General features: G+C 46.5%; 7 protein-coding genes across 8 annotated transcripts; 4 read left to right on the forward strand and 3 right to left on the reverse strand.

The window, feature by feature from the left end:
* The first annotated feature begins 10888 nt into the window (after positions 1-10888).
* Positions 10889-15529, forward strand: LOC100193671 (uncharacterized). Of its 2 annotated transcripts, NM_001358857.1 has the most exons (8): positions 11430-12444; positions 12514-12918; positions 13532-13622; positions 13789-13946; positions 14027-14078; positions 14210-14292; positions 14428-14521; positions 14684-15476. In NM_001358857.1, the coding sequence occupies exons 1-8, from the start codon at positions 11605-11607 to the stop codon at positions 15217-15219; spliced, it is 2259 nt and encodes a 752-aa protein (NP_001345786.1). In that variant the 5' UTR covers positions 11430-11604; the 3' UTR covers positions 15220-15476. The 2 variants fall into 2 exon arrangements, with proteins under 2 accessions (XP_035818796.1, NP_001345786.1); XM_035962903.1 differs by having other exon boundaries at positions 10889-12918; positions 14684-15529.
* A 204-nt stretch (positions 15530-15733) lies between these two features.
* On the reverse strand, positions 15734-16831 carry LOC100272945 (Dof zinc finger protein DOF1.6). Its single transcript, NM_001147397.1, has 2 exons — positions 16613-16831; positions 15734-16489 (listed from the first exon to the last, which is right to left on the reverse strand). Exons 1-2 carry the CDS (start codon positions 16730-16732, stop codon positions 15974-15976), a joined length of 636 nt encoding a protein of 211 aa, NP_001140869.1. The 5' UTR covers positions 16733-16831; the 3' UTR covers positions 15734-15973.
* A 4363-nt stretch (positions 16832-21194) lies between these two features.
* LOC100283695 (uncharacterized) lies at positions 21195-24398 on the forward strand. The gene is made up of 9 exons (NM_001367170.1): positions 21195-21418; positions 21551-21621; positions 22006-22070; positions 22150-22194; positions 22276-22356; positions 22861-22928; positions 23172-23220; positions 23575-23735; positions 24093-24398. Exons 1-9 carry the CDS (start codon positions 21231-21233, stop codon positions 24154-24156), a joined length of 792 nt encoding a protein of 263 aa, NP_001354099.1. The 5' UTR covers positions 21195-21230; the 3' UTR covers positions 24157-24398.
* A 2083-nt stretch (positions 24399-26481) lies between these two features.
* On the forward strand, positions 26482-30203 carry LOC100216721 (Clathrin light chain 2). Its single transcript, NM_001143126.1, has 3 exons — positions 26482-26840; positions 29199-29352; positions 29452-30203. Exons 1-3 carry the CDS (start codon positions 26509-26511, stop codon positions 29881-29883), a joined length of 918 nt encoding a protein of 305 aa, NP_001136598.1. The 5' UTR covers positions 26482-26508; the 3' UTR covers positions 29884-30203.
* Positions 30204-31089: 886 nt separating this feature from the next.
* On the reverse strand, positions 31090-32265 carry LOC100281995 (uncharacterized). The gene has a single exon (NM_001154910.2). It carries the CDS (start codon positions 32175-32177, stop codon positions 31380-31382), a length of 798 nt encoding a protein of 265 aa, NP_001148382.2. The 5' UTR covers positions 32178-32265; the 3' UTR covers positions 31090-31379.
* A 5085-nt stretch (positions 32266-37350) lies between these two features.
* On the forward strand, positions 37351-39234 carry LOC103642202 (uncharacterized). Its single transcript, NM_001346664.1, has 5 exons — positions 37351-37688; positions 38015-38165; positions 38276-38342; positions 38427-38664; positions 38766-39234. Exons 1-5 carry the CDS (start codon positions 37609-37611, stop codon positions 38974-38976), a joined length of 747 nt encoding a protein of 248 aa, NP_001333593.1. The 5' UTR covers positions 37351-37608; the 3' UTR covers positions 38977-39234.
* A 786-nt stretch (positions 39235-40020) lies between these two features.
* Positions 40021-43104, reverse strand: LOC100278862 (uncharacterized). Its single transcript, NM_001152001.1, is given in 6 exon segments — positions 40021-40338; positions 40428-40622; positions 41017-41121; positions 41221-41301; positions 41713-41812; positions 42779-43104. Coding segments are annotated over 6 exon segments (654 nt in total). The 5' UTR covers positions 42940-43104; the 3' UTR covers positions 40021-40326.
* Between the last annotated feature and the right edge of the window lie 26976 nt (positions 43105-70080).

Here is a 70080-nt window from a genome sequence, read left to right on the forward strand (position 1 = left end):
GGTGCTTGATGCCAAAGGGGGAGAAAATAAAGGCCAAAGCGATAAATGGATCAGCTACCACTTGAGAGATTTTGAAAACAGTAGAATAGAGCTTTTGGTTTGTCAAACAATAGAATAGAGCTTTTGGTTTGTCAAAACTCTTTTGTTGTCTTTGTCAAAACTCTTTTGTTGTCTCTCTTGTCAAAAGTTGGCTTTTTGTGGGGAGAAGTGTTGATTATGGGAAATAGGGGGAGTTTTTGAAATCCTTGATCAATCTCTTTTGGAATGACTCTCTTTATGCTTCAACATGTGTGGTTGACTTAGAGATAGAGATTTGAGTTTGATTTGCAAAAACAAACCAAGTGGTGGCAAAGGATGATCCATATATGCCAAAATTGAATCAAAATAAATTTGAGTTTTATTTGAAGTGATATTGCACTTGTTCTAGTTGTTTTATGTTGTGTTGGCATAAATCACCAAAAAGGGGGAGATTGAAAGGGAAATGTGCCCTTGGGCCATTTCTAAGTATTTCGGTGATTGAGTGCCAACACAAGTACTTAAATGTGAATTCATGCTTATGAATGGACAAAGTGCAAAACAAGAGCAAAGGTATGTTTCTAAGCCTTAGTACATTGGTTTTGTGTACTAATATACTTGTCTAAGTGTTAGAAACAGAAAGAAGAAAACAGAAGAGTTGGCTGTGTACAGCCAAAAGGCTGTTTCGGTCTGGGGCACCGGACTGTCCGGTGGTGCACCGGACAGTGTCCGGTGCGCCAGGCTGCCTCGAGCGAAGTGGCCGCTCTCGGGAATTCACCGACGACGTACAGCTATAATTCACCGGACTGTCCGGTGTGCAACGGACTGTCCGGTGAGCCAACGGTCGGCCGGGCCAACGGTCGGCCGCGCGATCTGCGCGGGACACGTGGCCAAGCCAACGACTAGAAGGGGGCACCGGAATGTCCGGTGTGCACCGGACATGTCCGGTGCGCCAACGGCTCCAAGTCTGCCAACGGTCGGCTTCGCTATTTAAGGAAGGGAATCGGGCACCGGACAGTGTCCGGTGTGCACCGGACTGTCCGGTGCGCCACTCGACAGAAGGCAAGAATTGCCTTCCCAGATTGCTCTCAACGGCTCCTAGCTGCCTTGGGGCTATAAAAAGGGACCCCTAGGCGCATGGAGGAGAACACCAAGCAACCTTAGAGCATTCTTGATCATCCACACTCAGTCTTTGCGCATTCGTTTGTCATTCTCAGTGATTTGAGCTCCGTTCTAGTGAGAACTTTGAGATAGTCTCTTGAGCTCGATTCTTGGCCGTGTGTGTGCGCATTTTGCTGTGGATTTGTGTGTTGCTTCCCTCCCTTACTCCGTACTTCTTTGTGAAATTCAATTGTAAGGGCGAGAGACTCCAAGCTGTGGAGATTCCTCGCAAACGGGAAAAGATCAAAGTAAAGAAGAACACCGTGGTATTCAAGTTGATCATTGGATCACTTGAGAGGAGTTGAGTGCAACTCTCGTCCGTTGGGACGCCACAACGTGGAGTAGGCAAGTTTTGTACTTGGCCGAACCACGGGATAAACACCGTGCCATCTCTGTGTTTGATTTCTTGTGGTTATTGTGTTTGGACTCATCTCTAGACACTTGGCAACTATTGTGCTAACACTTAACAAGTTTTTGTGGCTATAAGATTAAGTTTCACAGGATCACCTATTCACCCCCCTCTAGGTGCTCTCAGCAGGGCGCGGGCGCGGGGCAGGGGGGCGGCCGAGCTGGGGCGCGCAGGGGGCGGCCGGGCTGGGCGGCCGAACCGGCGGGGGGGGGGGGGCGAGCTGGGCGGGCGGGCGGCCGAACCGGCCAGGGGGCGGGGCAGGGCGCGCAGGGGCGGCGGCGGCCGAGCCGGCCAAGGGCGGCCGAGCTGGGCAGCGGGCGCGCAGGGGCGGCGGCGGCCGAGCTGGGCAGCGGTTGGGCCGGGGAGGGGGAGGGAGGAGAGGAGGGGGAGAGGGAAGGGAGGAGAGGGGGAGGGGGACCTCACCGGGGACGGGGACGGGCGGCCGAACGGCGGGGCGGCCGAGCTGCAGGGGCGGCCGAGCTGCAGGGGGCGGCAGCTAGGGCAGGGGGGCGGCGGCTGGGGTGGGGAAGAGAGAGAATGAGAGGGAGGGAGAGGGGTTTTGGGAAAAATAAAGGGAGGGGGGCGGCATGGGCCAACTGGGCCCAAAGGGGCGCGCGGGGGGCGGCTGGGCCGGCCAGGGCGCGGCCCACGGCGCGGGGGAGAGAAAAGGAAGAGGGAGAGAAAGAAAAAAAGAAAAAGAAAAAAAGAAAAGGTTTTTCTTCTTTTCGAAATCCGATCTTCTTAGATGAATGCACTTACATTCCTAAGCAATCAAAGAATGCAAAGTTCGGCATGGTGCATCAAACAACATAAGGTAATTTAGGGTTTTTTCTTTACACGGGAATCCCAAGCCGAACCCGCTAAAACTTTGGAAAAGGTCAAAGTTTAGCGAGGGAACGAGAAAAGAAAAGAGTAACGCCCGAATTTGGTGAGAGAAAAAAAGAAAAAAAATCTACCCCCAAATTCAGGGCGTTACAATGGCACAGGATCAAATGTCACATCTTTACTATATAACAGGAGTTCTATACAAAATAAATAATTACTTTATAAGGAGACGACGGTCCAGCAACCCAAAGTTGACTGGGAGACGACGGCCTAGACCTCTCACGAACACATCGCAGCATCCTCCATGCGCCTCAACCTGTGGTACCTGTTCTTGACCTGTGGGGGGGGTGTGAGACAGCAAGAGTGAGCTCACATACGTTCATCGCTCAACAAGTTGTGGGGAATAATGTGCATGAACTCGCCAAAGGTGGGAGCTCACGTGAAGTGTAAGGCTTACCAAAGGAGATGGTTAGAGCTGAGCATTGCTTTTAAAGTTGGTCAAAATTTTATTAGCAGTTACTAAGTATAAGTAAATACCAACCCAGTTAAGTAGTAGAACAAAAGTAACAACAAAATCACCTGCGATGCAATGCATATGGCAAATTGAATTTAGTTCCATAAATTAATCATGTGAGGGTAGGAGGTGAACATCTTCTTTTCCCCTGTCATATGGTTCGTGCATCCGCTGTCGATAATCCAGCTTGAACCCCCGGATGCATAAACCTGCAAGACAAATTTAGGCTTGGGTCTTAGGTACCCAACTCTTGTTGGGTCCTACAAGGTTAGTCAAAATTGTCTTAGGGACCCAAATGCAAGTTTTATCATCCTTGCATTTTGCCCCTAATTTCCTAGCAACTATCTTCCTATCCTTTCTACAAATAGCAAAGGAAGCATTTAAAGCATGGTAAATTGTAGAGGGTCCATTCATAACTTTCCTAGGAACATGAACAATATTCTTTCTAGGCACATGATGAATATTTTTCCTAGGCATATCCCTACCATGCATATAGGAAGAACTGGGAGCAAACATAGCATAAGAATCATAGGCATGTGAATAAAAAGCATTACAACTCCTATGAGACTGTCTTCTATCATTGTACATAAAAGCATGGTTCTTCTTAGTACTACTTGCCATAGGGGCCTTCCCTTTCTCCTTGGCGGAGATGGGAGCCTTATGGCTTGTTAAGTTCTTGGCTTCCCTCTTGAAGCCAAGCCCATCCTTAATTGAGGGGTGTCTACCAATCGTGTAGGCATCCCTAGCAAACTTTAGTTTATCAAAATCACTTTTGCTAGCCTTAAGTTGGGCATTAAGACTAGCCATTTCATCATTTAACTTTGCAATACAAGCTATGTGTTCACTACAAGCATCAATATCAAAATCTTTACATCTATTGCAAATAACAACATTTTCTACACAAGTTGTTGATTTACTAGCTATTTCTAACTTAGCATTCAAATCATCATTAATGCTTCTTAAGCTAGAAATCGTCTCATGGCAGGAAGATAATTCACAAGAAAGCATTTCATTTCTCTTAACTTCTAATGCATGAGATTTTTGTGCTTCTACAAATTTGTCATGTTCTTCATATAACAAGTCCTCTTGTTTTTCTAAAAGCCTATTCTTATCATTCAAGGCATCAATCAATTCATTAATTTTATCTACCTTGGTTCTATCTAGGCCCTTAAATAAACATGAATAGTCTATTTCATCCTCATCACTAGATTCGTCCTCACTTGAAGAAGCATAAGTAGAGTTTCGAGCACATACCTTCTTCTCCCTTGCCATAAGGCATGTGTGACGCTCGTTGGGGAAGAGGGATGACTTGTTGAAGGCGGTGGCGGCGAGTCCTTCATTGTCGGAGTCGGACGAGGAGCAATCCGAATCCCACTCCTTGCCAAGATGTGCCTCGCCCTTTGCTTTCTTATAGTTCTTCTTCTTCTCCCTCTTGTTCCCTTGATCCTGATCACTATCATTGTCGGGACAGTTAGCAATAAAATGACCAAGCTTACCACATTTGAAGCATGAGCGCTTCCCCTTTGTCTTGGTCTTGCTTGGCTGCCCCTTGCGACCTTTTAGCGCCGTCTTGAATCTTTTGATGATGAGGGCCATCTCTTCATCATTAAGTCCGGCCGCCTCAATTTGTGCCACCTTGCTAGGTAGTGCCTCCTTGCTTCTAGTCGCCTTGAGAGCAAGAGGTTGAGGCTCATTGATTGGACCATTCAGAGCGTCATCCACGTACCTTGCCTCCTTGATCATCATTCGCCCGCTTACAAATTTTCCAAGGACTTCTTCGGGCGACATTTTGGTGTACCTGGGATTCTCACGAATATTATTCACCAAATGAGGATCAAGAACGGTAAAGGACCTTAGCATCAGTCGGACGACATCGTGGTCCGTCCATCGCGTGCTTCCGTAGCTCCTTATTTTGTTGATAAGGGTCTTGAGCCGGTTGTATGTTTGGGTTGGCTCCTCGCCCCTTATCATCGCGAATCGTCCAAGCTCTCCCTCCACCAACTCCATCTTGGTGAGCAAGGTGACATCGTTCCCCTCATGAGAAATCTTGAGGGTGTCCCAGATCTGCTTGGCGTTATCCAAGCCGCTCACTTTGTGGTATTCTGTCACACCCAGGTTTCGGGGCACAAAGACCCGGGCGCGAACATAATCACCAGGTGTGCTGGGACCAAGTCTCACACATATGATGAATCATGGCACAGGATCGAATGTCACATCTTTACTATATAACAGGAGTTCTATACAAAATAAATAATTACTTTATAAGGAGACGACGGTCCAGCAACCCAAAGTTGACTGGGAGACGACGGTCTAGACCTCTCACGAACACATCGCAGTATCCTCCATGCGCCTCAACCTGTGGTACCTGTTCTTGACCTGTGGGGGGGTGTGAGACAGCAAGAGTGAGCTCACATACGTTCATCGCTCAACAAGTTGTGGGGAATAATGTGCATGAACTCGCCAAAGGTGGGAGCTCACGTGAAGTGTAAGGCTTACCAAAGGAGATGGTTAGAGCTGAGCATTGCTTTTAAAGTTGGTCAAAATTTTATTAGCAGTTACTAAGTATAAGTAAATACCAACCCAGTTAAGTAGTAGAACAAAAGTAACAACAAAATCACCTGCGATGCAATGCATATGGCAAATTGAATTTAGTTCCATAAATTAATCATGTGAGGGTCCGAGCTGCTCATGACCGTGAGCACGGCTAGTATACCAGTTTTACACTCTGCAGAGGTTGCGCATCTTTACCCACAAGTCATGTTACTCATCTGCCAAGGGATCGCGACTTCCCATACACCTCTATCGAGGAGGCGAGGCAGGGTAACACTACGAGGCCTTTACAAAGTTCCACTAGCTTCAGAAAACCCGCTACAGTTTATAGGAAGCTCCAATGCAGGAATCCCTTGCAGGACCGCCATCGCAGCAAAATCCTCCCGAGGGCCTCCCTACACTGACCACTCCCCTACTGCCCTTGCCCCTTTCAGGTAAGATAGTCTTCCACTAGCTTTCCTAATTAATCGGCCAAGGGCGTCCCATTAAACCCTTGTGGTAGCACTGTTTTCCCGGGTGGTCGCTCCATGTTCCAATTAACATAATGATCTTATCATGAACAGTAATAATAAACATATAATAAAAGTGTGATCATGAATAGTGTATCTCCATACCCAAAACCACATAAAGCACTAGCAAGCACTACCCAAAAAGTTCAGTGGTAAACAAGGTATAAAGATAGACAAACTAGGGTAACCTATTGGGTCCCATCAAAATTAACCTATGCAGATCATTATGATTAATTAGAACATGAGTGGGTAAAAAGAAGTGACCAAGGGCACAACTTGCCTGGGACTTGAGATTCCAGGTACCAACTTGCTCTTCAGCTGACTCGTGACCTCACGCTAGTCGTAGTAATACAAACAAACAATGTATAGGCAAAATTAACATCACACCAAACATAAGAATAAATTGCGTAATAATAATCTACGAGTCGCTATGAGATCGTGGGAACAAGAACCACTAAATTCGAAGTTACGGTTAAGAAGTTATGGTTTTCCCGAAGATCCACGCCATTTAAGCACTTAAAACTAGACCTTATGTTGATTTAATAGATCATGTGAGAAAATAACCTAAATAAATAATTAATTCAACTTTAAGTTAAATCATAATATAATTAGGGATCATATTTTAGCCAAACTATAATTATAAACATATTAACTTTGATTCAGAGAGGTTAATCTACTAAACGTAGGTTAAATGAATATCTAACTATAAAAGTATGAGATATGGTATGATTAATGTTTTTAGTATGTAGCGAATATTTTTATGAAGCTAACGCAACTAGAACGGAGTAAAACGGATTTAAAACGAGTAAGTTATGCCATAAACAAGTTTCTAGGTTTCCTAATTATTTATTTTGACTTAGTAAAGGTTTCCCGGGATATATTTAAAAAGTCCAGGTACTCTATTGTAAGTTTTGCCTACTAGCGAGGACGGCGGGTTCTATTTTGTAAAAGCACGAGGACTTTTTAGTAAAGTTTACCTCGGTGAAGGGGGGGTACGGGTTAACTAGAGCCGCCAGATCGAAATCCTATGCACCAGATTAAATGAATCCTTTAAGCGAAGAGTTACGCAATCTTTGCCGTTGGATCTTCGACCAGGCGCCTGGATTTTAAGTCCTTAGGTCGATTATCACGCGCCGGATCCACATCAAACGACTGAGAAGAGTTCAGGCCAGACTAGAATCCGGGATCAAATCCCAGCCCCAGTGTACGGCGGACCCGCGGCACTCTAATCGCTCCGGCGAGCAATCTGTCGCACGGCGCCTTCACCCGAGCCCGAATTCAATACCCCCGCACGACCCTAGCTGGATGTAGCTCCCATTAGACACCTTCTCGGCCGCCGAGCGGGATAGAGTGCGAGTTGAGCGTGCGGCGGCGCAATAGGGTCTTCTCTATCCCTCTCTTTCTCTCTCCCATCTCTCATGGTGTCTGCCCCGGCAGAACATCATCCACCCGGCAACGCTAGTAGGCCAACGCCCAGCTTTGTTGTTCTCGTCTACTACCGCTGGCTCCCAGACTGCTGCCGACTTGTCACAACAGAGGCCCATGGCGCCCGACAGATCAAGAAGCGGTGAGATGAGTCAGGCTGATTTGTTACAGAGATCGCGGGGTGCTCGTCTGAGGCCGTTTGCGTACATGAGTCCATGCCAGAGTCAAACGCTAGAGATCGGATGTGCGAATGGGAGCTCGAAATTTGGAATCGAAATCTAGGCGGGTCAAAGATTTACCTCGGCTTCAAGAACCCATCGGTTCCGCCCGCAACGACCTTCATTCCTTCGCTCACGGTCGTCTGCTTTGTGCCCTCCTTCGTGGTTGGGTATGAACCGATGGAGGAAGAGGGAGGGGTGCACAGGAGGCTTATATGCTTCAAGGGGGAAAATCCAATCGTGCTTGTTGGGTCACGGCGAAGAAATCGGCCTGGGAATCGCGTTCGTTCAGGCCGGCGCGCACAAGATGGAGAGAGAGGCAGAGTCGGAGTCGGAGGTTTGTTATGGCTTGCCGTGGAGTGGAAACGAAACCTCCCCTCCCGGACGACGGGGATGCAAGATGGTGACTATCTCCAAAAAAATGTGGTCGAGTTTGTTGCGTCTGTTACGATAGCGACGGTGGCTATGGTTCCCAGCCAGCCGGAGAAAATCTCGGCAGGATTCAGTTTGATACGGCACGGAGGAAGGACAAGGCTGACCAGGGTGGCCCATGCGTCAGCGATTCTGAGAAGAACAGACCACACGGTGACTTGCATGCTGATGTCAATGATCGCGTCATGGTGATGTCATTGCGGCAAGAGGAATAAAAAATGAAGAAAAGGAAGTTGGACGTCACGTGGTTTCCGTGGGCTGGTTTGGGCTGAAAATTGAAGAAGTGGACCGGCAAGGAAGCGTTTCGGCCCAGTGATGTCAGTTTTTTTTACCTATTCTAAATTCTGAATTCAATTAAGATTCAAGTTTCGAATTAAATTTACATAGAGTTTAAACTTAAAATATATTTAAGTGTCAAACAAAAACTCCAATATGTTATACATGGTCTATTTTATTTTATATATCAAATATTTATTTAGTCTATGTTGCAAATACGAAATACCCACCCATCATTTACTTTAGGAAAAAGGTTGTTATGATTGTGTGATTTAATTAAAAGTTAATTCCACTGTGGCTATCTATTACATATTTTATTTGAGCAAGTTATGTGAAATCTCTATCAAGATATATTTTCACCTATTATTTTAAAGTGTTTTTTTACTTATATAATTTATGAGGAGAATAATCCTCTTTGAATAATTTAATAAAAACATGTAAATATTTATTTATTTATATGATTATTTTATCTGATACAAATTTTTGGGCTTTACATATTCATCCCTGCACAATGAAGCTAGAAGAACAATAGTAGCTTGTGCATTCTTATGAATTTGCTCATTAATGAACATGGGACTATCCGTACTATCAAAGTGCATTCCACTCTCTACAATCTCCCATATACTAGGATGGAGAGAGAACAAGTGACTACACATTTTGTGACTCCAAAATCCATAGTCCTCTCCATCAAAATGAGGAGGTTTACCAAGTGAAATAGATAATAAATGAGCATTTGTACTTTGAGGAATACGAGAGTAATCAAAAGAAAAGTTTGAATTGACCGGTTTCCTCCTCTCGTAGTCGTTGTGGTCGTCGTCCTTTTGGGAAGAAGTAGACTCATCGCTGTCGTCGTAGTAGACGATCTCCTTGATGCGCCTCGTCTTCTTCTTCTTCCCATCTTTCCGTCTATGGCCTGAGCCCGAGTCGGTAGGCTTGTCATCCTTCGGCTCGTTGACGAAAGATTCCTTCTCTTTATCGTTGATCACGATACCCTTCCCCTTAGGATCCATCTCTTCGGGCGGTTAGTCCCTTTGTGAAGAGAACGACTCCGATACCAATTGAGAGCACCTAGAGGGGGGGTGAATAGGTGATCCTGTAAAACTTAAAACTTAAGCCACAAAAACTTGGTTAAGTGTTATCACAATAATTGCCAAGTGGCTAGAGAGGAGTCTTAAACAAAACACAATAACCAACAAGAGATCAATCACAGAGATGGCACGGTGGTTATCCCGTGGTTCGGCCAAGACCAACGCTTGCCTACTCCACGTTGTGGCGTCCCAACGGACGAGGGTTGCAATCAACCCCTCTCAAGCGGTCCAAAGACCCACTTGAATACCACAGTGTTTTGCTTGCTTTTCTCAATCCCGTTTGCGAGGAATCTCCACAACTTGGAGCCTCTCGCCCTTACACTTGAAATTCACAAAGAAGCACAGAGTAAGGGAGGATTAGCAACGCACACAAGACACAAGAATCAGAGTATCAACACGCACACAAGTCACAACAAGAGCTCGCAACACAACTCAATGAGTTCACAACTCCACTAGAGCTCTATATGCTATCACAATGAAACGAATGCGCGGAATCGAGGTCTTGGTGCTTAGAAATGTTGTAGGAATGCTTGGTGTACTCCTCCATGCGCCTAGGGGTCCCTTTTATAGCCCCAAGGCAGCTAGGAGCCGTTGAGAGCATTCTAGGAAGGCTGATCTTGCCTTCTGTCGACTGGCGCACCGGACAGTCCGGTGCACACCGGACAGTGTCCGGTGCCCGATTTCTTTTCTTGTACGGCGAAGCCGACCGTTGGTAGCCAGAGAGCCGTTGGCGCACCGGACATGTCCGGTGCACACCGGACAGTCACCTATAAGATGCTCCGCAAACATAGTATTATGATACTCCGCAAGAGACATGCTCCGCAAGAGACATACACCGGACATACTATATGTGGTTTATGTTTATGTATTTACCAAGGGACATGCTCCGCAAGAGAAACTATAAGATGCTAAATACATAGTCAGCACACTCACCTATATAGTATGTTCAATCTCTCTCACACAAACATCTGCCTCGGTTAATGGCCCTGTTTGGCACAACTTATTTTCAGCTTCTTCACAAATTTAAGCAGAAGTTCTGCCAAACAGCTAGCTTCTGCAGCAGCTTATCAGTTCAGCTGCTTCTCAAAATACACTAAAAGCAGCCAACAAGCAGAAGCTGCTTTTCACCAGCTTATCAGATAAGCTGCTTTTTCAACAAGCAGCAGCTGCACCAAACAGGGCCAATGCCTAGCGTCTCCTTCGTCAGTCTCTACGACAGAACGTGCGGGAGGTATCCTAGATACATCAACAAAAAATGCAATTTTTTATGATAAGCTAGATTCCGATAAGCATTTTTATTGTGATTTTACTCGAGCCTTTTTGTTCACTGCAAATACTCACTTTTGAACGCATCTCCAGCCTCAAGAACGAGATGTAGTACAAGAATCAATAGAAGCCATCCTCCCTGATTTTGCCTGTGTATGTGTATCCTGCAGTTGATCTTAATATAGTTGGCTATTATAAACAAACAAACAAAATGTCTAACCAAAGTTTAGATCAGTTTGATTCTATCCCAAACCAAACCACTATAACCAAAAGTTCACATAGAATGGTGATATATGAGAATAGCATAGCACATGATCTTCTTGTGCAACACATTTTGCTTGCTGGTTGGCTGGTTCATATAAAACAGCCAGTTAGTGGGGCTTGTTGTACGAGAGACTCCTTGTACGAAAACCACTATTCCAGGGAGAGATATTTGTCTCGGGCCCCACCCGTCATCGTCGGTCCCATTAGATCCTCGGCCCCAGTAGATCAGCACCTGGTACGCTTCGACGTGCCGACTGCCGAGCAGCCCGTTCGCGACAGGCCAAATGGCGCCGTGCGTGCTCAGCACCCACCTCCATAGTTCCGTTCCACGTTCCACTCCCACTTCTACCTCGTCGCGGCTGGACCACCGTAGTCCGTCGGTGCTGGCTCGGCACCCTCCTTTCCCAGCTGGAGTCCGAACCGAAGGAGCAGAGTGACGACGCCCCGCCGCACGCATCGCAGTCGCAGCAGCAGTAACAAACAAGGCACAAGCCGAGCGGAAGCTGTAACAACGACACGAAACCAACAAACCTCGCGTATAAATCCGCTCGCCGTTTGGGCGCGCCCCACCGCTCTGGTCTGCTCGCCGCCGACAGACCACAGCCCCGGCCCGCGCGCGCCTTGGGTGGGTGCCGGTGCCGGAGCGACGGCAATGCCGGAGGCGGCGCGGGCGCGGGGCCTGCGGGAACCGGCGGGCGAGGGGGAGGCGGAGCAGGAGGACGAGTTCTACGAGTCGCTGGATCGGATCCTCTCCTCCTCCTGCTCCTCCGCCTCCGCCTCCGACGACGACGCCGACCACCGCCGCCGCCGCAGCAGGCGCCACCACCTCCTCCACCAGCACCAGCACCAGCACCAGCCGCTGTCCTCCGCGTACGACGTCTGGATCTCCGAGCCAACCTCCGTGGAGGAGCGCCGCCGCCTCCTGCTCCAGCGCCTGGGCCTCGCCTCCGACCCGCCGCCTCGCCGCTCGCCGTCGCCTCCCGCGTCTACCCCGGCGTCGCCACCGGCGCCCCCGGAGGAGCCCAGATCCGGCGCCGGGCTCGGGAGCCCCCCGCTGACGCGGAACCCCAGCTCCAGCGGCGGGGAGCAGCAATGCCGGATCCGGAACCTGGACGACGGCACGGAGTTCGAGGTCGGGGAGGTGCACGAGGAGGAGGTGGTGCGGGAGGTGGGCACCGGCCGCCACCTCACCTTCGAGGAGTTCGAGCTCTGCGTTGGCCGCTCCCCGATCGTGCACGAGCTCATGAAGCGGACCACCACCGCGGCGTCCGCGTCCGCCTCCAATCACGCCGCGCCCGCGGCCAGCAAGCCCCGGAGGAAGCCCGGGGGCGGGTGGCTGCGGGGCATCAGGCAGCTGGCGGGCACCGTCGCGTACGGGAGGCGCGGCGCCGACGATGGGGACAAGGAGAAGGAGAAGGAGAAGAAGGAGAGGGAGGCGCGGCGCCTCAGCTCTGCCACCGATGACAGCCTCGATGGCGCCGGCTCGCGCGATGTAAGGAGGGTCCAGGTGCGACAGTACGGGAAGGCGTGCAAGGAGCTCACCGGGCTGTTCATGACGCAGGAATTGGCTGCCCACTCGGGCTCCGTGTGGTGCATCAACTTCAGCCTGGATGGACGATACCTTGCCACTGCTGGAGAGGATCGTGTGATCCATGTTTGGGAGGTGTCTGAGGGAGACAGAAAGGGTGAGTTGCTCGGGGAAGGTTCGCTGGCAAAGGAGAATGGTGGTGGCTGCAGCCCGTTTCTCACGTTTCTTGGGAATGATTCACCGGAGATCGCTGCATTGTCATTCACCTGCGCTGACATGGATAAGAAGAGAAGGCTGAGGAAGCAGAGCAATCGGAAGTCTGTAGGGTCTGATCATCTGGTCGTTCCTGAGTGTGTGTTTGGTTTCAGAGACAAGCCAGTTTGCTCGCTTCTGGGGCATGCCGCTGATGTTCTTGATCTGTCATGGTCCAAATCTCAGGTGCGAATTTGTGATCTTCGTCTCCATGTTCAACTGCCCAAACACATTTTGGGATATTTTTGGTATTAATTCTGAAACATCTCATTGATTAATTGCACAGCTCAATGTTCTTCAGACAGAAAAGAAACGCTTGATTCTTGTTGTGATGATTTCTAGTATGTTTGCAAGGAATTCTGTCGTCAAAATGACTATAAACCAAATGAATGCACAATGTTGCAAACAAATCATTTTTGACATTTTGCCACATGGGAATTTGGGCATAAGCTTCAGCATGTAACACTAAACTGCATGTAACTAACAGGAGATCTTGCTACTGAGCACTACACAAAGTTCACAGTGAAGTTTCTTGCTGCTTCTAATTTGGTTTGCCCATTACTTATCTGTGCAAACATGACATTATTGTCTTATTGACATGTCTGTCTGATAAAGAAAAATACAAGATATTTATATTCATCACGATCCTTCTGCTGTTATAAGAAGGTTACTTCCCTGTTCTTCTAGGCCTGCTTTTTTTTGGCACTTTAGGTCATGTTAATGTTCGATCAGGAAACAGTTAGTACAAGTTATTGGCCACCACTGTCAGAAAACAGCTAATAATTTACACCTCCTGCAGTACCTGATCTCATCCTCCATGGACAAAACTGTTAAGCTCTGGGACATCACTACCAGTACCTGTTTAAAAACATTCTCACATACGGACTATGGTGAGTTTTGGCACATGATATCTCTCTAACTATCCATTAGTTGAGATATTCTCTCTTTTTTTCTCAAGAAGAAAGGTGCATTCCCTTTTTTTCTTTGGTACAAATTGTTTCAACTTTGGACCGTCATGAAAACTGGTTTTCTTCTTTGCAACCACAATTTTGGCAGTGACTTGCATCCAGTTCAATCCTGTGGATGACAACTTCTTCATTAGTGGATCACTGGATGAGAAAGTTCGGATTTGGAGTGTCCGTGACCGTAAGATTGAGGATTGGAATGATCTTCATGAGATGGTTACCGCTGCTTGTTATTCCCCTGATGGACAGGTTGAAGTAGTTCTTTTCTAGTGCATATTCCTTTTTACCATAAAAATCTGCTTTGATTTTAATCTCTATGGCTTTTGAAGGTTGCAATGGTGGGCTCTCACAAGGGATGCTGTCATATATTTGATACATCTGGTATGACAGCCTTGACCTCGTCCTCACACATACTCATGTGAAGTTGTGCAGTTATTCTCTTTTGATGTTGGCTAGAGAGCTCCAGTTCCTCATACGATGGACTGATATTCATATTCGTTTAATCATTGCAGAGAAGAAGCTTCTGTACAAAAGTCAGATAGATTTAAGAATTAGGAAAAAGAAATCTGGCCAGAAGAAGATAACTGGATTCCAGGTAATATAGCACAGAGCATCCACTTTCGGGCCAACTTCTTTTTTGTTAAGAAAGGCAGATCGCCTCCTGCAGCCTCCCGCCTCTGGTGTGATACTGTTATCTACCACTGAGTTATATATGTGTTCCTTGCAACAGTTTGCTCCTGGAAGCTCATCGGAAGTTCTGATTACTTCTGCAGATTCAAGAATACGTGTTGTTAACGGCGATGAATTTGTTCACAAGTTTAAAGGTAATGCCACGTTCTGCTGCCACGATAAATTTCAGATTAGTTACCTGTATTATTTTTGGCTAATATAAAGGACATCCACTTAACTTGTGGAGCCGTATGGGCTTGTGTGGTAGTTCTGGGCATTGAAGTTTACTTGGTGTTTGACTTTAATCCTTTCACCAGGGCTTCGGAACACGAGTAGCCAAATCTCAGCTTCTGTAGCTCCGAATGGGAAATACATCATCTGTGCCAGCGAGGATTCTCACGTCTATGTGTGGAGACATGACAACAGTTCCCACCCTAGTAGGAACAGGATCACAGTTGATGTAACCAACTCATATGAGCATTTCCACTGCCATGGCGTGACCGTGGCTGTCACATGGCCTGGTGCTGAAGCCCGGGGCTCGTTTGGATCTCGAAGCAGCAGGCACAGCGATTCAGATGGAGCAGTGAACTCTGGCCGAGACATCCCAGCTGAGAACAGCCAGCACAATTCTGACGCAGGCACCAGTAGACATCCAGGCGATAGAGCATCCACATCCTGGCCTGACGAAAAGTTACCGTCAGCCAAGAGCAGCCCTGGTCACTGCTCGTCCGATCTTTGCATTGGAGCTATGGATGTCCAGCGCCGGTCTGCGTGGGGGTTGGTGATTGTCACAGCTGGGCGGGGAGGCGAGATCAGGGTGTTCCAGAATTTTGGCTTCCCGGTTCAAGTGTAAAGCTAGCGTGAGTGAGATCATGCAGATAGGGTTTGTTTGGTTCTTTACTGTATATACCATCGGTAGATGTAGATTGCCGACAGTTTTACGAAAACTTCCCTGTGTTTCTCTGTCTCCTTGGGTGCTTCAAGATTGTACCCCCAGAACCACACTATCATATAGTTAGCAATATCACTTGTTGATACAATACACAGAGCTCTGTAACTGTATGCTTAGCACACATCAACTTAATTTGTTCTCATCATGTATTTTTCTACACACAGTGATGTACAAAATGAAAATATTTTTCAAATTCATGAATTTGCATTTTCCTGCCTGACACTTCATTCTTTCTGTACCTAGCTATAGAAAAAACTGATCATATCTTACGAGCTGATCTTTTTAATGTACTAGTTTGTTGCTGTTAGGGGTCTGTTTAGCAAGAAACCATTCTTCTGCGACCACGGTGTTTTGCTTGAACCAGCAGTAATGGTGTTTAGCAATTAGCATCTAGCGACTAGAGTATGCTAGGGCTAGACGCTTTGACACATACTTAATTTTATTGTCATGATAAATCACTGCACAGATCTTACATCCTGGCTCCAACTACAGATCAAGATTATTCACTGATCTAACAGTGAAGGCATAGGCGAATTTTGATCGAGCTGCTTAAATTTTCCTAGCTGGATAGGATAGGATAGGATGGCTCATCAAAACGGAACACACTGCTTGCTAGGATGGCTCATGAGGCCGCACTGCTAAAACCGGAGCCCCCTCAAGACGGCGACCGGCTGGCGCTCCCCGGTGGTGTCCAGCTGAGGTCGAGGCCGGCGATGTCGCCCCACGGCGCGAGCCCGTCGTAGAAGTCCGGGGCCACCGACCGCCACGAGGAGGAGAAGGCCGGCGGTGCAAGCACGACGGCGCCGAGGTCGAGCTGCGGGAAGAAGCTGCCGTCGCTGAGGAACGGGAAGACGGACGGGAGGTCGGACAGGCACGCGTCCGCGAGCGACGCAGGCACCGGCGGCGACGACGACGAGGTCTCGGCGGAGGAGACCCTGCGCCGCTTGCCGCCCCCACCGGCGCGGCGCGAGGCCCCGCCAACCGGGACGTCGCGCAGCGTGCCGCCGTGCGTCCAGTAGCGGCGGCACGCGCGGCAGAAGTGGCGCGGCTGCGCCGTGCTGTAGTTGTTGTAGTAGCAGAACTTGGTGTTGGTGGAGCGGCAGCGCGGGCACTCCAGCTGCTGCTGCTGGTGGTGGTCCTGGTCCTGGCCCTTGCGCCCAGCCTTGTCACCCTGCCATGCCAGCCCACAGCCGCAGACGCGTAGTATATACGTCAGTGATCGATCATCGCAGAACTGCCGTGCGTGCCGTCGTCGGTACGGTACGTACGTAGGATTGATCACGCTGCTACTGACCTGCTGCTGGTGGAGCGAGGAGGAGTCGAGGTCGAGGAGCGGGAGCTCAGCGTCGGAAGCGGCCGGACGCTTGGAACCGGCGACGGCGGTGACCGAGAGGATCGAAGCTGCAGGCGCCATCCCCCGGGCGAGCAGGACCTCGCATGCCGAGGAGCCGTCGTCGTTGGCGTCGGCTTAATAGACGCCCAGCGATTCGGCCGAGAGTTAGCTAGTGCTCACTGCTCAGTGCAATCAGCTGAGTGTCTAGCGCTGGCCCGGCCCTGTGGGCGCGCGCGTGGTCACCACCTCGCTCTCTGGGATATACGGAGGGCTGCTAGAGCTAGCCGCCTAGCCATCTCCAGCAGGCCGTATAAATTACAATATTTTACACGCAGAGTGAAATTTAAAAAACCGGGGGAATGGAATGGGATGGCACTATGCCAGTGGCAGCGGCGGTAGCGAGAGAGACGTTAGCCGTCACCGTCGAGTCCGACCTGGATCACAATCAGCTCGCGCGGCGTTGGTTGGCTGGTCTGGTCACTACTCACTGCCTCACTGGTGTGTCTCGAGCGGAGGGGTCGTTGGTTGCATTGCACACATGGGGACTGGAGTGGGGAGGGGAGGCCGCCGCCGGACCGGACAGGCGTCCACCGCATGCAGCAGAGATGCTCTTCTTCGGCGTACGTGAAGCTACCTCGCCACTTGACCGTGCGGCGTGCGTGCGTTCGAGTGGTATTGGCCTAGGGCCCGCCATGCATGGTCTACAGGAGCAGGAGTCTGGTAGTGCCACGAGCACGGGGAAGGGCAGGACGTCGGACCGGGTCGTCGTCGGCGTACACACGGGACGGGATGGACGGACGGAGAGCGGTTCTGCTTCTGCCTGCGTGACCGTGACCTGGGTTTGTTTGCCTATCGAGGAAACGGCCGTCTGCACGCGAGGGCAGGCGGCCTCTATCGCTTAGCCTAGCGGTGCGTGCGCCGAGGCGAGGCGTTTTGGCGCCTTGCGCCGCCATTGGCAGGCGGCCAGCTCGATGATTGATCGGGCAACGCAACGGGGAGTGAGGGCGGCAAGGGATCGAGGTCGACCATACCCGCGCGGCGGCGGCGGCGGCGGCGTGATGCGTGAATGCCCTCTCTGCCTATGGCGCCGGGCCGGACCGGAAGAGGTGGGCCCCGCGGCGCGTGGAATGAAGGAGAGGGTTGGCGGGAGAAAAGACGCGGCGGCGGGCCCTGGTCGGTGGCTGGCTGGGCCCCTCGAAAGCCTAGGCGAGGACGACGAGCGACACAGCGTTTCGTCCACTTGTGGGGGCCTCTGCCGCGTCGGCTCCAGAGAATCAACGTGGACTTTAGTCAAAATCGTTAAAAAATTTAACGCGAGAGAACCCATAATCGACTGAATCATTACGACATAATCGACCGAATCATTATGATAATAAGAAAACCATTATTTTATACAACTTAAATACTATGGATTACGTCAAACGCTCAGCTTTTTATTCTTCTATGAGAACCAATTTAGTTAAAACTGATCAAAATCAATATGAACACAATATCGACCGAATCGTTGTGCTAGTAGAAAACCATCACTTTATACATTCTAAACCTTATATACTATTTTATCTTTCTCTTCACGTAATTTCTACGATACTTAGATTTTCTCCACACCTAAATTTCTAAAGAAAGCTTTTTAGGAAAAACGCTAAAACAAACATATCAAATGTATAGGCTCACATGGGTCGACTTATTTAGCAGCGTGTCGCTGGAGGTGATGGCTCGACGACCTCATCGACAACGCCAAGGAGCTGATCAAGTTGGACGCACGCCGCCGCGACAAACCGTACCGTGGGCTCACTCGAGAGGATGTTGCTTAATACAAATGTTATACCTCCGAGGCTGTGACGATCTGCCAAAATATAGAGAAAATTTATTCAATACCATCAAAATTTATATCGATCTCTTCAATGCTATCTAAAATTATATGATTCCTTCAAAACCATTGGTTTATATTTTTTATCTCATTACCGTTACATCCCACAGTTAAGCGATGCATGTGCCCCATTTCACCGTTAAGATGGCATTGATCGCACTTGATAGTTTTAGCTTGATAATATTTTAGTTTTTTTTTTTAAAAAAATCGCCGCTACATCAACAGCTACTCTTGTCGAGGATAAAGAAGCTAGCAAATATATGTTACTATAGAAGTTTCTAAAATGTTCTTCCACTCTACTAGCATTATTAGAATCTTGGTGGCATGGGTGTTTGGTTCTCCTGACTAAAATTTAGTTTGTGTTACATCAAATATTTGAATATCAATGAGTACTTCTTCTGTTCTAAAATAATAATTGTTTTAGCTCTTAATTTTTATATTTATATCTAAATAAATAATGATAAATCTATACACAATATAAAACACATATATTAACTATTGTATGAATCCATTAATTTATAAAAATGGATTTTAATTTATGAAAGAGGGAGTATTAAATATATGCTTTCTTTTTGGGTTAGATGAGAAACAATCTGTCGTGCAATACAGCACAGATCCTATTATTACGAGTCATATAAGAAACAAATTGTGGTCACTCTATCGAATGTCAGTTGTTAATCTATAGCTAAGCGATACGGTAGCAACACGACTTGATATCCTGACTACTACTGTTTCATGATGGTAACATAGACGAACAAATCTAGGGTGATTTATGGAATAATATACTCCCTCCATTTCTTTTTATTAGTCGCTGGATAGTGCAATTTTGCACTATCCAGCGACTAATAAAAAGAAACGAAGGGAGTATTTATATATATGTGTCCGGATTTCGAGATGCTACCTAGCTATTAGAAGGATTGATTTGAGCAGGTAGGAGTACTTCTCTACCATTAGACAATGATAATGATTGGCTGAAAACGCTTTGGGGAATCTTAATTCTTTCACACGAGTTGCTGCTGAAATTGGCGTGCATATAGTTTAGCGCGGTGGGCCTTAATCGAGTGGAGACTTAACAGAAATTAAAAATAAGGGGTGCACATATCAGATTCAATTGATCTAGTACCAACTAGATCACATTAGCTCGTGCTAGCTCCAAAATACCATCTAAAATTACAAGGCCATCTTAACAGTGACACGTGAGCCCGTGCACCACTTAACGGTGGCATGTAATGGCAATGGCATTGAAAGGATAGAAAATATAAATTAATAGTCTTGAAGGGGACACATAAGTTTAGTTGTTATTGAAGGAATTGGTATAAATTTTGATGACGTTGAGGGGATTTTCTACAAGATAAATTATAGTCCCACTAATGACCACCCACCCTCCAATATTGGAACAACTAGAATAGTGGATAAGGGTACCCTCGATTAAGTGTGTTTGGTTGGACAGTTAATTAGAATAGAACGGTTCCATTCCGGATTTTAAGTTTGTAGCCGTTCTATTCTCCGTTTAGCAAGCAGAACAGAGTCACTTTATTTTTTGTTTGGTTAAAGAGTAGAATAGAACGAAGCCGCTCCGTTCTTTATTTGTTTGGATGAAGAGTCATATGAGTGTAGATGGGAGAAGAGAGAGGAGATCACTCGCGTCCGAGAGAGCGCTCGCATCCGACCATTTTAAAATGTGTTTGGTTGAGGAGTGGAAAGGAATGGAGCGACTCAATTCTCATTTTCTGGATGTTTGGTTTCTAACTATAGAAGAACGAAACAGTTCATAGGATCTACATATGAAAATTTACCATAAATAGTCGAAACGCTCCTGCTCCACCAAAACGATTGGATGCGAGCGCTCACGTTCAACTCATATGACTCTCCAACCAAACAAAGAATGGAGCGGCTCCACTCTATTATACTATTCAACCAAACAAAAAATAGAGCGGCTATGTTCTGCTTGCCAAACACATAATAGAACGGATCCTTTCCCAAAAACTGAAATAGAGCCGATCCATTCTAGTTGACTCTCAAACTAAACACACCATTAGTGGAGCGGGAGCACTCTAATTATTTATGGTAAATTTTTATATGAAGACTCTAGGAGCCGCTCCGTTAATCTTTTGTTAAAAACCAAATATCCAGGAAATTAGAATATAGACACTCTATTCTTCTCTACTAAACCAAACATGCCCTAAGTGCGATCGACTTAGGCATACATATTCACCTATCAGAAGGCTTCTCTCAAGTTTTAACTATAACTAATACTATTCAACATTGGATTGAACCCTATGAGAAGAATTCTCCTGGCTACAAACTTACCACAACTACTTCAATTATACTCGCGGGTTCATGCATCTCGAATATTACCATATTCATTATGTAACGAATAAAGTGTGTGCATGTAGGGATGCACGTCATATTTTTCAACTCAGTTTCCATTCAAGACTTTTAATACGATTATACAAATCCTCATACTCTAGGGCTTCTAGGAAGTATGTACCAAGTGATCCCTCGAGTATTAAAAGATATACAAAGGTTGAAATTACTCTCCTTATGAACAATATTTGTATAACTCTTATTAAAATATTCTTTTAGTTCAGTTTACCCTTCGTCGATTCGAGTTCCGCTCGCCTTCGTCTTCGTCTCGACCCACGGCCCACGGCCCACGGTCCATCAGCGTTCGTCCTCCCTTCCTCTAGCGCCTGCTGCCTCTCTCACTCCATGGCGTGGATCTGGATGGTCCTCGCGGCGGGAGCCGTGCTCCTGTGGGCGATCTCTTTGGGGCGGGTCCTCTCCTCCGCCGCGCCGTCCTGTGTGCCCTCGAGCCCGCAGTTCATGCCCCCTCTCAGCGGTGACAGGAGGAGCCGGAACGTGCTGCTGGTCGTCGCCCACCCCGACGACGAGTCCATGTATGTTAGTTCTCCTTGTGGACTCAATGCGCAATTGCCATGTCTGTGGAACGCCTCACGCCTGCTTAGTTCTGGACTTCTGGTTTGATGTGTTGCTTGATTGTTATTGTTTTCTCATTTTTGGCGCTACAGGTTCTTCGCTCCAACCATTCTTTTCCTCAAGTCGAAAGGCCACAGTATTCACATTCTGTGCATGTCTCGAGGTTAGATGTTAAGCAACTGGCGCTGTATGTTTATTTCCGCTGCCCTATACATTTGTTCATCTGAGCCCAGCACGAAACAGGAACGTGCCTGTGCCACTGTAATGTCTGTTAGGATGTATAATAAAACTGTCATAGGCAACCGTGATGTCCTTTTACTGTATCCTCGACAGTACAAACCAGATATTCATCTCTGATGCATGCACGGTGCTTAAACATGCAGCGCCACTGTGTACATGATTTTTAGTGAATTAATACAAAGTAAAAAAATAGTAATATGTACATCTCAAGCGCTATGGAAGCTTTTAGCACAAAGTCTAATATTATGTTTTGCTCCCATAGCATGTGAACAGTAATTCACCCAGAACAAACTTATTCCTTCGACAGGTAATGCTGATGGTCTGGGAGATACTCGTAAGGAAGAATTGTACCACGCCTGTGTCAGCCTCAAGGTACTCAGATCCTTAATTAGTCCATTTTACCTTAAAAACAATCTTTATACAGTTTCTGAAGCAGATCATGTCATTACAGATTCCACATGAACAAGTCAAAGTCTTGGACCACCCAAAATTGCAGGTATTTTATTTTGAGTCCGTACTTGCATACTCCTACATACTGTTTGAAAAACATGTGATCTTGACCCTATACATTTCATAGGATGGATTTCATGAGAAATGGGACCATGGACTAGTAGCAGAACTTACCATGGAGCATGTCCAACTGTGGGCCATTGACACGGTAGTGGCTACATCTCAGAGAGCTTATGAACTTCAAAATACATTGCAGTTTTAGTATTCTACCGGCTTCTCCTCTCACTCGTATTAAGTTACCTCGAGCCATTGGTGCTTGTTTCTTCGATCGTCCAGGTTATAGTGTTGTAGTAACATGAGTATTCAAGTATACAAATATGCAGGTCTGCATTTTGTGTAATATATAAAATGACATATATTGGGGTTATGCTTGCCCAAACATTATCACTTCTTTTCTTAAGAAAAGACACTTGTGGCCACAGCTTGCCAAATCTACTTAAAGATCCTGAGAATGAATCCTTGCTATCTGATACATCTTAATAAATTTCCATATTTTTCAAATCTCAATATGCTTCCCTTGCCAATAGCCACTTAGTACTCTATACCATATTCAGTTGCCTTTACCTTCATTTACTACATACCTAAAAATTGTTTAGTTTTTTTTTCCTTTGATGGCAGCTGCTTACTGATGCAATATTTGATGTCATTTTAGATTGTTACATTTGATTCATATGGAGTATCAGGTCATCCAAACCACAAAGATGTTCATCACGGCATATGGTTAGTTCAGTTGTCTGGTTTAACACTGCATGATTAGCCACATGCATGAATTGCTGAAATGGTTTGTTAACATTGGGACTCCGATATGTTGGGCATCAGACCTGTTGTTCTTTGACTGTGCACAACTTATGCTTATTTCATTTACTTGTGTATTTTTATGCTACACATATGCATGTCACATTTATGAGGTAGTTTCGTATTTTCTTCACTCAGAGTCTAAAATCTTTATTTCTATATGAACAGCAAGTTTCTCCATACGAACAGGCAAGGGAACGTGGAAGCTTGGGAACTAGTAAGTTTCTCCCCCTAAATCCTTCGGCAACCTTATTATTTGGATTTATTTCTCAGACTGATATTCACCGTAGAGAGGAAGAGAATATGTGTGTTACTTTCTTGACTTTGTCAGTGCTATGTTTAGCTGAAGCTATGAGCTCTTAATTTTTCTTGGAACCAGAAACACATAAACTATAATGCTACTGTCTACATTGCCATCTGCATTTCGTAGATGACTTAATTTTTCTTTATAATTTTTTTTTAGATTTTGCTGTTTTAGGGTGCTGATTGTACCATATTTTGTTTCTTCATGCTGGAAGAACACATTAGTGTGGAGGAGAAATGATTCACGTTGGATTATTCATAAATGCAGGCAAGTCTCAGTATTCTTCGCAAGTACAGTGGTCCGATTGACATTTGGCTTTCTTCATTGACGTCCTTCGCATGGACAAAACAGCCAATCTATACTCTAGTTAACAGTAGCCCGTCCAGAAGCTATGAGGCAATGGCTGCACACAGAAGTCAGTGGGTTTGGTAAGTGCTATAAGAGTTTCGTATTTGCATTTTCATGGAGATAGCATTCTCTTCTGCCAACTTGGATAGCGTACTGGAGATCAATCCACGTAGCCTCTATAAGTTCATAACAAAGTTTCTGGTTGCATCATATTCATATCGTTACTCGCAAGATATCATGACCAACATATAATGAATCACTAACTTGCTGGTTGCTGCCATATATCATCAGAGATGGCATCTATCAATACCTTACCTGTATCAGGAAACAAGAAGTACCATGTTTAACTCAGTAGTTAGGGATTGTCTTTTTTTCTTGAATATAGGGAAGCTCTTTTTTTATTGAAGATAATCAACAAATTCCATGTGTCTTTCCAGGTTTAGAAGATTGTTTGTCATGTTCTCGAGTTATACATACATAAATATGCTACGGAGAATTTAACATGTGATGTGGCGTCATACCATGATACCAGAGCAAGCCGCCATTGTCGTCTCCAATGTTGTACTTGTGCATCGTCAATTGTACATCTATATGTATCACTGGATTTTAGTTGTACATTCTCTATAGACAGTGCTCATAGGGTGACTGTAGAATTTCTTTTCCCCAATCCAGAATTGCACTGAATGGCTGAAATACAGTTGTCTTTCAAAAGAAACTGAAATACAGTGATGCTCACTGGCTTAGCTTATGGGTATGGTCAAACGATTCTGGTTCGAGTTTGACGTCCTTGGGGAACTGACCGCTAACTAATCCTTTTGTACTACTGCGTCTGTCCCAAAAGATGCAATTATATGTTTGGATCAAGTCTAACTTAAAAATATGTTACCATTTGTGACTAAATAGTATATACTGTACTATGAAAATACATTCCATGATTAATCTAGTATAAGGTCTATTTGGCATCATAAATTTAGTGAATTTTTTTGTCTAGATTTAATCAAATTTAAAACTGTTTGACTCCTTAAGAAACCACGAATGGTACTCTTTGGAACGAATGAATTAGCTGCCACTGCGACAGTACAAAAATAGCATCCATGTGAAAACCACATACCATTCCGCTGGAGGTATTGGTTACCAAATTACTCAGAACGAAGGGCTTATGTTGTCTGCAACAACCTTTCTATCTCACCTTATATCACAATCTTTATTTTAAACTTCGAACAATATACAATATAAAACAGTATTTTATTCGTATGCACGTTCAGTTGAGTATGACCTTATAGGAATGACGCTACATTTGAAAACACAGACCCCAATACGATGAGTTGAATGCGCGCCACGAAAAAGTACACAACAAAGAATCCTTTTTACATAAGGGACCATTTTATTAATCACTATAGGATTCATGAAATGTTCGTAGGTGAAAGTAAGAACGTGGGCGTCGACGAACTTAATTTGAATTAAGTTCGTGGGTGCCCTTAAGACTGTGGGTACCAACATTGGCGTGGTGGGCGGGGCGTCAGTATCGACTCCTTCGGTCGTAGCGCGAGATGGCACGACTGACCGACCGGTCTAGATGACATCGCTCGTGTTGGAGACTATACGGTCGATACCGATCGATGCGTTGGGGCTACCACCGCTTTCGACCGAGCGTGGTCGGTATCGACCGCCTAATATCCATGTGGCAGCCTATGATTCGTCCATACAATCCCAACTGCTTGAATTTGGAAAAAAAAATCCCAAAACATCCGGAGTCCACCTATAAATAAGAGGATGGTTCTTTCCTTCATTCACACACTTCCATATTAAATTCTCAAGTTTTCTCCTTCATTTGCACACCTACATGCGCAACGAGCAATCTCCACAACGTTCTATACTTTGGAAGCAGTATGTTCTTTGTTCACAACCTTGTAAGAAGCTGAAACCGAAGAGACTTATTGACAAAGATAGGGAGTATAAAAAATCTCTTGTCGAACTCTAAATCCTCCAGCGATCTGAGGGCTTGATGTCTTCACAATTTATTGTCTGTGATATTAGGACTTGCTATTTCCCTAAAAAATATTTTGTCGAACTCCAAACATGTTGCAAGTGGCTCGAGGTGCCCATTCTTTGATCGGCTGGAATCATCCAATGCTCGGTAATGCCCCTGGACTTTCAGCAAGCATAAAAACATCATATGGTAGAATAGAAACTCCTTTTTGGATATGGTTGTGGCCGCCACACTGCATAAGAGCTTTGTACTTTGCTTTCATTGTTTTTTTAAAACTTGTCAAATTTATGAACTTTATTTAATTTATGTAGTTTTATTTTGTAATGAGCTATGTATTTTTCTAATGCCTTTTCTATACTTTCCGTACTTTATTTGAATTGAAAAAAATCATGTTCCGTTGTGCATATGAGTATGTAAAAGAAAAACTGGCGTAACATTTATATGGTTGTAGACTGATGATAAAGACTACATTATAAAAGTTATAGTTACGTTGTGCATATTGTTATTGTCCCCTGTAAAAAACACGTTAATCAGCCTGGCGGTGGCGGAGCAAGCACCCATCCGGGAGAACGTATCTTGTGAGCAAGGACCGTTGGTGCTCCCATGAGCAAAATCAATCCAGACCACACCCTCCACATCCAACGGTGACATTTTACAAAAATCCCCCTGACGCAGCACCGTTGGATGTGGAGGGTGTGGTCTGGATTGATTTTGCTCATGGGAGCAGCAGGGCTCCTTGCTCACAAGATACGTTCTCCCCATCCGGATACACACAAATGCGCCCGCACCCGCCAACGCCACCACCAGTGACAAGTCAAGTCCACCAGGCCGGGCCGCGAATCTCTGCGTCCCCTTCGCCAACCATGGCCTCCTTCTTCGCCGACGACGGCACCGATGACCTCCCACGCACCACTTCCCACCCCTTCGACTCCGATGACTTCGGCGCCGCCGCGGCCGACGTCGCCGCCGCCGACGGATACGGCGGGTACGCCTCTTTCGCCGAGGGGGGTGTCGAGGAGGTGGACGAGGAGATCACCGTCGAGTCCGATGGGGTCCCGATCCGCCACGTCTCCGGGGGGTACTCGCCCTCGCCGTTCTCCCCCGAGCTCGAGCCCAACGGCGGCGACGGCCCGATCCTACCGCCGCCCACCGAGATGGGGCGGGACGAGGGAATCCTCCTCCGCGAGTGGCGGAGGTGAGCACCGCCGGCGCTGGTTCCGATCTGCTTGGGGCATACGCTGTTTTGCTGCCTGTATGCTTGCTTGCGTGTGGGCTAGGTTTCCGGCTGTTCGAGTCAGATCTAACGCCTTTTGGCGATCTTTCGACTAATTTTAACTGTTTCTTCTGCTCTACGGAGGTGAATGAACCACAAAGGAAAATGTTGTTTTTTATTACTTAGGTTAATTAGGTATTAGGAGACGCTAGAAGTTTGTGTTAAGGGAATAGCCAGTCACGGACTAGTTTCAATGCTGAGAACTTGGGTATAGCTGCAGGCCTTCTAGGGTGGGTATTGTTCTCCATTAAGGGCTAGATTGGCAACACCATTTTCCCAAGAGATTCTCGTTTTCCCAAAGAAAACTGAACTAATTTCCCTTGGGAAAATGGAAATCCCTTGAAAAAAAATAGGGTTGCCAAACTAGCCCTAAGTGTTTGAATCGTTGATACTACCATATAGCAGTAACTGTAGTTGGATCTTCTAGTATCTCTGTTTTTGCCATACTATCAGTGCCATTGACAGTATTGTATGGAGCTACTGTATGGAGATCACCATAAAACATGAAACTGCGAATACAGCAGTGTGCAGTAATTTTCCTTGACCACTTAGCGCCTATGGTCCCAGTGATTAAAGTTGCTTTCTTGTGCCTTTACCCCTGAAATTATTTTATTACAGCAATTGAGAGGTACTCTCTCTGTTCCAAACTATAATCCATTTTAGTTTTTTAGGTAGCTTTTTAGTGACTGTCTGATACTTTGTAAAAACTACGAATCTAGAAAAGCCAAAACGACTTGCCATTCGGAATGGAGTGAGTGTTTACACAATGACACTTTTTCCTTGGAATTTTGTGTTTTTCTCTTAGCTAGATTTCATTAGAATGGAACTATATATTGCTCAATTTTCTATTTGACATAGTCCAACCAAAAGGAGCCTACAACCTAGGAAAGTTTTTTTTAAAAAAAAACTTTAAGCATATATATCTAGAATTGGTGGCAAAAGGGCCTCTAGCCTAGTGGTTAATGCTTCCGAGTAGCACCTCCAAGTCCCGGGTTCGATTCCCTTCGGGGGCGAACTTTCGGGCTTGGTTAAAAAATCCCCTCGTTGTGCCTTATCCACTCTCGGGTTAGTTTATCCGTTGCAGAGTGGACGGTATGACGCCGGCATGTTAGTGATGGGAGGACAGGGTTCGGAGATTTTCTCGGACGGGGTCATTGTTTCGGTCTCTTTTTAATATTATGCCGGGAGGGCGGTCATTCCATTCTTGGCCGAGTTTTTTTATATCTAGAATTGGTGTGCTATTCAATAGAAAGTAAAATTTAACCTAAGCTAGCATGACATAATTCCAAACGAATCTTCCTTAGCTATTTTATTTTACCTCGATGGAATTCATCTTGTATTTGTCCCAATCTTACCTATATATCAAACTTGTATGAACCAAGTCTCACAGAAACCAGAGGAATGGAGGTTAAACTGTAAAAGGTAGGCCAAACTAGAATATGAATTTGTGGCAGGCAATCATTTTGACTTCTAAAAATATCATATTAGTTGGAGAATGTTCTTTGTTGGATTACCTATACTCTCAGAATCAGATGTAGTTTACAGACTTAACAGTCCTACTGTATGATTGTTCTCTTCCAGGTGGTTGATGCATTGTTTGGGGGTAATAATTAGTTTTGCATCAGTGAACTTCTGCAACCACTCAATGTTTCATATTGACTTGCATTCTTCCAACTGTATGCTTTGTTGATATCACATCAGTCCTGACCAAGTAACCACTAGGTGTAGGTGGACACATTTATTTTTTAAGATGTTCACATCTGTTGTTTTTCTTGAAATCCTCAAATCAGTGAAGGTGTACCTCCCAGAGAAGTTGTTACCGCTCAACTTTGTCACCTTGCAAAATGTGTGCACTTCCTAACATGATATAGTCTATGACACAATTGTCTGTTGGTACAGCCTTGTTTATTTTATGGTTTAGTGCATGCCTACATTTACTTTCGGAATTTACTTTTGTAGTTAATTAATAGAAGTTCATGAATATTGGAGTTGCGCTGTGTCATAATTTAAGGTGTGTTCGGTATGATCTGCTTCATCAGGACATTATCCCTGGCTCAAAGCAGTAGTAGATTTGTATGTTCGGCGATTTTGATTTAATGCTTATATTGTGGAAAGTCCACTAAAGTCAATTTGTAAGGAGTCTGAGGGTGCTCTGGTGCAGACCAATTTCCTGTCCTGGTTTTTAATGCCCTCAAATCGAACAATGACATTTTCTTATTTTCCTGTCACTCTAGTTTTAATCTGGTGTTGTTGTTGTTTCCTTTTTCAACAACGTCTTAGAAAAAATGCTATGGAACTTGAGAAAAAAGAACAGAAGGAGAGGGAGCTACGTGCCCAAATAATTGCTGAAGCCGAAGAATTCAAGAAAGCCTTTTTTGAGAAGAGGATACAGAACTGTGCGTCAAACATGGTGAACAACAGAGAGAGGGAGAAGGTATGCGACTATCATATAAGCATCTAGGGCTCTCGTCTGTGCTTGTAAAGCTAATCTATCTCTATGTTGGACACTAATTGCTCCTGTGGTATGCTACAGATTTTTGTAGCCAGCCAGGAGAAATTCCACGCCGGCGCAGACAAGCAGTACTGGAAATCGATTTCAGATCTCATCCCACATGAAATAGCCACCATCGAGAAGCGGGGGAAGAAAGACAAGGACAAGAAGCCATCCATCACAGTTGTCCAGGGCCCCAAGCCTGGCAAGCCCACCGACCTGTCCCGGATGCGCCATATCTTGGTGAAGCTGAAGCATGCTCCGCCGCCACATATGTTGCAGCCTCCACCACCAGCACCTGCTGCTAAAGAGGGCACAAAGGATGGCAGCGCCAAAGGTGGTGGAAAGGACGGCGCCAAAGAAGGCGGCGCGGCAGCCCCAGCAAACGGCGCCAAGCAGCCTGCTGAGAGCCAAGAAACCACCGCCAATGGCCCCTCGGAGGCGGAGAAAGAGCAGCCTGCAGCCTCGGAGTGACCGGAAAGGGTGTCTTTATTAAGACATACACAAGAGCCTTAACTGTCAGTAGATGGAAAAGCGTGTTTTATTTCAGATAATTTCCAGACTCGTCTTTCCCGCGCTGCTGATCTTTTTGTAGAGGAGATCTGCATCCGGATGTCTTTACATCATAGCGCAGAACATTCATGATTGTATCACCACAGCAGTTGTATGTTTACTGCTTTCCCCCTTGCCCAAGTGTTGCCTTCACTGAGATGCTGCCTGTGATATCAAGTTCAGACCTGAAACTGTTACTGAGAGTTCGACTGAATAATACTCCTATGATATGTCACCGCGCTAATACGACAGTAATCTCAAGATGTGCAATAAGCAAGCAATCTTGCATTGCTCTGGCATGAATTCAGTAGCACGTTTATATACGTGCAAGATTTAGATGCCACGTTTACAGGAGGAAATAGCAACACGCAAATGGCTCATCTCAGGTCGCTGTAGCTCCGCATAGGATTACTAACATCTGATCTGCCTGGTGTTGGGGCTCATCTCAGTCACCGTTGGTGGCACAACCATGCTGAACATCGCCGAGTTCTTACCTGTAGTTGCTGGACAGGGAGAAGTTTTACAGCTAAACAATCTACTGTGCAGCTTCGGCAAACATTGTCAGGCTGCTGCTGTTGTGAAGTGGGTGTCGGTGTCGCACGCTTCTATAGTTCTGTGTCTTTTGTGGATGGATGCCGAAACATTTTTTAAAGAAATTTTATTTTTTTCAAAGAGAAAATAGACTAATTTGCTTTGGAAAAAGAAGTTTTCAAACTAGAGTGTAATTTCTAGTGCACTAGTGTATATGTATTATGTTAAGGTAGCTGTCTAAAGGGGTGTTTGATTTTTAGGAAGTAAATTTTTAGGAACTAATTTGTTTGATTTCTAGTGCACTAGCGACTAAAATAGAATAAAATAGAGAGACTAAAAATTATTCATAAAAAACAAACACCCCTAATTCCACTACACTTAGTTTTATGATGTATAAAGGACTTACCAAAAAGATGGAACAGAGACGAGTAGCATGCTTTCGAATATCATTAGCAGGAAGAAAAATAAAATCTGGGCCTCTAGGCTCTAGCCAATAAAAGAACAGTGCAGAAATGTTGAATCACGTTTGCATCTACGTTTGGTTTCGATTCGACGACTCTGCATGAGCGTTGAGCGATAAAAATGAGTACACGTTGGTGAAGCAAACTCAGTTTGTATTCATGACATGTTGGACAACCCAAGTCCACAAGCTACAAGCACTGGAGAAATTATTTGTACAATGCCAGGATAAGGGGAAAAACTAGGCAGGAAAAGTGAAAAAGGATAAAAAAAAAGATTTCTAGTAAAACAAGGCGGCACACAGATGGAGCCTCTGGTTTAGAAGCAAAGTCTCGTGGTTGGAAGGATGATAAAAGACCACGGGCAGGGGCAGGGGCACCGGCGAACGGGTTGCAGGCAGCGCAGTGTACATGGCAAGGCTAGATCTACTAGATGGCTTCGTCCCAGGCGGCCCAGTTGGCGGCGCTGCCAACACGGGGCATGGAGTTGATCTTGGTGAAGGTGTCGACCTTGAAGGTGGCGCCGCACATGGCGCCCTCGCTGTCGACGCGCGGCATGGCCTTGAGCCTGTTCATGGGGTGCTCGAAGCTCTTGAGCCCTCCGTCGCTGTGGAACATGCAGCCCGCGGGGAAGGGCGCGTAGGACTTGCCGCAGCCGCGCTTGACCAGGTCCCGGTCGTCGCTGATCACCGCGGACCCGTCGGCCGCGACGCCCCAGTACAGCGGCACCGGCGCTCCCCCGGCGTCGGCGGCGCCGAGGGCGGCGAAGACGGCGCCGGAGCGGCTGTCGAAGACGACGAAGGCGAAGGCGCCGGCGAGGTCCTTGACGACCTGGTCGGCCGGGTAGGGCCCGCGGTCGCGCAGCGTGCGGTAGGCCTCGATGACCAGCATCGCCTCGTTGGTGGAGCGGCCGCACAGGCCGTACTGGCGGATGAGGCCGCTGAGGTTGTCGAGGCGGCCCAGGAAGACGCAGTAGATGTGGTCCAGGCCGCAGAACATCCGCTGGTAGGTGGCGGTGCCGGTGGCGGTGGCGGAGGAGGAGGGGCCGACGCAGGCGAGCGCGGCGCCGCCGCCGAAGGAGGCGGAGAAGGCGGCGGCCGGGTGCGCGGCGTGGAAGTCGCGCAGGATCTCGTCGGGGTTCCGGGGCTTGCTGGGCGACGCGCCGGCGCGGGGGCTGTTGAGCTCCTGCGGCGCGTGCGCCACCTGCTTCTGGAAGATGGCCAGCATCCTTCCTCGTTCTGCTGCGGTGCTCTGCTTGTGGAGAGCGAGTGACGGGATCTGCTGAATGAGTAGAGTGGGGAATGGGATGGGAATGGAGGTTTGGGAAATGGCTTGCATCCTCCTTTTATAGTAGGTTGGGGCGGGGCTGTTGAGTAACGTGGGAGTGCGTGCTTCTGCTGACGTGTAAGGGAGATGGGAAAAAGAGAGAGAGAGGATAAGATCATCACGATGATGTGACACCAGCAGTACCTCTCTCTGCTACTTCCAATTTCCAAATGGGAAATGGTGGGACGGAATCCGGTGGGCCACGTGCAAGCGGGGCTTGGCAAAACCAGCTGCCGTAAGGCTATCCGCAATCGTTACCTCTAAATTTTTCCCTCTATATCACTTTTATCTCCTATTTTTCCCCCTATTTTTTCATCTCCCGCAGCGGTTCCCCCTAAATACTCCCCCTATACCCCATTACCACTATAAAATATTATTTTCTATACCAACTATCAATTTTTTATCTACTAACAATTACTCGTGGACCCACAACACAGTGTCGTAGGGGGTGAATAGTGAAACGCTAGATTGAGGAAGAGAGAGAAGAGGACCGCTTCAAAGAGTTGCTTATAGGGGGCAGCGTTGCGCGGTCAGGGGACCTCTACGAAGGGGAGGGGGCTGCTTAGCGCTGTGCGCTGCAGACAGCCTAAAAGATGGCAACGGTTAATTATTTATTTTATTATTAACTATTATATGAAAATAGGGTCACACACAAGTTTAGTAGGTCCTTACTCCTTACTAGGAAGGGGTTGTGAAATGCTTTTCCACCCTATTCCCGTTTAATCGTCGGGATAATTTTTTTCTGTTTATATCCCATGGAGGAAAAAACTTCCTCATTCTCGTTCCCTAAAGGAGGATAGTTTGGAATCAGAAAATTGGCGGGAATTACAGAAACTAACCCCTAAATACTTTTTGATTTTGTAGCTCTCATTCTAACATTAATTTTAATAAAAAAAAATTCACTGTCTAGCTGCGGTCGCGGGATGCGGAGGCCAACACGACGATTTATGTGGTGGCGGGATGCAGTGCCACCACGTCACGACAGGACGAAGGGCCCGTTTTCCGCTGCTCCCGACGTCTGGTGTGGTGGTCCCGCGGATTGCTGGATAGGGATAAGACTGGCACGGCATGGCCGCCGGGGACACGTCACCGTGTGTCGGACAGGCCATCCGCGAGGACAGACGCAGGCCGGACTTACCGGCACGGGACGCGGACGACCCACCGGCGTGAGCGGCCTCGAGTCGCCTTTTCCTAGTTATCTATCTATCTATCTTCCTCGCGTGCTCCACTAATTAAACTGCCACGTACGACATGCATGCATGTTGTGTAGGTCCGCGTCGCTAACCTTGACAAGTTTTAGATAGTAGCGTGCAGACCACGTTTCTTAACCTTTTCGTTAACACGAACTGTTCCCAGCGTATCGAGGACGACTGACTGGCCTGCTGCACGAAAACGATGCTGACAATATGGGCCAATACAACTAGCTAGTCCTGCCTTTGTCTTTGATCTAGATAAGATAAGCACGCGCTTGGATTTCTTTTGATCCATCTGCCTTTGTCAATCGCTAGTCGCTTTCCGGTGAGCTTTTTCTTGCTAAGATAAACGCACTGCACTCGGTTTAAGGTCGCGACCAACCTGTTCCTACGACCGGTGGAAGCGTGCGACGTTTCCGCTATCGCTTTCGAGGCTACGGACGCGCGGCCCATCTATTCTCCAGCCCAAGCGGCGCTCGCGGCCCCCGTTCTATGGCGGCAGCAGGTACATTACCTAGGTATGGTGCCTTTCATTCTTTTTCTTCGTATTCGCGTCTGGGGTCCGTCGTCCGTGTGTTGTTCATGTGGACCTCCGTCCGTCCGAGGGCCAACATCTTCAATTTATAGGCCAAGTAAGGGGCCTTCGGAAGGAGCCACCAGTCAAAGGTAAAACTAAGTGGGTGAAGCCCGTGGGCCCCATGATCACCTAGTTGCGTCGTATTCCTTATGGTGGATGATGTCGTCATCGTGGGTCCCGAGCGTCATCATTTGGGCTACACCGACCCTAGGCCTTCATAGCCTGAGACTAGTCGTTACGCCCTGCTAGCGGTTTGTGCACTTAGGCCTAATTCCGATAGGTCACGAGTGCACCGTACACCGGGGGACGTGCGGGCCGTAAATGCGTCGCAATCCGATGGGTTCCTAGGCTATGAGTGTTGCCAGTCCGAGGGGCTCGTACGTCATGAGGTGTAGGCAGACCGACGCCCTGATGTGGCTCAGCGCCAAACATAGTTAATGCGGCCAGTCAATTATGACGGGTTGGTCTCGGGCTAGCCAAGGGATCCACAAGAGTGGTTTCTCTTCGGCTCACCTGACCCCTATCTAGTTCCTTCATGCCCGACCTAGGCTCGGTGCCACGAAGCTCGTCTAGGGGTGGGTACTTTTAGACCAGACATTACCTATCTCCTCCAGCTGACTAACGGGCCCCAATTGCCAGAGGATTTTCCCTAACACGTTCACTAACTGATGAGCACCAGGGACCGTGATCTTATCCCCGACATTAGCCCCCCTCCTCTCGGGGGCTTTTCTTAGGTCAGGGCGTTGCCTTGCCCCTTATCCTAGCGCACACTTTCATAGTTTCGTGCATTTGGTGTTTCGTCTCGTTCCATACATGGCGCTTGGAATCCATCTCGTTCCGCTACGCCTCACACCTTTCTATAAATGATTCTTTCCTCGAGCGACTTTGACATACTTTGCCTTGTTCCCTTCGCTAAAGGATGGTTTCTTCGTGATCCCCTATGGACCCAAAAAAAGTGTCGTGCGGAGGAGCAGCCCCCACGTGTTGCGTCCTCTTAGGCAGAGGATGATCGAATCAGGGTCTGGGCTCCTCTCCCTCCTGCTACCGGACCCTTAGGACTTGTTTGGAAGTAAGTGGAACGAAGAGGATTGAGGGTACTAGAATCCCTCACTATTTAAAATTAAATAGTAGAGGATTGTAGCTCCCTCAATTCCCTCCATTACTCTTGATTCCAAACAAGCCCTTCAGGGCTTGTTCAGTTTGAAGAGGATTGATGGGGATTGGAGGGGATTAAATCCCCTCCTATTTAATTTTGTATAGAAGGGGATTTAATCTCCTCTAATCCCCATCGATCCACCCCTAACCGAACAAGCTCTAATATTGTGTTTGTCTCTTCACCTTCTTCATTCAATGCAGCCAAGTTATTTCGATGGGCCAAAGGAAAGACTTCAGGCTGCCTTTTTGTCTGGGCGGGGTTCCAATCCTCTCGTCCTAGACCCCCTCGGATCTCGGGGAGAGTCTGGTCGCTACCAATGCGACGCTCGAAAATGCTGACAGCGAGCTAGCCTTCCTTCGCGCCCGTCTAGCAGAGGCAGACCGCTGTGTCGTGGGTTAGTGGTGCCTTTTCCTTCTGTGGCGACTTCCTTTCAGTTGTCCTGACTCCCTTCTTTTTTCGCGTCTTATCTAGAACTAGAGCTGGAGGTCGCCGGCCTCCGTGAGGGTGCGGATGTGGGGTGGTCGCCTTTGTTCGGGCCCGGAGCGTCGACCGAGAAGAGTGCCTCCGCGTCGCTAACCTTGACAAGTTTTAGATATTAGTGGTGCCTGCTATATCTTCCATACCATATGTTCTTCAATTCTCAAGCAGTCTCTCTTACTCCACAAACATGTGTCTTTGGAGGACTGATCTATTTGGAGTGACACAGTGGCATCAGCTACTGATACCATTGCAGGTTTAGGGCGGTATTCTGCGTCTAGACGAGTTTATTTGGGCCTCGAGCCAACTATAACCGTAGGTTCTTCAAGTATCGAGACCTTGATGATGATTTCATGCTAACAAAGACCTAAATCCTTTGTTTCTCGTTCTCATTTTTTAACTTAATCTATGACATCTACCATTAAATACATAGTATTGTAAGTTCATCGAATGGGTGTCTCGGTGTATCGTGATACGCTAATTTGATCAAAAAGTTGTCTGGTTGACAGAAAAAAACAATGGTTGATAATGTTTTAGCATTTTTGAGACATGTCATTTGCACTAGCTGTATGCATATAAAAGAGGATAAAGTTCTTAAACACGTTGTAAATAAAAGGTAACTAAACTTAGAGGGTCCGACCTATTTGAATTTGAGGGCACATTTGTTTTCCTCCTAGATTATATAAATTGGATTAGTGTCGAAGGATAGACGGGTAAAATATCAATTTGAGAATACAAAGAAGCTAGTATTGTGTAGCTTATTTGTGATCCTAAAATAATATTTTAGTCTCCGACCCTCCCATCATACTCAAATTTATATAATCTAAGAGGGAAACAAACATGGTCAAAGTTTGGTTAGGACTACTAAAAAGTTGGTTCATAAAAAGCCGAGAGAGATGTTTATATCACTCAACATATAGATAGAATGATAGATAGGTGGATCGTGGGCTGCAGGTGGTACAAGGCACTTGATGGATTATCTGTCGTTGGTCGGCAACGCTTTCTCTCTTCAAACTATAGCATAATATCTTTGCTGTAATACAATAGAAAATTATGTGTTTTATTAGTTAGCTGAGTGTAAATGTAGAGTCATTAATCAAGGTTTAAACCCTCACCTATGTAGGAGGGGTGATACACGAGGACTGAAAATTGGTGTTTTATAAATATATATATATATATATATATATATATATATATATATATATATATATATATATATATATATATATATATATATATATATATATAAAATAGAGAACATTATCTAAAAAAATATAAAATAGAGAAAAAGAGATTATGCCATTGTATGTCTGTATACATTATAGGTGGAGAGGCCAAAAGTCCCAGAGATGGTACGCGACTACGCGTCGTCGGCCGGCGCCGTCCGACTCCACCTGCAGCCGCGGGACCCGCACCGCAGGTCACTCCAACCCTCTCACCACCCTCGCTGACAAACCGCCCCGCGCTGAGAGTATCCCTCCTGTCAGTTACTGAAGGGTAGACGGACAGAGGCCGTGGCTGCGCTGGCCCCGTATGGGCCCCGCGCGTCAGTCGCGGCTTTCTCGCGTCGCCCCCGGACCCGGGGATGGGAGGGACGCGTGCCCGTGCTCCTCCAGTCCTCCGTCCGCACTCCCACTCCCACTCCCACAGCCGGTCTCCCTCTACCCACGCAACGAATACAATACAAACAGAGGGAAGGGAGCGAGCGGGAAGCCAAGGTGGGGAAAGCAGGGAAGCGAGGCCAAGTGGAGCGGAGCGGGGCTTCGGCTGGGTTCCGCGCGCGGCCGCTCGCTACTTCCAGTGTTCCATGGTGTGGGTGTGGGCGGCTGTGGCGATAGCCGGAGCCTGAAGCGGCGGGTGGTGTGTGGTGGGCGCAAGGAGCCACACGGAGCAGGCCGCCACGGCGAGGAGGAGGAGGAAGAGGAGGAGATGGTCGTCTGCTCCACGCGCAAGTCGTTCAAGGACTCGCTCAAGGTGCTCGAGGCCGACATCCAGCACGCCAACACCCTGTGAGTGCCCCCGGCCCCGTTTCCATCCCGGCCGCCCCGAATTCACGCTCGCCGCAGCTGCCGCCTGCCGCAGATCGATCTCCGCGGGCTCCGCCCGCCCCGATTCCATCCTGACCGAAACCGGGGCGGCGAAATAAAGTTGCTCCAGTGGGTGGGTGGGGTGGGTATGCTACAGTGGCGGTTGAGCTCTCATGTCATGTCATGTCGTGTCACGCCGCGCGCATGAGCGAGCGGTGGGCGCCGACGATCGGGCTGGCACACCACCTGCCTTCCTGACGCGTGCCTTCCCTCGTGCTGACTGCTCGCTCGCTCAAACAACTCGACAGTGCAGCGGATTTCTCGAGGGACTACGACGGGGCCTGCCTCCAGATGCGCATGTCCTACAGCCCCGCCGCCCACTTCTTCCTCTTCCTCGTGCAGTGGACCGACTGCAGCCTAGCCGGCGCGCTCGGGCTGCTCAGGATCCTAATCTACAAGGTGGTTTCTCTTCTCCTGCGATGTGGTGTGAGGATTCGAATTCGATGCCGTTCCCCGGCTGACGGCTGTGCTTCCGCTCCTGTGCATGCTCAAGTAGCTTCGTTGTGCAGGTTTATGTAGATGGGAGTACCACCATGTCGACGCACGAGAGGAAAGCGAGCATCAGGGAGTTTTATGGCAAGTGCTCTGCTCTGCAACGACGACGCGTGTTTGCAATTTGGGTCTTGTGATAGTACTGATGTGTGCACTGCATTGTTGCAGCTGTTATCTTTCCCTCCCTGATGCAACTGCCCAAGGGGATCAGCGACGTGGACGACCGGAGGCAGAAGGCGGCGTGCACGGAGAGGTACCGGAGGAGGGACGAGGACGAGGGCAAGAGGCCGGTTTCGGAGGCCGACATCGAAAGGGAGGAAGAGTGCGGCATCTGCATGGAGATGAACGGCAAGGTGGTGCTGCCCAGCTGCAGCCATGCCATGTGCATCAAGTGCTACCGCCAATGGTGATTCCCGCTAACAGTACACTCTTTAGGAACCAGTGATCAAATACAGCCCCAATTATTGACTAGTTTCCTTGTCTGATGCTTTTTTTTTCTTTGCGTAGGCGATCAAGATCGCAATCCTGCCCCTTCTGTCGGGACAGCCTGAAACGAGTGAACTCCGGGGACCTGTGGATGCTCACCGACTGCCGGGACGTGGTCGACATGGCGACGGTGACGAGGGAGAACATCAGGCGTCTGTTCATGTACGTCGAGAAGCTGCCCCTCGTCGCCCCGGACAACATCTTCTACGCCTACGATTCTCATGTAAAATAGCTGGAGCTAGCTGTAGTGTAGCAGCACACCATCTGTGCTGTGCTGTGCTGTGCTGTGTTGTGTTCTGAGAGTGATGACGCATGATTTATCGATTATTCATGCAGAGGGGTAGAGGGTGTTCCTCGTCCTAGCTAGGACGTGGCTAAACGCTTGGACCGGGGTGCGGACTCTGACGACAGACCTTTTTCAGTCTATCTAACTGGGTGTACAGTCTGCTCAGGTCCTGTAAATATAATGTCTGTGCATATTTATGGCTTCAAATGCCCCGTTGTTTTTCAGCTGGATATATTTGTGTCTCCAACTGTTCTGCTTTTTATTTTCTTGCTTACTGCCAAGCTGTGATGCTCAAGTTTTCTGGATGGAATGGTTAACCCCAGTGACAGGATGCCTACCGTGCTTGCTGCCCCCTCCGTCCCTCTGTTCATTTTTTTTTTATATAAATAACAAACGTTCAAAGTACGTCATGAATGAACGGGATGCAACGGTATCGGTTGAGACGTCATCTGCTACCGCGGCAAGTGCATGACACAATGACACTAGAGAACAACTCTTATTATTGACACTCTGACCGTGCTGCCCGGTATTTATGCACTAAGCATGGCGGCAGGTGAGAGCAACTAATGGCTATAAATTAGGCGCGCCGTACCTGCATAACCAAACAAAGTACGGCGATTAATCAATCGTCATATAATGAAGGCCGTACCGTTCCAAAATATAATTCATTTTAGACTAATAACATATTCATTAAATAACATACGAATGTAATTTTCATTTATTTCTGTATTCATTATCATTTAAATAAATATGGACAGAAACAAAATGGATTAGAAATAACTATATTTTGAGACGGAGGGAATACAATAATAGGTACTCACACAGTCACGTCAGATTTCAAGACATTTTCATTTCATTTTTTTTCACCCTTTGGCATTGACAGTTGGTGCAAATAGGAAACCTGCCGGCCCGACAAGCAGATCAAAAACACATGCATGATGCAGCTGAGCTGATAGGCAGGGGGGGGGGGGGAGAACAAATATTTCTGTCTTTGGTCAGTGAAGGCACCACCACCGTTCATGCCCTTTATCTCTTTTCTGAAACATTTTGGTACAATAAACATCCTTCCCCTACATTGTGTAGGTTTTGTAGGAGGGGGGGGGGGGGGGGTCAAGTCACATGCTACTCAAATACTTGTGCATGTTGGATTGCATTCAAATGTGTGTAAACTATTCTACTGCTGCTGCTAATCATCTCTCCATGAGATGAAGAAAAAGGTATACTCTTATCATTCTCCCGAACCCCTTGGAGAGAGAGTCTTTACTGGAGGGTCTGTTGTATGAGATCCTTAAGATCTTAGTTGTTGACCTGAAATGAAAAGGTTGCAGGGCTTTGTTAATACTACTGTATTTAACGCATTTTAGAATCTAAGAAGTTGCTGTTGGGAAACATCTTACCTTGTCTAAAATCCGCAGTTTCCATGAATCACTCCTTCCAGACGTGTTAGGTTCAGCATAGTATGAACCATGCTGGGACTGATTTATCAAAAGAGGCAGCCTTGCAGGCACGGTCACGTCATCATCACTGTCATAGTCGGTCTCACGGTCAGGCCCAAGGGTCCTGAGTACCATCCCAAGAATGATCGATAACACCTGAAAAATGGAATACGTTAACAGAGGATCACTCGTGCTCAAAAGCTCAGTTTTTCCTCAAGAAGCATAGGTCAAGCAGCATTTTCATTCCCCACAAAACAGGATACCAGCACCTGACTTCATTTAGAAAACTGATTTTAAACAAATGACATGTGATCTTTGCACAAGTTGCGTTTGGTTATTTCTCAAACAATCTTAAGAGGCGATTTGTTTGTAAGCATTCCACAAAGGCAGAATGTTCAAACCCCCACCACATAAGCTACACCATACCAGTGTCTGTGTCTTCAATTTCATTTCACAAGAACTAACAGCATTTACTAGTCATATGCAAGGTAGAGTCATACAACAATGAACAATTGACTTTTATTGCAGAGGAGGTGCAGAAGAATCTAACCTGAGCAGCCACCACTGAGAGGCCTACCCATTCACATATCTCGAAATTTGATCTCACGAAGTGCTTGAAATCCTCAAACTTGCCTGATGGGTCAGCGGGGAAATCCTAAGGAAAATTGCCAAATACTCCGTCATGACATAAAGTAGCAGATAAGGAAAAAAATCATAAGTATCAGAGTTCACAGCTGAGCTGTGAGCTCCTTACCTCTTCCCAGTTGCTATTCAAAAATACATCCATAGTGATTGCGCCTTCCAGCATAATAAGCACAAATACGATGGTCATGTACTACGTTGTCAGGTTAAGGAAAAAGAGACGCAATATCAACGTCAGGTCGCACTGCACAAAAGATCACAGAACTCAAAGAACGTAACTGCAATTTGAGACCAGGACTCTCAATATCAACTCAGTTCTTTCTTGCATGTCATGTATAAATAATTATATAGCCCAGAAAAAAAAAAAGTGTAGTTTCTGCACCTAACTGAAAACCTTGGATAAACCAGCAGAAGCTGCTAACCACTGATCCATTATAGGTAGTCAACAAGCAAACCCCAAGTGATGGCAGCTGGTATATCAGATAATATGTAGCTCCATGTATTTAGCAATTACCCATAGGTAGTCAGCAAGCAAACACAAGCAATGGAAGCTGGTATATGAAGCAACATCTAACTCCATGTATCTATCAACTAAAAAGGATACACAAGAGAGGCAGTGACCGTTTGCAGTTTCGGCAGCAATATGCCCAGAGCAAGTCAGTAGGCACAGAAAGATCCCCAGTCCAAGAAATGTGTAGATGCACCTGCATGACCGGTATTTTTTTTTCTCAGTAAAACAACCAGTCGCATAGTATATACTCCAAAATATTGCAAGGTATAGTTTTTCGACATGGTGCTCAAAAATCAGATTTAATCACTTAAAGTATCAGTTCTATGCTGCACTAACAATTAGATTCGTAACGACCGCAGCAAAAGCATGGACGTTTGGTCCATTTGATTAATACTACTACAGTTGTTAGGATGAGGGGAGCCATTTAACTAATACTACTGCTACTGCTGCAGTTGTTAGGATGAGGAAAGCGATGGTTAAACATGCTCACTATTTGGTTGTTTCACATCAGCATCGTCATTCTTTTGTATATTCTTCATCAGCGCCCTTGCCCCACCAATCAACTTTAGAGTTAGGCCGTCCATTGCATCACATCATGCGTCCCGATCTGACGCCACCAAAATCTCCTCTAAAGCACAACACGGAAGCCGATCACCGTGCCCACAGAATAGCACTAGCGTCGACTAGAAGGATAGGATAGTGCTTCTTCCTTGTCACGCGTCACTAACTGTAGCCAAATCTGCGGCGATAGTGGCGTGATGAGACGAGGCCGTGCACCCATCCTGAAAGGAGTGACGGCTGGTGCCTCCTGGTGGTGGCTGGGTAGTTCCGTGTTGTACGCCACCGCTTCGCATCTCTCGTTTCTGCACGGCATCGTCGGTTGGTCGTCGCGGGACTAAATTCTAATCTTAACGGGTGGAAAGGGTTCGGTGAAACAGTACAGTGAATACAGTTCGCTGCGAATTTGGCCCTGAAAGCAGACGCGTTTCTCGAAGCGAAGCGAAGCGAAGGACGGGTTGCGAGAAGAAACCAATAACAGCGAAGGGATGGGGCAAGAGAACCTGCAAATCTAGGAGCTTGCTTGACTCGTAGGCCGAGATCTGCTAGTAAGCAGGAAAGAGAGGATGAGGAGGGGGAGGAAGAAGAAGCGGTTGCTGACCAGGGGACCGGGAGGTGTTGTTGGAGGTCGGCGACCTCCCTGTACCAAGCGCGGAGCATCCAGAGCGCGTAGAGGATGACGGCCATGCCGGCGAGCCCCACGACGGAGTTGGCCGCCTTGAGCGCCGTCTGCACGCAGCTCCGCACCATCCGCCCCGCCATGCCGATGCTGACCGGAGCAACACCTGCGGCTCCGGCAGCCTCGTGTCCTCCACCACACTGGCTCCCTCTCGGAGGCGCGGCGTGACGTCACGTTGACAAATCGCGGCGGAGACAATGCGGAGGTGGGGGGGGACTTGGTGTTGTGGTAGGTTAATACTAGTCGCCGCCTCGCCGTCACGTCCCGCGCACGCCTCAATCATGGGTTGTCGTGTTTCGTTTGCGCTGATCGTGTGTTTGCTTGTTGGATGGATTCCGTTCACGTTAACATGGGTATCATGTGCTATGGTGAGTGTAGTGTAGCCCTGACACAGTGACGCGAGTCAGCATCGTCCATGCGAGGGTTTCGTTTTCGTGGTAGTAGCCTGCGTGTATGGCGTTGTTCTCTGAGGAATCCATTGCTGCACCTCCTGCTGCTGTCCCGCTTCCGTCGGCTAGGGACGGAACACCCTCTCACCATCTCGCCAGATTGTCATGGTGACGCCTCTTTCTGAGGACCGGCGGATATATCCGAATATTTATTCAGATGTTAATTTTTGGGTTTTTTTCTTTGATTGTTAACAAATAATATATATAATTTGTTACGTAAATTTATATTATAGTTTCTAGTATTGATCCTATTAATATTTATAAAAAATAAACCTTAAATTTGCTCTATATCTTTTTAAATAATTGGTATAAATTCGAATACAGATATGGATACGAATCTAGATGTTTTTTTACCTTTTTGTTGTACAGATAAAATAATGCACACAAAATATTATACAAAATTTTATTCTTGTATTAATATTCTTAATAACAAGACTAAAAATTAGCACCAAATTATATGTGTGTGTGTTAAAATATTAGATTTGTCATATAATCCAAATATTTTAGAAACATCCCTTATTCTCTAAACTTAAACAAAAGACATGTTTAAATTCATTTTTAATCAAATACCTCAAGCTCTAGTTGTAGATTCGTTTCATCAAAACCACAAGATCTAAATCCAGATGTACAAGTTTATGGAGTGCGATGATCTAAATCCACAAATGGTTTTAGATGCTATTAAAGAGTGTGATCTTTCAGTTACCTGTCAACCACTGATCCTTCAACTGCTTGAGAGTATGGTGGTGAGGGGGAACTTCCGTGGTGGAGTTATAGGTACAGTCTGTTTGGCCCTATAAGGTCAATACCTTTTTGCCATTGCCATCAACGAGGTCCACATAGTGTAGCAACCATGCATGGACTTATAACATTATGATCTAAAAATATTATTGACCTAAAAATTGTATCAGATTCATAAAAATATGTGTATACTTATCAGCCTTTTGTCCCCATCTTTGTCCAATACCTTCATAGTTGGAATTGTGGAGCACCAAAGATACCGAGTTTGTTCGAAGATTTATTGATGTGGATACTTGAGGGTACTATCATGAATAAAATAGAGGATGAGCACCACATGGGAGAGGAGCACCAGATGAAGGTGCGCCTTATGGACACCCATACAGGGTATGGAGGAGGGTATGAATAAGTGAACAGTTGAAAAGGAAGAGTGTCGGTGTTTCGTACCTCGCTCCGACAAGTAAATTTATTGTGCGCGTTCCGGGCTCCGGAGGGCATGCACGGAGGGCACAAGATTTATACTAGTTCAGATAGAATGTCCATACATCCAGTCATCGGTGGCTTGCACTACCGACGACATTGATGATCAAACTTGTAGTACGGGTTACAAGCAGTCGAGAGAGGGAGGAAAGGCTCCCAAACCTCTTATCGGGGTGGAAGTGGATCTTAGAAGCTGAGAGGTAGAGTCATAACTAAGTCTTGGCTTGGTGGGGCTCCGGCCACCTGGTCCTCGTTGGCGCTCCACCTCCTGTTCGTCCTTGTGGACTCGTCTCTGTCTGTTGGGACCATGCTTCGTCGCCAAAGGTCCTGCAGGAAGAAACAGCTTCAGCTGAAGCTGTCCGCATGTGATGACCGAAGGTTCCTCTCCATGAAGCTTCGGAGTTACAAACCGACTTAAAAATAGAATGATCGTTTAGTCCATAAATGTTTGAGTCGTTGTTGTAAACTTCTATGAGGGGCATGATTGTAATTCCTCACAGGCTGTGTCCTGTGCCTATAAATAGTGAACAGTGCTCCTTTACTGTTCACGCATTCCTGCAATTGCAATTACGCCAATCGGGAATTAATCTTTGTCAAGGCAGAGGTATAAATGTATTTAATATTTGAATACATTAAATGGAGATAATATAAAAGTGATGTTGTTCATTTATAATTTATTTGTCTTTAATACTTCATATTGCGTATTATTTTATACAATCTACTAGAGTTCAATTACGAAGGTTTAACCTTCGTAATTGTATCGTTTTTAACCTTCGTCCGAAGTTCATTAATCCTTAAAGGAATAATGCTTCATTGGACGAAGAACATTAACATTTAACATTTTATGTTGCCTTGTTCTTAATTCATAGCATTTGAGAACGAGTCTCCAACATTGGCGCCCACCTCCGGTGAACTCACTTCCACTTTTTTGAGCTAATGGCTTCGTTCAATATTCAAGCTGGAGCTGCTTCGGTTCCGAAGCTGGTACTCCCGATAACGGGCGGTTCATGTTCAGAACCAGCCAACAAGAAACAGAAGAAGGAAGCACAGAGAAGGGTACAACATGTCGGGGTGCAAGGACCCTTCGTCAAGTCAAGATGGTCTCACATTCCTATTACCTTTTCCCAAGAGGACCTTCAACTCAAGGATTACCCACACAATGATGCTATGACACTGTCCGAAGGCATCCGGTCGTCCCTTAGTCTGTCCTTATGTTCCTCGATCGGTCCGTCTATCCACCCCCCTTGCCTAGAGGCCAACCTCTCCCTTTTATAGGCCAAAACAGGGGTCATTGAAAGGGAATTAGGCTTACACCTAGTCCCTGATTAATTTTGGTGGTTGAATTGCCCAACACAAATATTTGGACTAACTAGTTTGCTCTAGTGCTTAAGTTTTACAAGTGCTTAAGGTTCACACTTAGCCAATAAAAAGACAAAGTATTGGGTTCAACCAAAGAGCAAAAGGACAACCGAAGGCACCTCTGGTCTGGCGCACCGGACTGTCCGGTGCGCCACCGGACATGTCCGGTGCACCAGAGGACTCCGACTTCAAACTCATCACCTTCGGGAAATTCCAGAGGCGTCTCCGCTATAATTCACCGGACTGTCCGGTGTACACCGGACATGTCCGGTGCTCCAAGGAAGAGCGGCCTCCGAAACTCGCCAGCCTCGGGAATTCATCTCAACTGCTCCGCTATAATTCACCGGACTGTTCGTTGTACACCGGACTGTCCGGTGTAACAGCGGGGCAACGGCTACTACGGCGCCAACGGCTACCTGCAGGCGCAATTAATGCGCGCCAGCGCGCGCAGAGGTCAGACACGCCCATGCTGGCGCACCGGACAATCTACAGTACATGTCCGGTGCGCCACCGGACATCCAGGCGGGCCCAGAAGACAGAACTCCAACGGTCGAACCCAACGACTTTTGGTGACGTGGCTGTCGCACCGGACATGTCCGGTGTGCACCGGACTGTCCGGTGCGCCATCGAACAGACAGCCTCACCAAACGGCTAGTTTGGTGGTTGGGGCTATAAATACCCCCAACCACCCACCATTCATGGCATCCAAGTTTTCCAGCTTCCAACCACTATACAAGAGCTAGCATTCATTACAAAGCACACCAAAAGAGATCAAATCCTCTCCCAACTCCACACAAAGTCTTAGTGACTAGTGAGAGTGATTTGTAGTGTTCATTTGAGCTCTTGCGCTTGGATCGCTTCTTTTTCTTTGGCATTCTTTCTTGTGATCAAACACTCGCTTGTAATTGAGGCAAGAGACACCAATCGTGTGGTGGTCCTTGCGGGAAATTTGATTCCCAAGTGATTTGAGAAAGAGAAGCTCACTCGGTCCGAGGGACCGTTTGAGAGAGGGAAGGGTTGAAAGAGACCCGGCCTTTGTGGCCTCCTCAACGGGGAGTAGGTTTGAGAGAACCGAACCTCGGTAAAACAAATCCGCGTGTCTCACTCCATTACTTGCTTGCAATTTGTTTTGCACCCTCTCTCGCGGACTCGATTATATTTCTAACGCTAACCCGGCTTGTAGTTGTGATTATTTTTGAGAATTTCAGTTTCGCCCTATTCACCCCCCCCTCTAGGCGACTTTCAATTGGTATCAGAGCCCGGTGCTTCATTAGAGCCTAACCGCTCGAAGTGATGACGGGAGATCACACAAAGAGGGAGATGGAGACCGGCGACAAGCCCACTACAAGCCAAGGGAGCACTTCATCGGAAGAGTCCCGCACCAAGAGGAAGGAGAAGAAGAAGGACTCCTCCAAATGGAAGGAGAAAAGATCTTCCTCTTCTCACCACAAAGAGAAGAAGGAAAAATCTTCTTCTCACAAGTCGCATCGGAAAGGTGACAAGCACAAGAGGATGAGGAAAGTGGTCTACTGCGAGACCGACACTTCATCAACATCGACCTCCGACTCCGATGCGCCGTCCGTAACTTCTAAGCGCCAAGAGCGCAAGAAGTTTAGTAAGATCCCCTTACACTACCCTTGTACATCTAAACATACTCCATTACTTTCCGTTCCATTAGGCAAACCACCAACCTTTGATGGCGAAGATTATGCTAGGTGGAGTGATTTAATGAAATTTCATCTAACCTCACTCCACAAAAGTATATGGAATGTTGTTGAGTTTGGAGCACAGGTATCATCCGTAGGGGATGAAGACTACGATACGGACGAAGTGGCCTGAAAGGGAATTAGGCTTACACCTAGTTCCTAAATAATTTTGGTGATTGAATTGCCCAACACAAATCTTTGGACTAACTAGTTTGCCCAAGTGTATAGATTATACAGGTGTAAAAGGTTCACCCTCAGCCAATAAAAAGACCAAGTTTTGGATTCAATAAAGGAGCAAAGGGGCAACCGAAGGCACCCCTGGTCTGGCGCACTGGACTGTCCGGTGTGCCACCGGACAGTGAACAGTACCTGTCCGGTGCACCAGGGGACTCAGACTCAAACTCTTCACTCTCGGGATTTCTCAGAAGCCGGCGCGCTATAATTCACCGGACTGTCCGGTGTGCACCGGACATGTCCGGTGCTCCAAGGAAGCGCGGTCTCCGGAACTCGCCAGCCTCGGGTTCGCGTGGCAGCCGCTCCGCTAAAATTCACCGGACTGTCCGGTGTGCACCGGACTGTCCGGTGTACCAGCGGAGCAACGGCTCTTTTCGGCGCCAACGGCTCCCTGCGGTGCATTTAATGCGCGCGCAGCGCACGCAGACGTCAGACTTGCCCATACCGGTGCACCGGACATCAAACAGTACATGTCCGGTGTGCACCGGACACCCAGGCGGGCCCACAAGTCAGAAGCTCCAACGGTCAGAATCCAACGGCAGTGATGACGTGGCAGGGGCACCGGACTGTCCGGTGTGCACCGGACTGTCCGGTGCGCCATCGAGCAGACGCTTCCAGCCAACGGTCAAGTTTGGTGGTTGGGGCTATAAATACCCCAACCACCCCACCATTCATTGCATCCAAGTCTTCCACTTCTCAACTACTACAAGAGCTCTAGCATTCAATTCTAGACACACTAAAGAGATCAAATCCTCTCCAATTCCACACAAAGCCCTAGTGACTAGTGAGAGTGATTTGTCGTGTTCATTTGAGCTCTTGCGCTTGGATTGCTTCTTTTCCTTCTCACTTGTTCTTAAGATCACAACTCCATTGTAATCAAGGCAAGAGGCACCAATTGTGTGGTGGCCCTTGCGGGGAAGTTTTGTTCCCGGCTTTGATTTGAGAAGAGAAGCTCACTCGGTCCGAGGGACCGTTTGAGAGAGGGAAGGGTTGAAAGAGACCCGGCCTTTGTGGCCTCCTCAACGGGGAGTAGGTTTGCAAAAACCGAACCTCGGTAAAACAAATCTCCGTGTCTCACTTGTTTATTCGCTTGGGATTTGTTTTGTGCCCTCTCTCTCGGACTCGTTTATATTTCTAACGCTAACCCCGGCTTGTAGTTGTGTTTATATTTGTAAATTTCAGTTTCGCCCTATTCACCCCCCCTCTAGGCGACTATCAATTGGTATCAGAGCCCGGTGCTTCATTAGAGCCTAACCGCTCGAAGTGATGTCGGGAGATCACGCCAAGAAGGAGATGGAGACCGGCGAAAAGCCCACTACAAGCCACGGGAGCACTTCATCGGAAGAGTCCCACACCAAAAGGAGGGAGAAGAAGAAGAGCTCCTCCAACAAAGGGAAGGAGAAGAAATCTTCTTCTCACCACAAAGAGAAGAAGGAAAAATCTTCTTCCCACAAGCCGCATCGGAAAGGCGACAAGCACAAGAGGATGAGGAAGGTGGTCTACTACGAGACCGACACTTCATCAACATCGACCTCCGACTCCGATGCGCCCTCCGTCACTTCTAAGCGCCAAGAGCGCAAGAAGTATAGTAAGATCCCCCTACGCTACCCTCGCATTTCCAAACATACACCTTTACTTTCCGTCCCATTAGGCAAACCACCAACTTTTGATGGTGAAGATTACGCTAGGTGGAGCGATTTAATGCGATTTCATCTAACCTCGCTCCACAAAAGTATATGGGATGTTGTTGAGTTTGGTGCACAGGTACCGTCAGTAGGGGATGAGAACTATGATGAGGATGAGGTGGCCCAAATCGAGCACTTCAACTCTCAAGCAACAACAATACTCCTAGCCTCTTTAAGTAGAGAGGAGTATAACAAAGTTCAAGGGTTGAAGAACGCAAAGGAGATTTGGGATTTACTCAAGACCGCGCATGAAGGTGATGAGCTCACCAAGATCACCAAGCGGGAAACGATTGAGGGGGAGCTCGGTCGGTTCCGGCTTCGCAAAGGGGAGGAGCCACAACACATGTACAATCGGCTCAAGACCTTGGTGAACCAAGCGCGCAACCTCGGGAGCATAAAGTGGGATGACCACGAGGTGGTTAAGGTTATTCTAAGATCACTTATTTTCCTTAACCCTACTCAAGTTCAATTAATCCGTGGTAATCCTAGATATACCAAAATGACCCCCGAGGAAGTTATCGGGAATTTTGTGAGTTTTGAATGCATGATCGAAGGATCGAGGAAGATCAACGAGCTTGATGATGCCACCACATCCGAAGCTCAACCCGTTGCATTCAAAGCAACGGAGGAGAAGAAGGAGGAGTCTACACCAAGTCGACAACCAATCGACGCCTCCAAGCTTGACAATGAGGAGATGGCTCTCGTCATCAAGAGCTTCCGCCAAATCCTCAAACAAAGGAGGGGGAAAGACTACAAGTCCCGCTCCAAGAAGGTTTGCTACAAATGTGGTAAGCCCGGTCATTTTATTGCTAAATGTCCTATATCTAGTGACAGTGACTGAGGCGACGACAAGAAGGGGAGAAGAAAGGAGAAGAAGAGGTACTACAAGAAGAAGGGCGGCGATGCCCATGTTTGTCGGGAATGGGATTCCGACGAGAGCTCAAGCGACTCCTCCGACGACGAGGACGCCGCCAACATCGCCGTCACCAAGGGACTCCTCTTCCCAAACGTCGGCCACAAGTGCCTCATGGCAAAGGACGGCAAAAAGAAGGTTAAATCTAAATCCTCCACTAAATATGAATCCTCTAGTGATGACAATGCTAGTGATGAGGAAGATAATTTGCGTTCCCTTTTTGCCAACCTTAACATAGCTCAAAAGGAAAAATTGAATGAATTGGTTAGTGCTATTCATGAAAAGGATGACCTTTTGGATTCCCAAGAGGATTGTCTAATTAAAGAAAACAAAAAACATGTTAAGGTTAAAAAGGCTTATGCTCTTGAAATTGAGAAATGTGAAAAATTATCTAGTGAGCTAAGCACTTGTCGTGAGATGATTGACAACCTTAGAAATGAAAATGCTATCTTAAATGCTAAGGTTGATTCACATGTTTGTAGTGTTTCAATTCCCAATCTTAGAGATGATAATGTTGACTTGCTTGCTAAGATTGATGAATTGAATGCATCTCTTGCTAGCCTTAGATTAGAGAATGAGAAATTGCTTGTTAAGGCTAAAGATCTTGATGTTTGCAATGCTACTATTTCCGACCTTAGAACTAAAAATGACATATTACAAGCTAAGGTTGTAGAATTAAAATCTTGCAAACCCTCTACATCTATTGTTGAGCATGTATCTATTTGTACTAGATGTAGAGATGTTGATGTTAATGCTATTCATGATCATATGGCTTTAATTAAACAACAAAATGATCATATAGCAAAACTAGATGCTAAAATTGCCGAGCACAACTTAGAAAATGAGAAATTTAAATTTGCTCGTAGCATGCTTTATAATGGGAGACGCCCTGGCATTAAGGATGGCATTGGCTTCCAAAGGGGAGACAATGTCAAACTTAATGCCCCTCCTAAAAATTTGTCTAACTTTGTTAAAGGCAAGGCTCCCATGCCTCAGGATAACGAGGGTTACATTTTGTACCCTGCCGGTTATCCCGAGAGCAAAATTAGGAGAATTCACTCTAGGAAGTCTCACTCTGGCCCTAACCATGCTTTTATGTATAGGGGTGAGACATCTAGCTCTAGGCAACCAACCCGTGCCAAGTTGCCTAGAAAGAAAACTCCTAATGCATCAAATGATCATGCTATTTCATTTAAAACTTTTGATGCTTCTTATGTGTTGACTAACAAATCCGGCAAAGTAGTTGCCAAATATGTTGGGGGCAAGCACAAGGGGTCAAGGACTTGTGTTTGGGTACCCAAAGTTCTTGTTTCTAATGCCAAAGGACCCAAAACCGTTTGGGTACCTAAAGTCAAGAACTAAAATTGTTTTGTAGGTTTATGCATCCGGGGGCTCAAGTTGGATACTCGACAGCGGGTGCACAAACCACATGACAGGGGAGAAAAGGATGTTCTCCTCATATGAGAAAAACCAAGATCCCCAACGAGCTATCACATTCGGGGATGGAAATCAAGGTTTGGTCAAAGGATTGGGTAAAATTGCTATATCTCCTGACCATTCTATTTCCAATGTTTTTCTTGTAGATTCTTTAGATTACAACTTGCTTTCTGTTTCACAATTATGTCAAATGGGCTACAACTGTCTTTTTACTGATGTAGGTGTCACTGTCTTTAGAAGAAGTGATGATTCAATAGCATTTAAGGGTGTGTTAGAGGGTCAGCTATACTTAGTAGATTTTGATAGAGCTGAGCTCGACACATGCTTAATTGCTAAGACTAACATGGGTTGGCTCTGGCACCGCCGACTGGCCCATGTTGGGATGAAGAATCTTCATAAACTTCTAAAGGGAGAGCACATTTTAGGATTAACAAATGTTCATTTTGAGAAAGACAGGATTTGTAGCGCATGCCAGGCGGGAAAGCAAGTTGGAGTCCATCATCCACACAAGAACATCATGACGACCAACAGGCCGCTCGAGCTACTCCACATGGATCTATTCGGCCCGATTGCTTACATAAGCATCGGCGGGAGTAAGTATTGTCTTGTAATAGTGGATGATTATTCTCGCTTCACTTGGGTATTCTTTTTACAGGAAAAATCTCAAACCCAAGAAACCTTAAAGGGATTCTTGAGACGAGCTCAAAATGAGTTCGGCTTAAGGATCAAGAAAATAAGAAGCGACAACGGGACAGAGTTCAAGAACTCTCAAATTGAAGGCTTCCTTGAGGAGGAGGGCATCAAGCATGAATTCTCTTCTCCCTACACACCTCAACAAAATGGTGTAGTGGAGAGGAAGAATCGAACTCTATTGGACATGGCAAGAACCATGCTTGATGAGTACAAGACACCGGACCGGTTTTGGGCCGAAGCGGTCAACACCGCCTGCTACGCCATCAACCGGTTATATCTTCACCGAATCCTCAAGAAGACATCATATGAACTCCTAACCGGTAAAAAGCCCAACATTTCATATTTTAGAGTTTTTGGTAGCAAATGCTTTATTCTTATTAAAAGAGGTAGAAAATCTAAATTTGCTCCTAAAACTGTAGAAGGCTTTTTACTTGGTTATGACTCAAACACAAGGGCATATAGGGTCTTTAACAAGTCCACTGGACTAGTTGAAGTCTCATGTGACGTTGTGTTTGATGAAACTAACGGCTCTCAAGTAGAGCAAGTTGATCTTGATGAGATAGGTAATGAAGAGGCTCCATGCATCGCGCTAAGAAACATGTCCATTGGGGATGTGTGTCCTAAGGAATCCGAAGAGCCTCCAAATGCACAAAATCAACCATCCTCCTCCATGCAAGCATCTCCACCAACTCAAAATGAGGATGAGGCTCAAGTTGATGAAGGGCAAAATCAAGAAGATGAGCCACCTCAAGATAATGGCAATGATCAAGGGGGAGATGAAAATAATCAAGAAAAGGAGGATGAGGAAGAACCAAGACCGCCACACCCAAGAGTCCACCAAGCAATCCAACGAGATCACCCCGTCGACACTATCCTCGGAGACATTCATAAGGGGGTAACTACTAGATCTCGGGTTGCTCATTTTTGTGAACATTACTCTTTTGTTTCCTCTATTGAGCCACACAGGGTAGAGGAAGCTCTCCAAGATTCGGATTGGGTGGTGGCGATGCAAGAGGAGCTCAACAATTTCACTAGAAATGAGGTATGGCATTTGGTTCCACGTCCTAACCAAAATGTTGTAGGAACCAAATGGGTCTTCCGCAACAAGCAAGATGAGCATGGTGTGGTGACAAGGAACAAAGCACGACTTGTGGCCAAGGGATACTCCCAAGTCGAAGGTTTGGATTTCGGTGAAACCTATGCACCCGTAGCTAGGTTTGAGTCAATTCGCATATTATTAGCCTATGCTACTTACCATGGCTTTAAGCTTTATCAAATGGACGTGAAAAGTGCCTTCCTCAACGGACCAATCAAGGAAGAGGTCTATGTTGAGCAACCTCCCGGCTTTGAAGACAGTGAGTATCCTAACCATGTTTATAGGCTCTCTAAGGCGCTTTATGGGCTCAAGCAAGCCCCAAGAGCATGGTATGAATGCCTAAGAGATTTCCTTATTGCTAATGGCTTCAAAGTCGGCAAGACCGATCCTACACTCTTTACTAAAACTCTTGAAAATGACTTGTTTGTATGCCAAATTTATGTTGATGATATTATATTTGGGTCTACTAACGAGTCTACATGTGAAGAGTTTAGTAGGATCATGACACAGAAATTCGAGATGTCGATGATGGGGGAGTTGAAGTATTTTCTAGGATTCCAAGTCAAGCAACTCCAAGAGGGCACCTTCATTAGCCAAACGAAGTACACTCAAGACATTCTAACCAAGTTTGGGATGAAGGATGCCAAACCCATCAAGACACCCATGGGAACTAATGGGCATCTCGACCTCGACACGGGAGGTAAGTCCGTGGATCAAAAGGTATACCGGTCGATGATTGGTTCATTGCTTTATTTATGTGCATCTCGACCGGACATTATGCTTTCCGTATGCATGTGTGCAAGATTCCAATCCGACCCTAAGGAATCCCACCTTACGGCCGTAAAACGAATCTTGAGATATTTGGCTTATACACCTAAGTTTGGTCTTTGGTACCCTCGGGGATCCACGTTTGATTTGATTGGTTATTCGGATGCCGATTGGGCGGGGTGTAAAATCAATAGGAAGAGCACATCGGGGACTTGCCAGTTCTTGGGAAGATCCTTGGTGTCTTGGGCTTCAAAGAAGCAAAATTCGGTCGCTCTTTCCACCGCCGAAGCCGAGTACATTGCCGCAGGATATTGTTGCGCGCAATTGCTTTGGATGAGGCAAACCCTGCGGGACTACGGTTACAAATTAACCAAAGTCCCTTTGCTATGTGATAATGAGAGTGCAATCAAAATGGCCGACAATCCCGTCGAGCATAGCCGCACTAAGCACATAGCCATTCGGTATCATTTTCTTAGGGATCACCAACAAAAGGGAGATATCGAGATTTCTTACATTAACACTAAAGATCAATTAGCCGATATCTTTACCAAGCCTCTTGATGAACAAACTTTTACCAAACTTAGGCATGAGCTCAATATTCTTGATTCTAGAAATTTCTTTTGCTAGCTTGCACACATAGCTCATTTAAACACCTTTGATCATATCCCTTTTATATGCTATAACTAATGTGTTTTCAAGTCTATTTCAAACCAAGTCATAGGTATATTGAAAGGGAATTGGAGTCTTCGGCGAAGACAAAGGCTTCCACTCCGTAACTCATCCTTCGCCATCGCTCCAAGAAAAGGACCTTGTCTTTGGGGGAGAAAGTAAAAGCCCAAAGCAAAAGGACCGGATTTCGTCTTTGGTATAATCTTAACTCATTTACTTATGACCAAAGGGGAAGAAATTACTTCGAGGGCTCTAATGATTCCGTTTTTGGCGATTAATGCCAAAAAGGGGGAGAAATGAGCCCAAAGCAAAAGGACCGCACCACCACCACCAAATTCAAAAACTTAGTGCTTTCCAAAAGTATTTATCATTTGGTATCCTATTGTGTTAAAAAGGGGGAGAAAGTAGTATTTCAAAAATGGTATATCAAAACCCTCTTGAACACTAAGAGGTGGATCTCTTTTAGGGGGAGTTTTGTTTAGTCGAAGGAAAAGCATTTGAAACAGGGGGAGAAAATTTCAAATCTTGAAAATGCTTTGCAAACTCTTATTCATTTACCTTTGACTACTTGCAAAAGATCTTTGAAATGAATTTACAAAAATTTTGCAAAAACAAAACATGTGGTGCAAACGTGGTCCAAAATGTTACATAAGAAAGAAACATTCCATGCATATCTTGTAAGTAGTTATATTGGCTAAATTCCAAGCAACCTTTACACTTACATTATGCAAACTAGTTCAATTATGCACTTCTATATTTGCTTTGGTTTGTGTTGGCATCAATCACCAAAAAGGGGGAGATTGAAAGGGAATTAGGCTTACACCTAGTTCCTAAATAATTTTGGTGATTGAATTGCCCAACACAAATCTTTGGACTAACTAGTTTGCCCAAGTGTATAGATTATACAGGTGTAAAAGGTTCACCCTCAGCCAATAAAAAGACCAAGTTTTGGATTCAATAAAGGAGCAAAGGGGCAACCGAAGGCACCCCTGGTCTGGCGCACCGGACTGTCCGGTGTGCCACCGGACAGTGAACAGTACCTGTCGGGTGCACCAGGGGACTCAGACTCAAACTCTTCACTCTCAGGATTTCTCAGAAGCCGGCGCGCTATAATTCACCGGACTGTCCGGTGTGCACCGGACATGTCCGGTGCTCCAAGGAAGCGCGGTCTCCGGAACTCGCCAGCCTCGGGTTCGCGTGGCAGCCGCTCCGCTAAAATTCACCGGACTGTCCGGTGTGCACCGGACTGTCCGGTGTACCAGCGGAGCAACGACTCTTTTCGGCGCCAATGGCTCCCTGCGGTGCATTTAATGCGCGCGCAGCGCACGCAGACGTCAGACTTGCCCATACCGGTGCACCGGACATCAAACAGTACATGTCCGGTGTGCACCGGACACCCAGGCGGGCCCACAAGTCAGAAGCTCCAACGGTCAGAATCCAACGGCAGTGATGACGTGGCAGGGGCACCGGACTGTCCGGTGTGCACCGGACTGTCCGGTGCGCCATCGAGCAGACGCTTCCAGCCAACGGTCAAGTTTGGTGGTTGGGGCTATAAATACCCCAACCACCCCACCATTCATTGCATCCAAGTCTTCCACTTCTCAACTACTACAAGAGCTCTAGCATTCAATTCTAGACACACTAAAGAGATCAAATCCTCTCCAATTCCACACAAAGCCCTAGTGACTAGTGAGAGTGATTTGCCGTGTTCATTTGAGCTCTTGCGCTTGGATTGCTTCTTTTCCTTCTCACCTGTTCTTAAGATCACAACTCCATTGTAATCAAGGCAAGAGGCACCAATTGTGTGGTGGCCCTTGCGGGGAAGTTTTGTTCCCGGCTTTGATTTGAGAAGAGAAGCTCACTCGGTCCGAGGGACCGTTTGAGAGAGGGAAGGGTTGAAAGAGACCCGGCCTTTGTGGCCTCCTCAACGGGGAGTAGGTTTGCAAGAACCGAACCTCGGTAAAACAAATCTCCGTGTCTCACTTGTTTATTCGCTTGGGATTTGTTTTGTGCCCTCTCTCTCGGACTCGTTTATATTTCTAACGCTAACCCCGGCTTGTAGTTGTGTTTATATTTGTAAATTTCAGTTTCGCCCTATTCACCCCCCCTCTAGGCGACTATCATGGCCCAAATCGAGCACTTCAACTCTCAAGCTACAACCATACTCCTCGCCTCTCTAAGCAAGGAGGAATACAACAAGGTGCAAGGGTTGAAGAATGCAAAGGAGATTTGGGACCTACTCAAGACCGCGCACGAGGGTGATGAACTCACCAAGATCACCAAGCGGGAAACGATCGAGGGGGAGCTCGGTCGCTTCCGTCTTCACCAAGGGGAGGAGCCACAAGATATGTACAACCGGCTCAAAACCTTGGTGAACCAAGTGCGCAACCTCGGGAGCAAGAAGTGGGACGACCACGAGGTGGTTAAGGTTATTCTAAGATCTCTCATTTTCCTTAACCCCACTCAAGTTCAATTAATTCGTGGTAATCCTAGATACACACTAATGACCCCCGAGGAAGTTATCGGGAATTTTGTGAGCTTTGAATGTATGATCAAGGGCTCAAAGAAGATCAACGAGCTTGATGAACCCTCCACGTCCGAAGCACAACCGGTGGCATTTAAGGCAACAGAGGAGAAGAAGAAGGAGTCTACACCGAGTAGACAACCAATTGACGCCTCCAAGCTCGACAATGAGGAGATGGCTTTAATCATCAAAAGCTTTCGCCAAATCCTCAAGCAAAGGAAGGGGAAGGATTACAAATCCCGTTCCAAGAAGGTTTGCTACAAGTGTGGTAAGCCCGGTCATTTCATTGCAAAATGTCCTATATCTAGTGACAGTGACAGGGGCGACGACAAGAAGGGAAAGAGGAGAGAAAAGAAGAGGTACTACAAGAAGAAGGGCGGCGATGCCCATGTTTGCCGGGAGTGGGACTCGGACGAGAGCTCCACCGACTCCTCCTCCGACGACGAGGACGCCGCCAACATCGCCGTCACCAAGGGACTCCTCTTCCCAAACGTCGGCCACAAGTGCCTCATGGCAAAGGACGGCAAAAGGAAGAAGGTTAAATCTAAATCCTCCACTAAATATGAATCCTCTAGTGATGATAATGCTAGTGATGAGGAAAATAATTTGCGTACCCTTTTTGCCGACCTAAACATATAACAAAAAGAAAAATTAAATGAATTAATTAGTGCCATCCATGAGAAGGATGACCTCTTGGACTCCCAAGAGGACTTCCTAATCAAGGAAAATAAAAAGCATGTTAAGGTTAAAAATGCTTATGCTCTACAAGTTGAAAAATGTGAAAAATTGTCTAGTGAGCTAAGCACTTGCCATGAGACCATTGATAATCTTAGAAATGAAAATGCTAGTTTAATTGCTAAGGTTGATTCTCATGTTTGTGATGCTTCAATTCCCAATCTTAGAAATGATAATGATGATTTGCTTGCTAAGATTAAGGAATTGAATGATTCTCTTGCTAGCCTTAGAGTAGAAAATGAAAATTTGATTGCTAAGGCTAAGGATTTTGATGTTTGCAATACTACTATTTCCGACCTTAGAACTAAGAATGATATGTTGCATGCTAAGGTTGTAGAACTAAAATCTTGCAAACCCTCTACATCTAATGTTGAGCATGTTTCTATTTGTACTAGATGTAGAGATATTGATATTAATGTTATTCATGATCACATGACTTTAATTAAGCAACAAAATGATCATATAGCAATACTAGATGCTAAAATTGCCGAGCATAACTTAGAAAATGAAAAGTTTAAATTTGCTAGAAGTATGCTCTATAATGAGAGACGCCCTGGCATTAAGGATGGCATTGGCTTCCAAAGGGGAGACAATGTCAAACTTAATGCTCCCCCTAAGAACTTGTCTAACTTTGTTAAGGGCAAGGCTCCCATGCCTCAGGATAACGAGGGTTACATTTTGTACCCTACCGGTTATCCCGAGAGCAAAATTAAGAAAATTCATTCTAGGAAGTCTCACTCTGGCCCTAACCATGCTTTTATGTATAAGGGTGAGACATCTAGCTCTAGGCAACCAACCCGTGCTAAGTTGCCTAGAAAGAAAACTCCTAGTGCATCAAATGATCATGGCATTTCATTTAATACTTTTGATGCATCTTATGTTTTGACTAACAAATCCGGCAAGGTAGTTGCCAAGTTTGTTGGGGGCAAACACAAGGGCTCTAAGACTTGTGTTTGGGTACCCAAAGTTCTTGCTTCTAATGCCAAAGGACCCAAAACCGTTTGGGTACCTAAAGTCAAGAACTAAAATTGTTTTGTAGGTTTATGCATCCGGGGGCTCAAGTTGGATACTCGACAGCGGGTGCACAAACCACATGACAGGGGAGAAGAAGATGTTCTCCTCATATGAGGAAAACCAAGATCCTCAACGAGCTATCACATTCGGGGATGGAAATCAAGGTTTGGTCAAAGGATTGGGTAAAATTGCCATATCGCCTGACCATACTATTTTCAAGGTTTTTCTTGTAGATTCTTTAGATTACAATTTGCTTTCTGTATCTCAATTATGTCAAATGGGCTACAACTGTCTATTTACTGATGTAGGTGTCACTGTCTTTAGAAGAAGTGATGATTCAATAGCATTTAAGGGAGTGTTAGAGGGTCAGCTATACTTGGTAGATTTTGATAGAGCTGAACTCGACACATGCTTAATTGCTAAGACTAACATGGGTTGGCTCTGGCATCGCCGACTAGCCCACATTGGTATGAAGAATCTTCATAAGCTTCTAAAGGGAGAGCACATTTTGGGACTAACAAATGTTCATTTTGAGAAAGACAGAATTTGTAGCGCATGCCAAGCAGGAAAGCAAGTTGGGTCTCATCATCCACACAAGAACATCATGACTAGTGACAGGCCACTGGAGCTCCTACACATGGACCTATTCGGCCCGATCGCTTACATAAGCATCGGCGGGAGTAAGTACTGTCTAGTTATTGTGGATGATTATTCTCGCTTCACTTGGGTGTTCTTTTTGCAGGAAAAATCCCATACCCAAGAGACCTTAAAGGGATTCTTGAGACGAGCTCAAAATGAGTTCGGCTTAAGGATCAAGAAAATTAGAAGCGACAACGGGACAGAGTTCAAGAACTCACAAATAGAAGGCTTCCTTGAGGAGGAGGGCATCAAGCATGAGTTCTCTTCTCCCTACACCCCACAACAAAATGGTGTAGTGGAAAGGAAGAATCGAACTCTATTGGACATGGCAAGAACCATGCTTGATGAGTACAAGACATCGGATCGGTTTTGGGCCGAGGCGGTCAACACCGCCTGCTACGCCATCAACCGGTTATATCTACACCGAATCCTCAAGAAGTCATCATATGAACTCCTTACTGGTAAAAAGCCCAATATTTCATATTTTAGAGTTTTTGGTAGCAAATGTTTTATTCTTGTTAAAAGAGGTAGAAAATCTAAATTTGCTCCTAAAACTGTAGAAGGCTTTTTACTAGGATATGACTCAAACACAAGGGCATATAGAGTTTTTAACAAATCCTCAGGACTTGTTGAAGTTTCTTGTGACGTTGTGTTTGATGAGACTAACGGCTCTCAAGTAGAGCAAGTTGATCTTGATGAGATAGGTGAAGAACAGGCTCCGTGCATCGCGCTAAGGAACATGTCCATTGGGGATGTGTGCCCTAAGGAATCCGAGGAGCCTCCTAATGCACAAGATCAACCATCCTCCTCCACGCAAGCATCTCCGCCAACCCAAAATGAGGACGAGGCTCAAGTTGATGAAGGAGAAGATCAAAGTGATGAGCCTCCTCATGATGACGGCAACAATCAAGGGGGAGATGCAAATGATCAAGACAAGGAGGATGAACAACCAAGGCCGCCACACCCAAGAGTCCACCAAGCAATCCAACGAGATCACCCCGTCGACACCATCCTCGGCGACATTCATAAGGGGGTAACCACTCGATCTCGTGTTGCCCATTTTTGTGAGCATTACTCTTTTGTTTCCTCTATTGAGCCACACAGGGTAGAGGAAGCACTACAAGATTCGGATTGGGTGATGGCGATGCAAGAGGAGCTCAACAATTTCACGAGGAACGAGGTATGGCATTTGGTTCCATGTCCTAACCAAAATGTTGTAGGAACCAAGTGGGTCTTCCGCAACAAACAAGACGAGCATGGTGTGGTGACAAGGAACAAAGCTCGACTCGTGGCCAAGGGGTATTCACAAGTCGAAGGTTTGGATTTTGGTGAAACCTATGCACCCGTAGCTAGGCTTGAGTCAATTCGTATATTATTGGCCTATGCTACTTACCATGGCTTCAAGCTCTACCAAATGGACGTGAAGAGTGCCTTCCTCAACGGACCGATCAAGGAGGAGGTCTATGTTGAGCAACCTCCCGGCTTTGAAGATAGTGAGTACCCTAATCATGTCTATAGGCTCTCTAAGGCGCTTTATGGGCTCAAGCAAGCCCCAAGAGCATGGTATGAATGCCTTAGAGATTTCCTTATTGCTAATGGCTTCAAAGTCAGCAAGGCCGATCCTACTTTATTTACTAAGACTCTTGACAATGATTTGTTTGTATGCCAAATTTATGTTGATGATATCATATTTGGGTCTACTAACGAATCTACATGTGAAGAATTTAGTAGGATCATGACACAAAAATTCGAGATGTCGATGATGGGGGAGTTGAAGTATTTTCTAGGAATTTCTTTTGCTAATTTGCACACATAGCACACAAGTATACCTTTGATCATGTCTCTTTTATATATGCTATGAGTAATGTGTTTTCAAGTGTATTTCAAACCAAGTCATAGGTATATTGAAAGGAAATTGGAGTCTTCGGCGAAGACAAAGGCTTCCACTCTACTCTACTACTCATCCTTCGCCGTCACTCCGAGCATCTCTCCAACTTTGGTATAATCTTCACTCATTTATTTTATGACCAAAGGAGGAGAAAGTACTCGTTGGGCTCTAATGATTCCGTTTTTTGGCGATTCATGCCAAAGGGGGAGAAAATATGAGCCCAAAGCAAAAGGACCGCACCACCACCTAATTTTTAAAATTTGAGATTTTCAATTGGTCAATTGAAAATTGGTATCTTATTATGTTCTAAAGGGGGAGAAAGTAGTATTTCAAAAATGATAAATCAAAACCCTCTTGAACACTAAGAGGAGGATCTCATTTAGGGGGAGTTTTGTTTAGTCAAAGGAAAAGCACTTGAAACAAGGGGAGAAATTTTTAAACTTGAAAATGCTTTGCAAAAATCTTATTCATCTACCTTTGACTATGTTGCAAAAGGACTTTGAAAAGGATTTACAAAAAGAATTTGCAAAAACAAAACATGTGGTGCAAGCATGGTCCAAAATGTTAAAAATAAAGAAACAATCCATGCACATCTAGTAAGTAACATTTATTGGCTCAATTCCAAGCAACCTTTGCACTTACATTATGCAAACTAGTTCAATTATGCACTTTTATATTTGCTTTGGTTTGTGTTGGCATCAATCACCAAAAAGGGGGAGATTGAAAGGGAATTAGGCTTACACCTAGTCCCTAATTAATTTCGGTGGTTGAATTGCCCAACACAAATATTTGGACTAACTAGTTTGCTCTAGTGCTTAAGTTTTACAAGTGCTTAAGGTTCACACTTAGCCAATAAAAATACAAAGTATTGGGTTCAACCAAAGAGCAAAAGGACAACCGAAGGCACCTCTGGTCTGGCGCACCGGACTGTCCGGTGCGCCACCGGACATGTCCGGTGCACCAGAGGACTCCGACTTCAAACTCATCACCTTCGGGAAATTCCAGAGGCGTCTCCGCTATAATTCACCGGACTGTCCGGTGTACACCGGACATGTCCGGTGCTCCAAGGAAGAGCGGCCTCCGGAACTCGCCAGCCTCGGGAATTCATCTCAACTGCTCCGCTATAATTCACCGGACTGTCCGGTGTACACCGGACTGTCCGGTGTAACAGCGGGGCAATGGCTACTACAGCGCCAACGGCTACCTGCAGGCGCAATTAATGCGCGCCAGCGCGCGCAGAGGTCAGACACGCCCATGCTGGCGCACCGGACAATCTACAGTACATGTCCGGTGCGCCACCGGACATCCAGGCGGGCCCAGAAGACAGAACTCCAACGGTCGAACCCAACGGCTTTTGGTGACGTGGCTGCCGCACCGGACATGTCCGGTGTGCACCGGACATGTCCGGTGTGCACCGGACTGTCCGGTGCGCCATCGAACAGACAGCCTCACCAAACGGCTAGTTTGGTGGTTGGGGCTATAAATACCCCCAACCACCCACCATTCATGGCATCCAAGTTTTCCAGCTTCCAACCACTATACAAGAGCTAGCATTCATTACAAAGCACACCAAAAGAGATCAAATCCTCTCCCAACTCCACACAAAGTCTTAGTGACTAGTGAGAGTGATTTGTAGTGTTCATTTGAGCTCTTGCGCTTGGATCGCTTCTTTTTCTTTGGCATTCTTTCTTGTGATCAAACACTCGCTTGTAATTGAGGCAAGAGACACCAATCGTGTGGTGGTCCTTGCGGGAAATTTGATTCCCAAGTGATTTGAGAAAGAGAAGCTCACTCAGTCCGAGAGACCATTTGAGAGAGGGAAGGGTTGAAAGAGACCCGGTGAGAGCACCTAGAGGGGGGGGTGAATAGGTGATCCTGTAAAACTTCAAAACTTAAGCCACAAAAACTTGTTAAGTGTTAGCACAAGTATGGCCAAGTGGCTAGAGAGGAGTCAAAACACAATAACCACAAGAAATCAATCGCAGAGATGACACGGTGGTTATCCCGTGGTTCGGCCAAGTACAAAAACTTGCCTACTCCACGTTGTGGCGTCCCAATGGACGAGAGTTGCACTCAACTCCTCTCAAGTGATCCAATGATCAACTTGAATACCACGGTGTTCTTGCTTTTCTTTTCTCAATCCCGTTTGCGAGGAATCTCCACAACTTGGAGCCTCTCGCCCTTACAAAAGATGTTCACAGAGAATCACGGAGCAAGGGAGGGATTAGCAACTCACACACAACACAAAGATCACAGCGAATACGCACACACAAGACCCAGACTTGAGCTCAAGAGACTAGCACACTAGAACGGAGCTCAAATCACTAGAATATCGAACAAGTGTGCAAGATTGATGTGTGAGTGATCAAGAGTGCTCAAGGAATGCTTGGTGTACTCCTCCATGCGCCTAGGGGTCCCTTTTATAGCCCCAAGGCAGCTAGGAGCCGTTGAGAATAAATCTGGAAGGCCATCCTTGCCTTCTGTCATCGGGCGCACCGGACAGTCCGGTGCACACCGGACACTGTCTGGTGCCCGATTTATTTCCATAAACAGCGCAGCCGACCGTTGCCGACCGTTGCAGATCTGGCGCACCGGACAGTCCGGTGCACACCGGACAGTCAGGTGCCTCCTTCCGACCGTTGGCCAGACCACGTGTCGCGCGCAGATTCCGCGGCCGACCGTTGGCTCGGCCGACCGTTGGCTCACCGGACAGTCCGGTGCACACCGGACAGTCCGGTGAATTTTAGCCGTACGCCGTCGGCAAATTCCCGAGAGCAGCGTCTTCAGGTCGAGGCAGCCTGGCGCACCGGACACTGTCCGGTGCACCACCGGACAGTCCGGTGCCCCAGACCGAAACAGCCTGTTGGCTGTACACAGCCAACATTCTCCTTTTCTTCTTCTCTCTGTTTCTAACACTTAGACAAATATATTAGTACACAAAACCAATGTACTAAGGCTTAGAAACATACCTTTACTTGTGATTTGCACTTTGTTCATCCATGGGCATAGATTCACATTTAAGCACTTGTGTTGACACTCAATCACCAAAATACTTAGAAATGGCCCAAGGGCACATTTCCCTTTCAATCTCCCCCTTTTTGGTGATTTATGCCAACACAACATAAAGCAACTAGAACAAGTGCAGAATCACTTCAACTAACACTTAAATTTATTTTGATTCATTTTTGGCATATATGGATCATCCTTTGCCACCACTTGGTTTGTTTTTGCAAATCAAGCTCAAATCTCTATCTCTAAGTCAAACACACATGTTGAAGCATAAAGAGAGTCATTCCAAAAGAGATTGATCAAAGATTTCAAAAACTCCCCTATTTCCCATAATTACAACTTCTCCCCACAAGAAGCCAACTTTTGACAAGAGACACAATACAAGAGTTTTGCCAAAACAAAAAGCTCTATTCTACTATTTTCAAAATCTCTCAAGTGGTAGCTGATCCATTTATCGCTTTGGCCTTTATTTTCTCCCCCTTTGGCATCAAGCACCAAAACGGGATCAATCTTGGCCCTTGTAACCCCATTGCCTTACCAAAATCTTCAAATGAGAACACAAAGGCAATAAGAGTCTAAAGATGAACTTGGAATAAGTTACCCTCTCATCGGAGTGCAGTGGAAGTCTTTCATGATCCAAGTCCACCTTTTCCCTTTCAATCCTCCTTCGAGACTAAATCATCAAACTCAAGCACATGGTTAGTCTCAAAGGGTCAAGTTGTAACACATCTCCCCCTAAACATGTGCATCACTTTGCAACGGACTTGTGAGGTCCAGGGAGTGTTTGTACAACTTGAGCACCATAATAAGTAACAAAATGCAAAAAGGAACATGATCAAAAGCATAAACACATGTATGCTACATTTCAATCCAAGTTCCGCGAATCTAAGACATTTAGCTCACTACGCAGCCTGCAAAAGGTCTTCTCATCTAGAGGCTTGGTAAAGATATCGGCTAGCTGGTTCTCGGTGCTAACATGAAACACTTCGATATCCCCCTTTTGCTGGTGGTCTCTCAAAAAGTGATGCCGGATGTCTATGTGCTTTGTGCGGCTGTGCTCAACAGGATTCTCCGCCATGCGGATAGCACTCTCATTATCACATAGGAGTGGGACTTTGCTCAGATTGTAGCCAAAGTCCCTGAGGGTTTGCCTCATCCAAAGTAGTTGCGCGCAACACTGTCCTGCAGCAACGTACTCGGCCTCAGCGGTGGATAGGGCAACGGAGGTTTGTTTCTTAGAGTTCCATGACACCAGGGACCTTCCTAAGAATTGGCACGTCCCCGATGTACTCTTCCTATCGACCTTACATCCAGCATAGTCGGAGTCTGAGTATCCAACTAAGTCAAAGGTAGACCCCTTTGGATACCAGAGCCCGAAGCAAGGCGTAGCAACCAAATATCTAAGAATTCGCTTCACCGCCACTAAGTGACACTCCTTAGGATCGGATTGAAATCTAGCACACATGCATACACTAAGCATAATATCCGGTCTACTAGCACATAAATAAAGTAAAGACCCTATCATTGACCGGTATGCTTTTTGATCAACGGACTTACCTCCTTTGTTGAGGTCTGTGTGTCCATCGGTTCCCATCGGCGTCTTTGCGGGCTTGGCGTCCTTCATCCCAAACCTCTTTAGCAAGTCTTGCGTGTACTTCGTTTGGGAGATGAAAGTGTCGTCCTGGAGTTGCTTCACTTGGAACCCAAGGAAGTAGTTCAACTCGCCCATCATCGACATCTCGAATTTCTGCGTCATCACCCTGCTAAACTCTTCACAAGACTTTTGGTTAGTAGAACCAAATATTATGTCATCGACATAAATTTGGCACACAAACAAATCACCATTACAAGTCTTAGTAAAAAGAGTTGGATCGGCTTTCCCAACCTTGAAAGCATTACTAATTAAAAAATCTCTAAGGCATTCATACCATGCTCTTGGGGCTTGCTTAAGTCCATAGAGCGCCTTAGAGAGCTTACACACGTGGTCGGGGTACCGTTCATCCTCGAAGCCAGGGGGTTGCTCCACGTACACCTCCTCCTTGATTGGCCCGTTGAGGAAAGCGCTCTTCACATCCATTTGGTACAACCAGAAAGAATGGTGAGCGGCATATGCTAGCAAGATTCGAATTGACTCTAGCCTAGCCACAGGAGCAAAAGTCTCCTCAAAGTCCAAACCTGCGACTTGGGCATAACCTTTTGCCACAAGTCGAGCCTTGTTCCTTGTCACCACCCCGTGCTCGTCCTGTTTGTTACGGAACACCCACTTGGTTCCCACAACATTTTGCTTGGGACGAGGCACCAGTGTCCAAACTTCATTGCGCTTGAAGTTGTTGAGTTCCTCCTGCATGGCCAATACCCAATCCGGATCTAGCAAGGCCTCCTCTACTCTGAAAGGCTCAATAGAAGAGACAAAGGAGTAATGCTCACAAAAATTAACTAATCGAGATCGAGTAGTTACTCCCTTGCTAATGTCACCCAAAATTTGGTCGACGGGATGATCCCTTTGAATCACCGCTCGAACTTGGGTTGGAGGTGCCGGTTGCGCTTCTTCCTCCATTACTTGATCATCTTGTGCTCCCCCTTGATCACACGCCTCCTTTTGATGAACCTGTTCATTGTCTTGAGTTGGGGGATGCACCGTTGTTGAGGAAGAAGGTTGATCACGTTCATCTTGTTCCTGTGGCCGTACTTCTCCAATCGCCATGGTTCGTATAGCGGCCGTCGGAACATCTTCTTCATCTACATCATCACAATCAACAACTTGCTCTCTTGGAGAGCCATTAGTCTCATCAAATACAACGTCGCTAGAGACTTCAACCAAACCCGATGATTTGTTGAAGACTCTATACGCCTTTGTATTTGAGTCATAACCTAACAAAAACCCTTCTACAGCTTTTGGAGCAAATTTAGAATTTCTACCTTTCTTCACTAGAATGTAGCATTTGCTTCCAAAAACATGAAAGTAGGATACATTGGGTTTGTTACCGGTTAGTAGCTCATACGAAGTCTTCTTGAGGAGGCGATGAAGGTAGACCCTGTTGATGGCGTGGCAAGCCGTGTTCACGGCTTCCGACCAGAAACACTCGGGGGTCTTGAACTCTCCAAGCATCGTCCTTGCCATATCGATTAGCGTCCTGTTCTTCCTCTCTACTACACCATTTTGCTGGGGTGTGTAGGGAGCGGAGAACTCGTGCTTGATCCCTTCCTCCTCAAGGAACTCCTCCACTTGAAGGTTCTTGAACTCGGACCCATTGTCGCTCCTTATCTTCTTCACCTTGAGCTCAAACTCATTTTGAGCTCTCCTGATGAAGCGCTTGAGGGTCCCTTGGGTTTCAGACTTATCCTGCAAAAAGAATGCCCAAGTGAAGCGGGAAAAGTCATCAACAATAACTAAACCATACTTACTCCCTCCTATGCTCAGATAGGCGACAGGACCGAAGAGGTCCATATGCAGCAGCTCCAGGGGTCTTGAAGTGGTCATCACATTCTTGCCGTGATGCGCTCCTCCCACTTGTTTACCTGCTTGACAAGCTGCACAAGGTCTATCTTTTTCGAATTGCACGTTAGTCAAACCTATCACGTGTTCTCCCTTTAGAAGCTTGTGAAGGTTCTTCATTCCCACATGTGCTAAGTGAAAGGGAATTAGGCTTACACCTAGTTCCTAAATAATTTTGGTGGTTGAATTGCCCAACACAAATAATTGGACTAACTAGTTTGCCCAAGTGTGTAGATTATACAGGTGTAAAAGGTTCACCCTCAGCCAATAAAAAGACCAAGTTTTGGATTCAATAAAGGAGCAAAGGGGCAACCGAAGGCACCCCTGGTCTGGCGCACCGGACTGTCCGGTGTGCCACCGGACAGTGAACAGTACCTGTCCGGTGCACCAGGGGACTCAGACTCAAACTCGCCACCTTCGGGAATTTCCAGGGCGACTCGGCTATAATTCACCGGACTGTCCGGTGTACACCGGACAGTGTCCGGTGCGCCAAGGGAGGTCGGCCTCAGGAACTCGCCAGCTTCGGGAAACGCCAACGGCTAGCCCGCTAAAATTCACCGGACTGTCCGGTGTGCACCGGACTGTCCGGTGCGCCTCCGAAGCAACGATCATCTCCGCGCCAACGGCTCTCTGCCGCGCATTTAATGCGCCCTCTGCGCGCGCAGAAGTCAGAATCGCCCATGCTGGCACACCGGACATCAAACAGTACCTGTCCGGTGTGCACCGGACACCCAGGCGGGCCCACAAGTCAGAAGCTCCAACGGTCAGAATCCAACGGCAGTGATGACGTGGCAGGGGGCACCGGACTGTCCGGTGTGCACCGGACTGTCCGGTGCGCCATCGAACAGACAGCCTTCCAACGGCCACTTTTGGTGGTTGGGGCTATAAATACACCAACCACCCCACCATTCATTGCATCCAAGTTTTCCACTTCTCAACTACTACAAGAGCTCTAGCATTCAATTCTAGACACACTAAAGAGATCAAATCCTCTCCAATTCCACACAAAGCCCTAGTGACTAGTGAGAGTGATTTGCCGTGTTCATTTGAGCTCTTGCGCTTGGATTGCTTCTTTTCTTTCTCACTTGTTCTTGAGATCACAACTCCATTGTAATCAAGGCAAGAGGTACCAATTGTGTGGTGGCCCTTGCGGGGAAGTTTTATTCCCGGCTTTGATTTGAGAAGAGAAGCTCACTCGGTCCAAGGGACCGTTTGAGAGAGGGAAGGGTTGAAAGAGACCCGGCCTTTGTGGCCTCCTCAACGGGGAGTAGGTTTGCAAGAACCGAACCTCGGTAAAACAAATCTCCGTGTCTCACTTGCTTATTCGCTTGGGATTTGTTTTGCACCCTCTCTCTCGGACTCGTTTATATTTCTAACGCTAACCCGGCTTGTAGTTGTGTTTATATTTGTAAATTTCAGTTTCGCCCTATTCACCCCCCCTCTAGACGACTATCAATTGGTATCGGAGCCCGGTGCTTCATTAGAGCCTAACCGCTCGAAGTGATGTCGGGAGATCACGCCAAGAAGGAGATGGAGACCGGCGAAAAGCCCACTACAAGCCACGGGAGCACTTCATCGGAAGAGTCCCGCACCAAGAGGAAGGAGAAGAAGAAGGACTCCTCCAAATGGAAGGAGAAAAAGTCTTCCTCTTCTCACCACAAAGAGAAGAAGGAAAAATCTTCTTCTCACAAGCCG

This window comes from Zea mays, chromosome 10 (assembly GCF_902167145.1).
Source record: "Zea mays cultivar B73 chromosome 10, Zm-B73-REFERENCE-NAM-5.0, whole genome shotgun sequence".
Classification (NCBI taxonomy): domain Eukaryota; kingdom Viridiplantae; phylum Streptophyta; class Magnoliopsida; order Poales; family Poaceae; genus Zea; species Zea mays.

Coding starts and splice junctions, on each gene's coding strand:
- LOC100193671 (XM_035962903.1), top strand. CDS start 11,605: ATGCCGGAGGCGGCGCGGGCGCGGGGCCTGCGGGAACCGGCGGGCGAG. Junction 12,919..13,531: donor TGTCATGGTCCAAATCTCAG/GTGCGAATTTGT, acceptor CACCTCCTGCAG/TACCTGATCTCATCCTCCAT. Junction 14,293..14,427: donor AGAAGATAACTGGATTCCAG/GTAATATAGCAC, acceptor TCCTTGCAACAG/TTTGCTCCTGGAAGCTCATC.
- LOC100272945 (NM_001147397.1), bottom strand. CDS start 16,732: ATGGCGCCTGCAGCTTCGATCCTCTCGGTCACCGCCGTCGCCGGTTCC. Junction 16,490..16,612: donor CCTCGCTCCACCAGCAGCAG/GTCAGTAGCAGC, acceptor CTGGCATGGCAG/GGTGACAAGGCTGGGCGCAA.
- LOC100283695 (NM_001367170.1), top strand. CDS start 21,231: ATGGCGTGGATCTGGATGGTCCTCGCGGCGGGAGCCGTGCTCCTGTGG. Junction 21,622..22,005: donor CATTCTGTGCATGTCTCGAG/GTTAGATGTTAA, acceptor TTCCTTCGACAG/GTAATGCTGATGGTCTGGGA. Junction 22,195..22,275: donor TGGACCACCCAAAATTGCAG/GTATTTTATTTT, acceptor TACATTTCATAG/GATGGATTTCATGAGAAATG.
- LOC100216721 (NM_001143126.1), top strand. CDS start 26,509: ATGGCCTCCTTCTTCGCCGACGACGGCACCGATGACCTCCCACGCACC. Junction 26,841..29,198: donor CTCCTCCGCGAGTGGCGGAG/GTGAGCACCGCC, acceptor ACAACGTCTTAG/AAAAAATGCTATGGAACTTG. Junction 29,353..29,451: donor ACAACAGAGAGAGGGAGAAG/GTATGCGACTAT, acceptor GGTATGCTACAG/ATTTTTGTAGCCAGCCAGGA.
- LOC100281995 (NM_001154910.2), bottom strand. CDS start 32,177: ATGCTGGCCATCTTCCAGAAGCAGGTGGCGCACGCGCCGCAGGAGCTC.
- LOC103642202 (NM_001346664.1), top strand. CDS start 37,609: ATGGTCGTCTGCTCCACGCGCAAGTCGTTCAAGGACTCGCTCAAGGTG. Junction 38,166..38,275: donor TCAGGATCCTAATCTACAAG/GTGGTTTCTCTT, acceptor TTCGTTGTGCAG/GTTTATGTAGATGGGAGTAC. Junction 38,343..38,426: donor GAGCATCAGGGAGTTTTATG/GCAAGTGCTCTG, acceptor GCATTGTTGCAG/CTGTTATCTTTCCCTCCCTG.